This window comes from Serinus canaria, chromosome 2 (genome assembly GCF_022539315.1).
Source record: "Serinus canaria isolate serCan28SL12 chromosome 2, serCan2020, whole genome shotgun sequence".
Classification (NCBI taxonomy): Eukaryota; Metazoa; Chordata; class Aves; order Passeriformes; family Fringillidae; genus Serinus; species Serinus canaria.
Window position 1 is genome coordinate 93,928,262 of NC_066315.1, and position 60,948 is coordinate 93,989,209.

At 40.1% G+C, this 60,948-nt stretch overlaps 2 protein-coding genes across 5 annotated transcripts in view; both read right to left on the reverse strand.

Annotated features, from left to right (window-relative positions):
- Nucleotides 1-23,292, reverse strand: part of ZNF407 (zinc finger protein 407) — a 335,275-nt gene extending 311,983 nt beyond the window's left edge. For 2 of the 3 annotated variants that reach the window (XM_050970659.1, XM_050970661.1), the window contains exons 1-2: nt 23,204-23,274; nt 7,681-7,871 (exon numbers count right to left, since the gene is read on the reverse strand). The gene's annotated coding sequence lies outside the window, so the exon portion shown is untranslated. Of the gene's footprint in view, nt 1-7,680; nt 7,872-23,203 lie in introns of all 3 variants that reach the window. The other variant, XM_050970660.1, reaches the window with a different exon arrangement.
- A 10,430-nt stretch (nt 23,293-33,722) lies between these two features.
- Nucleotides 33,723-60,477, reverse strand: CNDP1 (carnosine dipeptidase 1). Of its 2 annotated transcripts, none has more exons than XM_050970875.1 (14): nt 60,319-60,477; nt 49,631-49,801; nt 48,300-48,403; nt 44,685-44,803; nt 43,755-43,898; nt 42,329-42,491; nt 41,310-41,398; nt 39,158-39,358; nt 37,691-37,775; nt 36,981-37,141; nt 35,431-35,595; nt 35,108-35,249; nt 34,578-34,725; nt 33,723-33,900 (listed from the first exon to the last, which is right to left on the reverse strand). In XM_050970875.1, the coding sequence occupies exons 4-14, from the start codon at nt 44,760-44,762 to the stop codon at nt 33,795-33,797; spliced, it is 1,482 nt and encodes a 493-aa protein (XP_050826832.1). In that variant the 5' UTR covers nt 44,763-44,803; nt 48,300-48,403; nt 49,631-49,801; nt 60,319-60,477; the 3' UTR covers nt 33,723-33,794. The 2 variants fall into 2 exon arrangements, with proteins under 2 accessions (XP_050826832.1, XP_009087837.2); XM_009089589.4 differs by lacking the exon at nt 60,319-60,477 and adding an exon at nt 52,478-52,610.
- Nucleotides 60,478-60,948: the final 471 nt, after the last annotated feature.

Sequence of the window (60,948 nt, forward strand, 5' to 3'; positions counted from 1 at the left end):
TTCTCTCCAGCTGCACAGCAAGCTACCTGTGGCAAGGTATGGTAAGGATACACCTTCATCAACTTCATCCCTACCACACATCAAAGTTTCCATGAAAATAGTCTACCCCTGCACACCCTTCCCAAAGTTACATTTCCCTCCATCCCACTTCCATATAATCTGTTATATATAAATATCACTACATGGGAGTCTGCATCTGCATGAAACCAAAATCCACAAAGTATTCTCTATGAAAGAAAACAACTATGAGGCACTTGCTGCTGTTTCTCTAAAACTATCCTATATTGATTAGTCTAAGGAATTAAATAGCCTCCAATTTCTTTTAGCTCTCTCTCTTAAAGCTGCCTGTAGGACAAGAGTGCATTTTCTGAAAGGCACTTAATGGTTACTATCACTACTTTTTGCTGGTACCATGATCAGCAATTTGCTGAGCTCTGCTCAGTTCTCCACATCTCACACAAGATCTGGAGCACTGAACTAAGTCTCTGCTCCTTCCTGCTACAGCCTTTGCTAAGATCACACTGCCATGCCTCTAACACAATTTCAATAGCACATAGCTCAGCCTCCCTGATGGAAGACTTGTGCCTCACACCCAAATGCAGCTGTGGGCTCCTTCCTGCATAATAAATTGCAGGAATGGCTATCACTACTCAGGCATTCAGCACACCATTAGCACACCTCTAGACAAAAAGAGCCTGTAGTGCTTCCTCTGCTGTAAGCTTCTCTCCCAAAAGCTCTCTCCCAGATTTGTCACCAGGTACTAGGACAATGGTGAAGCACAAGCTGATCATAAATCTGAGAGGTCCTAATCCTCCATCTACCTAAACCAATTCACTTCTGCTCTCAACAAAGCCACTACACTAATTAAGGGCCACTCTGCAGTGGTATTGTAATATAGAAGAATCGGTGTATTGGAGAAGGCATCAACAGCATTCAAAGTTTGGACAGTCACAGTGACCACATAAGGCCAAATGGGTTTCTTTTTGCAAAATTAATCTTGGATCAAGCCTTAGTCTGGCACAGGAATCATCATAACAAGCAAATTAGCATCTGGAATTTTATTAACCTAATCAAAGAATACACTCTAGATGTAACAAGTAACTCCCTGAAGCCACAGAACCTTAAGCTTATGCTTAAATCTAACTCCTGCTTGTTAGTATGATAGCAATGTAATGCTGCCAAACTCATACAGCAGTATGAATGGGGAAGATCAGCTCTTGAACCACCTTATTCATGGACCAATAAGACTAAAATCAATGCAAGATGTAAATTTTCTTGTGTTTCCTGCTATCTTCATCTTTTAAAGCATCATCTGGAAACATTTTTACAAGTAACAAGTGCTTAAAGTGCAACAATACGTAACCACTTAAAGTATTGCATAAATAAACCAAAACTTATTTATATAGGCTCCAGGACTGCGCCAATGGTAATGCCAGGTACAGCAGAGCAGAAATCTGCAGCACAGGATCAATCCCCAGCTAAGCAGACAGCAGTCAAATCCTTGTATTTCCATAGTTTAAAAGCTGGTTCTGTCAAAGACTGCTCTCTTAACATCATATTCTATGTTCAAAATGAAGCTGTTCTAACTCAAAAGTGGGTTGACTTTTTGTAACATAAATCTTTTGTTAATGTTCATATAAATCAAGTATAGCTGAACAGATCCTTAAAGGATATGACCAAAAATTAATTTGCCACATTAGCTTCAGGTTAACAAATTCTTCTGCTTGGAGACAGTCATACATTACCTAATGCATTTTAAGGTTCTTTGCAGCACAGTGCTGTTCCTGAGTTTTGGAAAGAAACCTATTGTGGCCTCAAAATTTTTGCTCAGAAACAGCTGAGCTCAGTAGTTCTATTGTAAATAGGTGCTCAAACAGAGTGCTTTTATTCAATAATTCTCTAAATATCTGAAAGAAGTGAAACATGTTTTTAAGATCTTCAAAAGCAGCATGTTTGTTACATATGTTACATCTGCACAGCCCAACTATCTAATCCTTACAGGATGTGTAAGACACACATTTTTAAATTGCAAAGGCATAATACATAGTATTTTGGCTGTATCACATAAACCAATATAGCTGAAGATTCTCCCCTTTCATCTACTGGGATTTCCAAATCATCAGAATTGTGAAGTTTTTGTTTCAATATTTAAACTAATTTTAAAGACATCCCACAATCACAATTCAGCATCATCTCACTATCTGTAAAGTAGAAAATTCATGCATAAAAAAGAGAAAAATAGCACTTCTTGAGCAGCCACCACCATTTTTTACCTGATAACAACTCACTTTCGTATTCTTCGTACACAGCTTTTTTGTATATTGACATAGTGTCTGCTACAGTTCTATACACAAGCATAAGTCATTTGTGGACAGAAGCTGTTTTCTTTGATGAAAATAGAGAACATTGGATTTGAGTGTTCTAATTTTTTACCACCGGTCCAAAAAACAGTATTTAATGTCTTACTACGCCAAAAGGTGAACACAGCGCAGTTAAGCTTTCCAGTGTAAGATCTGCACTGCTCTAATCCTCAGATGAAATTTAAAAAGTAGTAATCCTAAATTAATTTCAAAAGGACAACTAATTGAGAGATGAACGATAAACCTGTAGTAAACTTCAAAATTCCTTAACTTAATGCTTAATACAATTTTATATACTTCTCTTTTTGGTCATATACCAAGAGAAGGTGTAGGGATGTGTACAGAAGAAAAAAAGTTTATTTACAAGTACTAACTTTACTCTTTTTTATGCTAATCCTGGCATTAAAATTTCCAGAGCACTTCTCAGTCACAGTACTATTGTCTCCAAGTATTCAATGCCCAGTCTGCAGCATTTGTAAAGGATGTGACATATGGAAAACAGTTTCATTTTTTTTACAGTAAAAATTCCCCTTTTAAGACAATTAATACTTTCAATGAAATCATGGATGCAATGAAGCAAAATCATTTTAATGAGCTCCTTAAATAGCCTGCGCAAAACTGCATGTTAACAACTCATCTCAACATACATCCTTTGTGTCAAACAAGCATCTTCTCAGGGGCACAAAATCCTTCTTAAATCAAATCATATGTCTGTCTTATGGCCTTACAAAGTTACCTCACTTCCTTCAGAAAGACTAAATCCAAGCTAACAGTCTCCTCAATAATGGAATACAGGAGACAATATGGTTGTCGGTTCAAATGGAACAAAGATCACCTTTCTTTTGAGAAAATTTGATGACATCCATAACAAACATTTGTTTTCCCTTGCAGCTCAAAAATGTTGGACTTCAAGCTTTGCAACACGAGCCTGTTCTTCACACAAAGTCACCACTTTCCTAGGACATCTACATCTCCGTAGGAGACTCCCAAATAGGCTGCAGACTTTCAAGACTAAAGACTTTGAAATTTTCACACAGATCTATCCAAAATAGCTCAAGTGACAAAATGAAAAGCCCCTTGATAGTCATCCTCTGTATACCACTGAAAATGGGGAGTTAGCTGCACCCATTAATTTCATTTTCTCACAGCCTCCAGAAGAAATTGTAATGGCATCACAGGGAAATGCACCTGCACCCACATCCCGCTTGCTTCTTCTTCCAAACCCAGAGTCCTTCCAGGTGGGCAGAAACTGGCAACACAAAGATTCCCAAATTCATCATCCACTCATTTCAGAAAGAGCCAAATGCTGCTAAATGCAGCAGGGACCACTATTTAGATCAGCTTTGAAGAGGAAGTCATAATAGAGGTAGTCAAAATACACACAGATATACACTTTTCATTTCAAGTGCCATCAGAATCAATAGGAATGTACGTGCAAGACAGAGAATCAGATGAAATGCACTAGTATCTCCTAAAAATTGTTATACAACCTCCAGATTTTCAATTTTTGAAAATTTTAGAAGGTCTGTATATTTTGTATTTTGAAATCAAAGAATTCTGTATGCAGAGCAACTCATACATGTAACAATAGCAATAAAAATATTCAATAGAAACTTCTGAGGATCCAAGAAAGACTGCATTCATATAGTATTGTGATATTTGTGGATGAAAAGCACTTTTTAAGTATTTGCAAAACACTTCTTTTTAGAGAGTCTATCAGATCCAGGAAAGAAATTTCCAGGGAAAAAAATACCATTTTCCACACACACAGGTAAGTTCTGTGGTTTGTGGGAATTCCTTAAATTACATGCTTTCGTGCAAGATACAATTCTCACCAAGAACACCAATTAAAAGTAGAGAGAAACAAAAAGTAAAATGCAATTTGAATCCCTTTGTACTGTTGGCTGTAGTACCCTCTTAAGTACAGTGGACCACACTGGAATTCAACAGAGAACACAGGCACTATCACTGACACTTGACAAACATGTTGGAAGTCTTAAATTGTTCCTGAACTTTGGCAGCCAAAGATAAAAGCAAGTTGTAATGGCTTCTACTTGTAAATTTGCTCTTGTAAATTTTATCCTAGAAACCTGGTCCTAAGAAGCCCTATTTTCTCCTTTAAAAACATCATCATTAATTTCCTAGAAGGCCATTGTGGTGTATAATATTTTTGAAGACTTACTACATTTCCATCAACCTTTGCTCAAAATTAAATCCAAAAGACAAAAAAAGATGGTTTTGTTGGCCTCTTGCTTAAAACTACCATTTCATACAGAAAACAACAAGAGGCCTCTACCAGCCTGGGATACATTTGTCGTCTACTGCTACTATCACCAGCACATTATCAAGAGAAGATTTATCACCAGCTATATTATCAAGAGAAGAATGCATGCAGTAATCGGTGTATTTATGGCCATGCTTCTCACTCTTGTGCACCCTCTTTTCCTTATCTGCTGCCTCTTCAAGAAGCTCAGCTGAAAAGAGCTGCACGAATTTTTGGCTAAACAGGTAACATAAAGACTTTGTATCTTCTGTGTGATAGGTTAAGAAAGTTTCCAGAAAATACAAAGTGTACACATGCTTCTAAAGAAAAGGGGACGTTAATAAAAATAAAAGCATTCTGATGACCCCTGGTGGCCACTATATACAAGGAAGTAATAGCATTCCATCTCAGAAAAGCAGATCAAACAGAAACGTGTTATATGTTCTATTGGGAGGCATATCTAAAGAAATGACAGCTGATATTATTCAATTAGAATATTTATTAGAATGTACATATTTACATGTCTATCTATATCAAATTACTCTATTATGGTAGACACACAGATATACTCAAAAATTCAACTATTAGAAACAAATCCTCTTCTCCTCTTCAATGAAATTGAAGCGAGCACACTGGAAGTATTTCAGCACAATCCTGCAATAAGTTCTGATTTTCCAGCTGGGTTACTCACATAAAACAGGGGGATTGGGGAGAAGCATGGTGGAAGAAGGGGGCTGCCTCACACCAGCGTGCACTCAGAAGGGCTCTCTGTAATAGATGATGTCCCAAATGCCTCCAGCACAGGCAGTTCTCCAGGACACTTTAGGAAAGCAAACAAAACAGCATCTCCTTCTTTATATTTATATTTAACTTCTACCAAAAAGAAATTAATATCCATCATTAGGAATCAGTGTAAAAAGGTGATAGCTGTACACAGACCTCAGCTATGGAGAGGGTAAACCCTTGAGATGCAGAGGGAAAGCTGCATTGCAAATCCCACCTTTTCTCCTTAAATGATTTCCTGTAAAACATGCAAGCAGTCACAACAGTGCTGCCATGTCCTGTGCAACACAGAGAGGAATTTTTCCCCCATTATCTTAGAATTTTTGGAATTTTTCCCCAAATATCTAGGATGATCATGACTGTGACTTAAACCATGCATAGCTGTGCAAAGCCTGGCTTCCTCCAGAAGTAACTGTTACCTGCGTTCAGCAGAACAAACCCATGCTTCAGCAAGAGTCACTGCAGAACATTTAATGCTATGTAGATCTGTACTCAGAACAGTTCAGGGGTTCCAAATGACCTTTACTCTAATTTCCATCTGTGACACATCTGTCTGTGTCAAGAGACAGACACCAATGATAAAACATCAGTGGGAGGAGTACCAGTGTGACCATGGCAATGTGAGTCCAAGCACTGGCAATATGGGATGATATAAAAATTATTCATGACTTCTGTGATGCCTTTGATCCCAATCAAGTAATACTACTATGGCATACCATGGAGCCTTTTCCATTCCCCGTCCTCAAGCCCTTCACTAGAAGAACTAAGCCATGTGGCTACAAAAGCCTCCTGCCCTTCAGCTGAGGACCAAAAAGAGGATGAAGGCCAAGCAGGCTCCCACTTCTCCCCAGCAAAACACATTCTTGGTCAGCAGGTGGAGAGTGAAGGTGAATGAGGCATGGCTATCCCATAGCGAGAGGCCAGAGGATGCCAGAGCAGCTTCCAACTGCTATTGCAGCCCATATGATGAAACCAAATCTTTCCAGAATGGGTCGTAGGCAGATAGAACTGAAGGAGGGAAGGAATTGAAGAAGCCTCTTGCTGATAGCACCATCACTTATAATATAAAACCCCCATTTACTAGTCCAAAGCATTCACACTTACTGATAGTTTGGCAACAAATATCATGAAGGTTTCAAAGCTGCTGCTTGTTAACAGTATCAACTTCCCTCCATGTCTATTTGTTTCAATATAACAAATTTGGTGCTTGCCTAAATCAGCCCCTGAAACTCAGCTCTCTTCCAGAACCAGCAATATGCCTAAGCGTGTGCACAGTGGTTTGTGCGAGGCACACATGTTCAACTGCATTTCCAAACAAGGGATCACCTGACAACATTTTCATCTCTTCTGCAGGAGTGGTGCATGGTGTAGCAACAGAGAGCAGTTGCACTGTGGACCACTTCCCTAATATCTACAAAAATTATGAAGCTTCACTCTGCTCTAAGAGCTGCACCTTGCTAACTGGGTATCTTAAGTGTACAAAACCCTTTCTCTATTTTGAAGCATGCTGTTTAACAGCTACACAAGACTGCAACACATTTCCTTCTGTTGTTGTTTTATCAAATCAAACTCCAATCTCCAGTCAGCACCACAGTCTCAAATAGCTCCCTGGGAAATATCAGCAATGGAGCCCAAGGTGTGCAGTCTCTCCCACTCACCAGAGCCCAGCAGCCACGCAGAGCCACTGCAAGCCCCACTATCACCTGGCGTGATCAGGGTGGTACCACAGCCCTCCTCTTCCACACACTAGGAAGATGTGCCTGGTCAACCTGGTGGCCTTGGCCATGGCCTTCTGCTCCCCAAGGCCCTCCTGAGCAGGGAGTGCAGATGCTGCTGGACCCTGCCCAGACACAGTTCCTGGGCATCACAGGAGGTCACAGAAGGACCATGCACTGGGATCTTGGGAGTTGAGGCAGAACTGCAACTTGGTTGCAGAGACTCTGTATTTACTCAATACATCATCATTCTTTCTCTCACAGGGATGCTTTAGGAGAGTGTTATTACTAAGAATGCTACTAATTCCCTGAAAAACAGCAAGTTGAAATCAATCCCACAAACTTTCTCAAGATCAATAGGTTTTAATGAACACAGAAAACATATACAGTAGCAACCATGGGCAAGTACCAGGAGACCAAGCTAGAGTAATAAATTGCACATGCTCCAACACTTTTCTGGCAGGAAAAAATTGACATATCACTAAGCAGGCTGTTGCTCAGCTCAAACACCCACAGGATCTGAGGGACCACTAGATGGGTGACCCACGTGATGACTTACCACAGCAAAGCACAGCCAGGACTCAATGCCAGATCTGCCCCCCACAGAAGGGCAGAGTTTTGGCAGCTCTCAGCTGACGGAGCGCAGACCAGAGAGTCAGTCCCTCTGACAGAGCAATGTGGGCACAGAAAGTGACTGCAGTTCCAAGGGGCTGCTTCCTACAGTAAAGCATCCTGGTACAGCCTGTTTATCTTTCAGAGAATAAAAAGAATATTTAGTAACCTGTTTCATTCATCAACAGTCATTTTTCTAGTATTCACCCTGGGAAAAACTTTTACAAGTTAACTCTTTGCCTAGCTGTTATCATCAATGTAAAAGAGACAACAGTGTCAAATTAAACCTTACTACTAACAGAGCAAAAATGTTGGTTTATGTCTTTTACAGTGAAACCTAACATTAAGTGTGCTGTTCCATCATGAATTTTCTAGAAGACTTGAGCTTCACATCCTATTTTTCCCCAAGAGCTATCATACAGACTTTCACTTTCTAGTAAATTCCATGAGTATTTCATAATCAAATGCAACTTCTGTTTTGTCAGCTAAGCAGCCTCTCTCATCCCAAAGCACCAAATTCTTTTTAGATGAAACAGGAAAGGAGTTCACTTCTAACAGTGACCCTGCAATTTCATTTTACAATTTAAAATACAATGCCATTTTACAATTTAAAATTTTGGAGCAAATGCTTTCCCAGGATTTAACCACTTTCCCAGGATTAAACCACTTTCCCAGGATTTAATAGCTGATATTTTTTCCATATACTAAACAATACAGAAGATTTCACTGGTTGAATCCCTGTAACAGCACAAATCATAGCAATGTAAATATGCAAAGAATCTTATTAGAACCATCACACTTTTCTCATCAATCTTATTCTTACTACTGTGTTAAAGACATCTAAGTACTATTAGGTGCATGTACAATGAAATAAATAAATTAATACCCCTTTTAATGAATCTCTCACAAAATTTTCCCTCTCCCCAAACCATAGAATTGTTTAGGTTGGGAAAGACCATGTTCATTAAGTCAAACTATTAACCCAGCACTGCCAAGTTCACCACTAAACCATGTCAAGTCCCACATCCACACATCTTTTAAATACTTCCAAAAATGCTAAGCTTCACCCTTTCCATAAGGAGCCTGTTTCAGGGCTTAAGAACCCTTTCAGTAAAGGAATTTTTTGTAAATCCAATCTAAACCTCCCCCAGTGCAACGTGAGACTATTTCCACTTCTCCTGTCACTTGTTACTTGGGAGAAGAGACCAACCCCCACCTGGCCACAACCTCCTCTCAGGTACTTGTAGAGAATGTTAAGGTCTCTCCTGAGTCTCCCTTTCTCAGGCTATACAACCCCAGCTCCTCATAAGACTTGTGCTCCAAACCCTTCACCAGCTCCATTGCCTTTCTCTGGACACACTCCAGCACCTCAATGTCTTTGTTGATGTGAGTGGACCAAAACTGAGCACAGGATTCAAGGTGCAGCCTCAGCACCTTGAATGTGCTGAGTACAGGGAGACAATCCCTGCCCTGCTCCTGCTGGCCACACTATTCCCCATCCAGGCCAGGAAGACACTGGCCTCCTTGGGCACTGCCCCTCCTGGGCACACACTGGCTCTTGTTCAGCCACTGTCAATCAGCACTCCCAGGTCCTTTTCCACCCGCAGCTTTCCAGCCACTCTGCCCCCAGCCTGTAGTGCTGCCTGGGGTTTTTCATGACCCAAGAGCAGGACCCCACACTTGACCTTGTTGAACCTCACAAAATGGCCCCAACCCATTAATCCAGCCTGTCCTGATCCCTCTGCAGAGCCATCCTGCCCTCCAGCAGATCAAGACTGCTGGCCAGCTCAGTGTTGTCTGCAAAATGACTGAGAGTGCACTCAATCCTCTTGTCCAGACCATTGATAAAGATATTAAATAGAAGCAGCCCCAGTACTGAGCTCTCCCCAGTGGAGAGCACCATTTGTGACCAGCCATCAGCTGGATGCAATTCCATTCACCACCACTCTTTGGGCCCTGCCATCAAGACAGCTTTTTACCCAGGCATCTTCATGCCACTATCTGTGTTTTAAATTACTTGAATACCTATTCACATCTAAATTCAACTGAATTCACTGGGAATAGGGCATTTGAAAATCAAGATATTTTCTTTAGGTGCTTAAAAAGGATTTGTAAAGTAATGCCATATATCCAGATTCCACTATTTTATCTACAAAACTTTTATTCAGAATTAAATAAAATTACATATGCCCACTTATTTTTAATTAGTTAGTTTATTTTTTGAAAACTCAACAATTAACAATGCTTAGCTGCATTAATAACTCACTCTCTACAATGCTTCAAAAGAAAAATTAAATTATATTAGATTATTTTTAATAACTTGTAGAATTTAAAAGTGCCCAGTTATAAACTAAAGGACTACAGAATAAAGGTAGCAAATGCACACATTCAATGCTATTAAAAGGCAGACACATGAGATCTCATGTATCTTGTGCCATTTGTAAAAAGATTGTTTTATTATCAGTGTAACTAATCACAATGAAGACATCTGTTACAATCAAAGACATTATAATGAATTTTCTTTACAGCTACAGAGAAATGGGATTTGCTTTTCCGTATCAAACTAGAACAGGCTGTATAAATTCTTCTTCATATTTATTATTAAATGTAACTTTTATCTATAAAATCAGCCATGAAATATTAAAAACTGAAACAACAGAATTTATATCCTTTACTTAATTTAGTTTAAACGGTCTATTCACTAAAGAGAGAGGAAAGAAGGTTACATATGTATTATATAATGTGCCCTCCCCTCTCCCTCATAAGTGTTTCCATTATAAACCACCTAGGTTTTGAAATTTATAACTCAGCTGTAAAAATCCACTTCATATGTAAAAGTTGGTATACTTTTCCTTTAACAAATTTAAAAAAAAAAAAAGAACTGTTTCAGAAGGAAGGCAAGAAAGAATGTGAGAGAAGAGAAGGGGAAAAGCAATTAGACTAAATTTTAACTCTTGGCCAGTTAAATCAGTTGGTACGAGCCATGTGTTGTAATTCAGACCCATCTTCCCACCCCATCCCCTGAAGAACCATTGGGAGATGGTCAGCTGGATGCACCAGAGCCCCTGGCCAGATGGGAGCCAGGTACTGGCCTTCAGCTGCTGCTGACCAGCAAGATCTGGCTATCTTATCCTACTGCTACCTCCTGGATTCAGCTGTACAACTGGGAATTGGACAAATGGAAAGTAAGTGAGAATAGCAATGAGCTTTAAAATCATCTGTGTCAGAGAAGAGACAAGACAAAGTACATTAGCACATCTTAAAAATGACAAATAGACAAAACAGCCAGTAAAAAAAAGAGTTCTCACATTTAAAAGAAATAAGACTTGAGAATTCAAGAACTGGAGACTGGACAACATACAGAGCAACACAAACTGAACAGGAAAATAAAGGCAGATAAAAACCATCAGAAGTTCACACAAAGATTAAAAGGGTATTATTTAAGACAGCATGGAAAACAATTCATACATAAAATGGCAGATTCCAAAATGAAGCATGAAATTAAGCAACAAGAGACAAGCAACCTATGACCTTAAGGTGCAAGCTACAACCTACACTATTTCCTGCTAGCAATATCTTACTTTCAGTTTTTTCCTGGATCACAACAGCGAAATTTACCTTTATTTTCAGAGTCTCCATTTTATAGTCTGAAAGGAGTAGAAAGAAGCAGCAAAGAAGTAAAACCTTGCACTGGTTCTCATAGTGCAGCTGGTGAGTTGGATGAGCCTGGCAGGAGCAACAACCAAGCTACACCAGGTAGAGGTCTGCAGACACTGTCTCAGGAGCACCAGGGAGGCTGGCAAAGACCTGAAGTCCAGAGATGCTCTTATGTGCCCCAGGTGATGCTGCACTCTTGCTTTGAGGAAACCACCAAGGCCATGTGTTCAAAGATAAGCCTTTATTTAGTCTTCAGCTAAGTTTATTCACCAGAAAAGTCTCTCTCTTGGCAATTCTTTAACTACAGCCCATGAGGACTATGTATATGTATTGCAAGCAATTCCCACAACAATACAAATAAGTAATGTTTATAACGTCATTGGTTCTCTACAGTGATTCAGGTTTAAAGGTAGTCACAGTTTAAAAAACCTTCACAGGAAGATCTTTTAGTGAACTAGATTAGTCTGGCATACACAGACAGCAGAGGGTATTTCCAAAATATGCATAAAAAGCCAAAAATAGTAGAAAGATATTACCTACACACTCTCCTGCCACACACTCAAAAAAGGTACATGAGCAAAAAGAACTACAAAGTATGAATTTTAGGGATCTGTTGGACATTGATATCATTCATTATTTTGATATAGTTTTATTTGCAATAGAGACAAACAATGAGGAACAAGAGAAAGAATTAGAAGATTGATGCTCTAAGGCAAACATATCCTTAAAATTCCAGACTCAAAAGAGCAAAGGCTGCAAATAAGTTGCCAGTGTATGGAATTTATGTCAGATCATTAACAGGAAAAAAGAAAAAGGGAAAGGAATGGCTGAACCAAGCAGCAAGGATCCTCTAAGGGATTGGATGGTCTCATGGCACAAAATCTGCACTCAATTCCCAAAATTCAACATTCCAAAATCACTCATGTTTGTATCTACCTGGAATGTTAGCTTCTCAACTAGCATGAGACAGGCCCTAAGCTAGAGAAAAAAAGCGAGCACAAGTCCTAAGCCCAGAAAACAAGAGCTACTAAATATGGCAACCGAGCGAAAAGACACTGACTCTGCAGAGCTGCTACCACACCATTTACTGCTCACAAAGCTGAGAAGGCTCATTCTTGTACCTGGGACACACCTGCAGTGTGAGCACCCCAAAGGAGGCACCCAAGCAAAGCCTCCTACTCCTCCAAACCTTCTACAGCTGCTCCATAACTTGGCGTCCACCAGTCCCAAAAACAAAGCCTGCTCATTGCCTGCATGTCTCATGCAGGGATTAGGAAACTTTTATGAAGAGTCACTAAAATTCACATTCACTTTAGGAATAGTTTTATACTTCATGTCAAAAAATGCACAGACTATGATATTATTTCATTTGAATTCACTGCTTTTATTAGAATTTATGATCAAAATATATTCATTACAAAAATATATATTGAACAAACACAAGAAAACATTTATTAATTGTCCTACCTGGCTGCTCTTATTCAGTGGAAGGTCATAAAAAAATCATTTTACAAAGTACTAAAATTTGGAGGAATACTGTCCTCAAAATGTGCCTTTCAATTATCCCTATTTTGAATGACTGGTATGACTGTATTTGCTACACATTTTAACATTGCTTGATCCAGTCAGCTCACTAAATCATTAAAAATATACGTGAATGAGCTTCAGTTTGACCTGCAGTGACTCCTGTATGTACTCTCAAAATTAACACAAGCACTGAACGCTACTAATCTTCAACTTGTAAAAACTGATCAAAGAATACTGCCCTGTAATTCACTACAAACTAAAATCATAGCGCTGAACTGTGCATTTTTAAACAAGTGGTTTAAAGCTCTAGATTTAAAATGCAAAGTTTCCATTATATTTAATAATTAAAATGCATGCTGTGTTATGGTTACATTTGGTGACTGGATTAGTAGTAACCCAACTGAGTTAAACAATGCCTTTTTCCTATTAGAGTTCATATTACCATATTGTCTATTTGTTTAAGAAAAGGAAGAAAAAAAGCACAGCAAGGAAGAAGGAATAAAAAAGAAATATGAATATCAAACATACTGAAAGACAGTGAGAACCAAGACAGCAAGAAGACCTGGTATCAGCAAAATATAGGCTAGCTGAAAGCAGAAAAGCTGAAATATTTGTGCATTTAAAGTATGAAAACTTTTAATAAAAAGAATATTCTCCCTTTGTCAATAAGGGTTCTCATTCAAAGTAAAGGGAATAAAACTCAGTTTGTTTTCCTAGATGCAGTTGCTACAAATTGAGGGAATACAGACATCACTGTCAAAGAGCAGACTCTTTCAGGCTGTCAACTTCTTAATCAGGTCTGACTTCACTGGAAAGTGTGAAATTATGTAATTATTTATGCTTTACAATTCTGATGGTTTAAACAAATCCAGCACTATGAACATCATTTTTAATAATGCAAAATTCCTACTGCGATTTTGTTTTAGGGATTATACCTTTTCTTCTTTTCTGTGCTTTCTAGGTGGTTTATTCAAACAAAATTTAAACATTATGTGAAGTATTTCTTTTCTCCCAAAACAGAACCCATAGAGCTTAGTAACGTAACTCACAAGGATGAAAAATAACTGAAAAATAAAGTAAAAATCAAATCATGGCCACAGTGACATCAACTGAAGTTTTCTCAGCACTGTCACTTATATTGCCACCCAAAACTCTCTAGTGGCAAGACTAAAGACCTTTGAGTACTTACAACAAATGTATAAATAAAATATTATTTGAGCCCATAAAAATACATACTCCTTATATTCCTGCACTTCCATAAAATATTTAAGTATAAACTTCAGAGATTAACTTTGTTTTCATTTCAAGTATATTTTAATTATCTTGGTACCAGCAGCACATACAAAGACAAGCTTGTGTGCCTGAAAGCTGGCTAACTTCTCCCTCTATCATAGCTGACCTAATGTATTGCCTCTGCCTGTAAGTGACCTCCTCAGAAACCCATCCCCTGATAGGGTAAATACCCTTAGCATACAAAATACAAAGGTAGGCATTCTCCAAAATAAAAGTTTATTTAACACTCCTCTCCAAAATTACACTTTACTGAAATCAGCAACATCTAAACTCATGATGATGTGAATGAAAAAGACAAAGCATTCCTGCAAGTCAACCTCCACCAGCAAAGTTCAGCACATTATTTTCCTGGAAATGGAATGAACCTGAATAGCCTGACAGAGGAAGCAAAATGCATGGTCAGGTTTTCACTTGTCCTCTCCAAACAACAGCTTCTGTGCCCAATGACCTTGTACCCGGGAAGGATTTTTGGGGTTTGACAGAAAGAGCTCCTCGTATCTCACCAGATGTCTGCTCCAGAGCAGCTGAAGGTCAATGCCAAACCTTTGTCAACTTTCTCTTCAGTCTCTTCCTCCCCCTTCCCTCCTCAGGTTGCCATCACTGTTGAAAACTAATTGGGTGACACAAAGAAAAGGAGACAGGGAACAAAGCCTGTATACAACCCTCTGCAGATATCAGAGGCACTCACAAAGAAGTCAAAGCAATACTTGCCAAGAATTTCTGAGCTACCTAGATTTAGAATGGCACTCACATTCACAAGTCTCCATTTTTACACTCAAAGTCTAATGAGAAACAACTAAAGAAAAAAAGAGGGTATTTTTTTCATATAACATATCTGCCAAGATCCAAGTACACACAAGTAACAACATTATATTGTAAAACCTCTGCTCAAGAACCAACCTGTTTTCTGAGGTAGGATTTGGACGAAAAAAAATTTAAAATCCAATTTTATTTCTTTGATTGTGTATGCAAAAATTATGAAATTGAGAGCTTGTGTCGGGTTCTGATTTTGATCATTTTGACACAAATTGAAAAAATTCTGTTAAACTAAATGGAAATATTCTGATTTACAGTCAGGTAAATAACATCAAATTCTAGTCCCAGGTTTTCTTTCCTTCCTGATTAAATTACATTAATGTACACTCAAAACAAAGCAACTACTGCTATCCCTGTTGGTTTTTCAGAAGAATAATTTATCTGTTAAAAAATACTACCTGGACATAAACATGAAGTCACAAGGGTTCTTCACATGCCTGCCATCTATCTGAAGCCTTACAATAAAGAGGCTTTTAGCATTATCATAGTAAGTGGACACCAACATATCATCCTAAATGTAGAGAAGAAGTCAACCTGCTCTGTGAGGACCTATATGCCATAGTTTCTCCCTAAAATACTTTTTATTGACCTGATACATATATGAGACAGCAAAACCCACAACACTCTGTCTTCTTACGCAGAATCGACCTGAAAAAGGCTCAACAACTAAATATACTGCATCTTCACATTCTTGCTAAAAGGTTTGACATAGTAGTCATTGCCATATTATTCCTAATTAGCAGTTTAAACTTGTTAACAAGAACAGTTTATTTAAGGTAAACAGGAATTATCTTTCCATTGTATAGGTAGGACTTGTAAATAGGACAGCTCATAAATTCTAAGATGAGAGCAACTAGGAAACTATTCATTAAGGCTTGGGTTATAAATGCAAAACATGAAGCATAACATGCTTAAAGAAGATGGTTTTATTTTTAAAAGCATTCATTAAGCTCTCATCTCAAGCTTCAGACTTGTAAATAATTTAAAATGAAAATGCGAACAACAGGCAGGGAAAACAAACAAATGCAATTCAAATCAGTCCATTGTTGTACCAATAAAACTCAGAACAACAGAAACTAAGTTGGCAGATTCTGAAGACAACATCCAGAAAACATCTTTATGTACTGTATCTTTGAACTTACATGTTGTGTTACCACTGGCTCCAATTAAAAAAAAAAAAAACCCAAAAAAAACCCCCAAAAAACCCAAAAAAAACCAAAAAAAATCAACACCCCCAAAAAAAAACCCACCACACATTACCACATTAGCTCTGTCTTGTAACAGCAGGCTTTGCCCACTAAAGGATACACATGCTGAACTAGTAATTTTTGGTATTCATTGCAATTCATTCTGGAGATGCCAAAGCAAACAAACAAGCTGCAGTTTATCAATGTTTTTAGATTTTATATTTATCCATTCTGACTTTTCAGAAATGTGTATTCTATTAACAATTTATATGACATAACCCAAGAATAATCTTCCCTTTAAAGATTAAGGTAAACCTCAGTTAGCCTCACATGGGGAGCATGGGAAGAAACAGCCTTTACTTCACAGTCATTGAAAATTAAAAGAAGACAAAAGTAACAAATCAAACCAAAAACCAAATCACAAGGATCACTGCTGTTCTGACTGTGTATTCAGTGTCCCAAATCCAATGTCAATACACTGCTGCAGAAAGCATGTCACACACCAAGGAACCAGGAAAGTGCAACATTTTGCCTTTGCTGAACGTATGGAGTTTTCTATCCTTTTCTCAAGGACTTAGAACAATCCAACTTAAATATCCAATGTCACGTAAACATTCAATGGAAGACAAGCATGCAACTGGAATTTCTTTCTCCATGTGAAAAGACCACATAGCATTGCAAGATGCAGAAGTGCCATATTCCCATGCCACGGCTCTTGCGCAGAAAGATGTGCCTAGATGCTGGCTATTCCAGGAACGTCAGACGTGCTCCTCGGACACTTTTCACTTACTGGCTGCACCCCATGCATGAGGAAACCTGACATTTGTCAGTCACACAGGATTTCCTACAGGGCTGCAGAACATTGAGCAGGAAACCTGGCAAACCCAGTGAGCTCTGAGCATACAGCAGGATGAGATCAGCTGCAGCACACACAGCCAGCACAGGGCTTTCCAGAGGCACCAACCCTCCAGGCACTACAAGAGCAGCAAGTCTGATGCCTCCACATGTGAACCAAGATTGAAAGGTCACCCCTGTCCCTGCTTCTCCCTCCAATACAGAAGTGGGTGGTGCCAACATGCTAGACATCACCAGTGCAGATAAAGTAAGTCTCTTCCTGATTAGGAGTGCTAAAGCCAACTCTGACTGCACTATCTCCTGTTCACAGCAAATGTCTACAGCAAACATTAAAATAAATCCAATCTAACCCATTGAATTGAAACAGGTGAAGGTCACAGGCTCTTCCAGAGGGAGCCCAAGCTTGAAAACCTGACTAAAGAGAGAGCTCACGTACATAAAGCCATACCAGAGCTCTTGAGGCCATCCAAATGGCAACACAACAATCTGTCTTTGATTAAATCAAAACTCCTGTCAGGACATCCACAAGCTTTTCTGGAATGTTCTCAAACTTCTTGCTGGAACGTTTCCTACAGAAAAGCAACAGTATGGATTCCATAAAAAAAAAATCACATAAAACAATGATTTCTGCATAAAATGATGGTTTCGTGGTACTATTCTGGTAAGTTTTGTTATCCCTTATAATTCCAGTGGATTTTAACATTTGTATGTATTTTTTATGTCATGCTACCTATATCTTTGAGAACTTTTGAAATTCCAAAGATGGGGCTAAGGACAGCAAGAAACTCTACAACTACAGCGAGAGAAAGAAATAACAGCTAGGAAAGCATCTATATATGCACTTGTAGCAAAAAAGAAACTATAGAGACATATACATTCAGATCTATACACTGAAATACTGTGTATTCTAACTCTGTACATCTCCCCCTGGGCCACTGCATACCTCACACACAGGTAACAACTTGTATGTCTGAACTCAGAAAGACAGAGGCAATTAAAATTTATGCCTGCACCACTAAGGACCAAGAAAACCTAAACACCCATGGCCTCACAGCCCAGTTAAACAAAACCCATAAGACAGTAGTTCAGTAGTAGGCCAGACTACAGAGAAGAAAGGTCAGCCTGTTGTAAAACAAGCAAACAAAACAAAACAAAGCAAAAAAAAAAAAAAAAAAATTAGCAATCAACAGCTCTGCTAACACAGGACTGGAAAGCAGTCACAATCATGCAAACAAGCGTTTTACTTTTGGAACACCGGTTTCTAAAAGGCACTTAGGTAACTTCTTTCTTTGTAAGGATGTATGTGAATTGGGTAGTAGGTACTGCAATTTTCCTTTCCCTACTGAGGAAAACAGATAGCTAGGTTTCTTTCTGCTATAAAGCTATAGATTGTGGACATAAGTTTGGTACACAACTTCTTTCATCTTCACTTGTTGAAGAACTGAGATTAAGTAAAATATGAAAACTCCCACATGCATTTAACATAACCACCTACAATAGGCTACAGACTGTCCTGTAACTACTGACTCTACTCTGGCAGATGGCAGAAACAGGATTAACAGCATTCACAACTGCAGAGCAGGAAAGCATGTATGATTCCCCTCTTTTAAATATACAACTCCTTTCTGCAAAAAGTCACCTTCGGAACTTCCGCAGGCGAGAAATTGGAAATTACAGGAATGTCTTTTTACATTTTTTGCTTCTTCACTAGTTTTAGACACACATGCTAACAAACAATTCAGTTTATACGTTAACACAGCCCATAATGACCAAAAATATAAAAAATTATAGTTTGAAAGTACATATAGACATATTTAAACTTTCATACATGTTTGCGTAACCATGTAAGAATGTCCACTGCAAAAGCAAACAGACCAAAGATAAAACCTCTAATGTTACTGAAGAGATTTTGCATGAACTTTGACACCACGGGCCAGGCAAGATCTAAGCAGTTTGCAGTGCCAGGTCCCATGCAACCCTACTCCTAACACATTCTCTCCAAGACATCCATGTTGGCAACTCTATGCTTGTTAGTACTAAACATTGTACTTGCCTGAGAGAAGTTGGCATCTTCTCCCAGGCAATCAGTGACAGGACAAGAGAACACAAGTCCTAAGCTGCACCAGGGGAAGTTTAGGCTGCACATGAGGAAGAGTTTCTTAATATGTGATTAGATATTGGAATGGACTGCTCAGGGAGGTGATGGAGTCCCTGGAGGTGTTTAAGGAAAGACTGAACTCAGCACTTAGTGCCATGGTCTAATTGACATGGTGGTGTTGGGTCAGAGATTGGACTTGATATCAAAGGTCCTTTGAGAAAGAACACGAGTGGATTCTGTGGTCACTGGTGAGGCACAGTGCTCATTTCCTTCATGTCTTTGTGTCAACCAAGAACTGCTGTCATTGCTTCTGCTCTTTCCACTCCTGCTGCACGGGAGAAGCAGTGTCCCATGCCTGGGCTGCTGGCCAAGGCTGCAGAGTGATGCAGCTGCACCTCAGGCAGCGGTGGCAGCGCTGGGTGGCTGTGTTACCCCAAGGTGGCAAGGCCAACACAAAGCAAGACCTTTCTGGGGTAGAAAAATAACCACAAATACTGAGCTGGGCAGCTGCTGACAATCTGTCAAAGTGAAAGCACCATTTCCATTTGACTCCTCACACAACACAGAGCGCAGGAGAGAGACCACTCTGCCACATGCCCGGTTTTGAGAACAGCTGAAGTAAACACAGCCACTACATCTGTTCAATCACATCATCTTGTCTTTCTCCCCAAGCTTTCAAAAGAATAAGTTATACTCCAGATTTCAATCTAAAAAGTCAACTTTTTAGTACCTTTAACATGCACCATAATAACAAGACATTAATTTCAATGAATGACTAGACCAAGGGTATTTGAAACCAGTGTTTTTATTTGACTTGGTGGGATCATCCATCCAATGAAACCTTTCTGTTTTCCTGAGGAAAAGAATATTTAAATTCTAAATCATATTAGGAAATTCAAACATAAGAGCCACCAAACAATTCCAGTTGAACCACATTTCATGTGCCAGTCTGTCTGTAAATTCCACCTCATGTGCAAAACCCCAACACTATACACAGTCAAAAAATTGAAAAAAAATAATAGGCAAAGCAAAGCCACCTCATTCTAATGTTGTGCACACTAACAAGAAAATGCTGTTCTTCACTACAAAAGGTTGGGTTTAATGGAATACTGCGACTAACATCTCCTTCACACACATTCTATCTCCAAGTAATGTTTGTCTATAGAGACAACACAGGTTAAGTTTTAAAAGCATTTCTATCAAAGAAAACTCTCATGCAAATAAATTAGAAATCTTTGATGCTGTTACTATACAATAGTTCCTACAGAAGAATGATAGTAAAGGATTTAACTCAAGTCGTTTGAATTATATTTCCCAAAATGCTAATAAAACTGACATGTTTGAACATACTGAAAAAGTCACAGTCCATCATCATCCTGTCACATCAGTGCATTTAACTTTTTCTAAAATGTATGGATTATACAATTACTGCCAGGCTCCATATTTTATATATAAAAGCTACAATCTGATTATATGTCCATGCTGAAATAATTTATGAAATAAGGACAGAATGACTGCAATGTTACTTCCATGATGAATGTAACTTGCTGTGAATAGCATAGGAGATTGCAAGAGAGACCCAACTGAAGCCTGTAATTGTCTTCATCTTTCATGAAGAGGTGTGACCTGGGAAAAATATAGATCCCAACATCCAAAGCTCCAGCCTCATACAAACATCTTGATTACTCATGTTCTGATAGAGAAATGGAAAATTTATAGTCTTCACATACCACACCTTTGGGGTATTAAGGTGAGAATCACAGGGAATTACATGCAGTGTTTAAATTGTATGTTAGCCTGTTTTTCACCACCAGAAAATCCACCACTGCCACTCTTACCCTTGCACTTTGGGTATTCCATTATTTATCACTCCCTAGGTGTTACCACCACCCAGAGTATCATATGGATGAGCACGAGCATGTGACAAAGCCAAGGTCTTGTGAGTCTGCATCTGTACAATTACACAAAGCAGTAGAGAGGGCACAGGAAAACAGAAACAAAACCTTTAACTTTATAAATTCTAAGATCACTACTAGCCACTGCACTCACATCACAAATGTTTTTTTCCTTCTCCTAACATTACATTTAATATTAACATTGTGGTCCACGGGCCACACTAGTTATTTGAAGGAGCAACAGGAAACCTTTCACAACAGCTCAAAGTAAACAAGACAGGACACAGACTCATAGAAAGGCTTGGGTTGGAAGGGACCTTAAAGATCACCTAGTGCCAACACCTTCTGCAAGAGCCAGCTGCTCAGAGTCTCATCCAACCTGGCCTTGGAACAATTACAGGGATAGAGCATCCACAGCCTCTTTGGGCAACCTGTGCCAGTACCTTTCCACTAGTACCACTGCCAGTACTTCACACTAAACAATTTCTTCTATATAAAGGATACATAGATGATAACCTATCCCTCAAAGGCCACCTAGCAGTTCTGGTTTCACAATCTTTCCTTCTGAAGACAGATGCACCCTCAGAAGTGCATTAACATTTCTATGTTTTTTATGGGAACTTGCTTTCCCTGCCACCATCTGACAGGTTCCCTAGGGGTCTACTCTGACTCCTTATATCAAAGCCACGTCAAAAATCAGACGACTGTGAGAGCACACGAGGTGCTCATGATTCAAGAGAACGACCTCTAGAGGAAGCCAGTAGTCCTGTGAGGAATAGCTGAGGGATTGTTTAGCCTGGAGCAGGCTCAAGGGAGACCTTATCATTCTCTACAACGATCTAAAAGTATGGTGAGGCCAGGTGCGGGTCAGCATCTTCTTCCAGGCAACAGCTTGAGAGGACAAAAGCCTTAAGTTGCACCAGGGGAAGTTTAGGCTGCGTATGAGGAAGAAATATTTTACTGAAAGTGTGATTAGACTTTGGAATGCATTGCCCAGGGAAGTGACAGAGTCACTGTTCCTGAAGGTGTTCAATGAAAGACTGGATGTGGCACACAGTGCTACCTGTTCACAAAATGGTGTTCGCTCTATCAGAGGTCCCTTCCAACCTACTTCTGTAATTCTGTGACTGCTCTGCCTGGTGACTGAAGCAGAATAAAGGGAAAGTAGCAACAACCCTTCCTTTATCCCTTACAAGAGCCACGTACAGAGCTCCTGCAATCACGTGTGTTCCTCCCTCACCGTCAACCGCTGCACTTCCCAAAGCTCATCCCCGCTCATTTTCTACAGCAACCTTCGGGAAAGGAGGGGGAAGTAAGAAACTGGGGGTCCGGGCAGCTGAAACCACTCAGGGTAGCAGCAAACTCCGCACGCCGCCACTCCCCAGCGCCCTTTCCGGCCGGCCCCGCCCCACGGCGCCACGCCTGCGCAGGGGGCACCGCGGAAACAGTCCCTGCTCGGCGGTTCGGGGGTGCCGCCCGGGGCCGTCCCTGCGGGGCGGCGGCTCCAGGCGGCCGGAACCCACCAACACCGCCGCCGTCGTGCCCCGCTGTCTCCTCAGGCGGCAGCCCCGCCCGGCCGGGCCCCGCGCGTGCGCACCGGCCCCAGGGAGCTGGGCGGAGGGGGACACAGGGAACAGGGGAGGAGGCCGGAGCACGCGCCAGCCGGAACCGCGCAACGCGGTGGTGGCTCGCGCAGATCCCACCCTGCCCGGTTCTCTCTCTCCCTCCTTCCCTCCCTCTGTCCACGTTGCCCTCGTCTGTGCCCTCTCCTTTCACCGACGCCGCCCGCCTGCTGCACAGCGGCAGACCCCCACGGCCCCGGGGCCGGCTGCGGCAACCAATGAGCGCAAGAGGCGCTCTTCCCGCCCTCAGCGCCGCGGCCAATCGGCGAGCAGCTTGGGAGGAAGCAGACACGGGATTGGCTCGGCCGGTGCGCCACAACCCGCTCGCCCGCCCACCCAAAAAAAAAAAAAAAAAAAAAAAAAAAAAAAAAACGACGGCAGCGCAGAGGCCCAAAAAGCCCGAGGGGAGACGGCGACGCGGCGACCCCGTGAGCCCCCCTCGCGAGGGCCGAGGCAGCGGCTTGCCTCGCGCCGCTGGGCAGAGAGACGGGCCGGCCGCGCCGCGGCGGACAGCGCTTACCGCGCGGGGGGAGCCGAGCGCCTCCGCTTGTGCTGAGCCGTGTCACCAGTGGCGCGCCGTAGATCCGCCGCGCTGCGTCACGCCCGGCGCGCGGGGGGGGGCGGGGGCGAGGCGCGCTCCCGTGACGCGGCGGCGCCGGCGGGCGGGAGCCGGTGCGGCGGCGCCGCTCGTTCCGCTGCGGCCGCGAGGGACCGCGCGCCCAACGGCTGCCGCCGCGCGCGCACGCACGCTCCGGCGCCATCTTGCCCTGCCCCGAGAGCGCCCCTGGCCCCCCACACCCCGGGAAGGGACGGTCCCCAAAGGAAGGACAAAGCCCGAGGGTTTTCCCGGGATGTGCGTGCCAGTGAGGCCGCACCTTCGTGTGTCTGCCGGACGAGAGCAGACCCGCAGGAGCCAGCGGGTGCGGGTGTGGGGCTTCCCGAAGCTGCCCGTTCCTTGGTGCGTGGTGCAGCCCGGCCTGCCGGTGGCCTCAGCCCCTAGGGCAGCCCCCGCGCTGGGTTGCGCAGGGTAACCTTGGGCCGCACAGGGCTGTGCATAAAGCTGTGCTTCACATTATCACCCTGCATCGCGCCGCAGCGACTTTTGGATCTGGTCCTTGGGAATCTTGTTCTGGAGGAGGAGGGGGAAGCAAGTCCTTGACGCACAGCCCGCAGCCGTTCGCTAGCGTTATCAGTCGAGAGGTGTCGACGGTCCAAGCTATATTAAAACACCTTTCAGGGAGTGCAGTTCAAGAGAGAAACAGTTGAAAAAGGCAAGAGGGAGGCAATTTGTAAAGTATTTCATATTTTATAAACTCATGAAACTGTGATGATGAAACCCTAAGTGTTCTTTCCCTCTTCTTAAGCCAAGTCACATGATAAAGTATAATGTCAAAGGAAAGAAGCAACGTGTGAAGAGTCTTCAGATGCCTGTGGTGAAATGCAGTTGCTTTTTCACAGTGTCCTTTGATTTTTAAAATGCAGGTTTCCCATTTATCTCTTGATGACACAACATTTTTTAGTAGACTGTATCTTAGTTAAACAGCTTTTAGCATTCTTCAAGGGTGTGGCACAGAGAAAAGGAGAGAATACCTCTTGGAGAATAGGTTTGCAGTTCATTGACTTTCCAGTGGCACAGTGTGCAGGAGTTTACCAACTAGAAGTGACAGTTCACAGTGCTATTCCGCCGGTTAGTCACTGGCTAATCTGCTAAATTTACAGTATAGCAATGCCAATTCTCTTGTGGGTTCTAAAGACTGTAAGAATGGGTTAAAACCAAAAGCAGTTGCTGTGGCCTGAGGCCTTCATTGAAGCAAAGTGGAGCACCCCAGACTTTACCAGTGTCTTGGAAAAGATCTGAAATAAATGAGCAAAATTTAAAACAGCAAAGTACCACATAGGACATTGGTGAGAGAGGGCTATCTCCTTGTCCTGTACCTAAGGGTTATAGTACAGAATTTAATTGTTCTGTGTATAATAGGAAATCCACATAGAATATGGCTAAATTTGTAATAAAGATATCTGTTAGATTTTAGATACATATTTAGATTTAATCGTGTGAAGTCACTGGCAGTTATAAGACTAATACAATTACGAACAATCTGATTGTTGTGGATATTTTTCAGCATGGGGAAAAGAGGTAAAACAACCTTTTGATGTCCTTGAAGCTCAGTTTCTCTGCAGTTTATAAATTCCTTTCATATGGCTTTAAAGATTTGTAGATTTGGTCTCAAGTAACAGCAAGTGAACCTGCCTGGTCCATCTGTTATTTCATCATTTGTTTACTGAGAGGAAATACACTGGATAAGAAGACACAACCGTGCTGGAGTCTTACAAGATGAAACATTTCTAACGACACGAAGAGAGGCAACATATTTTTGGAATAGCCTGAAGAGGGAGCCATTGGTATGGGACAAGTAGCAACCAAGGCAGAATCACTGTTAATCTAAGAAAAACAATCAAACCTGTACCAAAAATAATTAATTTTCTTTTGCAGTTACAAGCTGTATTTATTAAATGTTTACATCTGTACATTTAATGTTCTGGCTTAGGTATATACAGGGTTCTAAAGTTGTGCTGAAAGTGGTTCTGTGTTCTGAAATAGTTCCACTAATGAAAATATATTAGAATGCAAGCTGAATAAATCAATGAGTAATTAACAAGAATTAGTTAATAGATTAGTTTATCAATGGATTGTAAATATAGACTTTATTTATTGTCTAACAGAATATGACACTAGGAATGATTCTGCAGTTGCTATGTTTCTACCACACCAAAATACTGATTTTGCTAGAATTGTTACTCATTCCAAGAGTAGTACTAGCACTTTACTTAGCTGTGTAACTTGAAACTCTCCCTACCTTTCCTACTTAATATTCTGTGTTTGCTCCTGTACAGAAAACACACAGCTTTGTAATTACTAGTACCAGAAGTCAGACATTCAGTAGGATAAAGGCAGTCACCATAATACTACTTACCAAATCTGAATCATGGGATTTCCCATCAGATTTGTTTAGAAGAAATAACCCGATGTCTCAATGATGATCTCACAGGTAGAATGTCACTGGCAGGCTCTCCAAAGGACATGGTGGTGTCTGTAGGATATTAAGTTATCAACGTCAACCCATAAGGGTTCCTTAACCAGCATTGTTTTTTTCACTGAGTCGCAAATTTTTTAAGAAGAGTTGCATATTCCTTTAGTTTGCAGTTCCAACCCCTAAGGAAACATGAAACAGAATAATTAGGATGTAAACACAAAGAACCTTTTTAGTCTCAATTACCTATACATATATGTACACTTGGGTATATATCTTCCCTTTTTAAATGCAAGTTATTTCCCCCATTTTTCAAGATGTGTGATTCAGGAAGCAAAGTGCAATATTCCAGTTTGACTGACCTGCTGGAGCACGCTGTTCCAACCGATGGAATTTGGTTGAGTCTGCATCCTTGGAGGCATTTAAAGGATGTGTAGATGTGGCACTTAGGGACTTAGGGTTTAGTGGTGGACTTGGCAGTGCTGGGGTAATTGTTGGACTTGACAGGAAAGTTTGTCTTTACACACGATGGATGAAGGTGTGGATGGTAACGTCTTTGAAATGGGTTTTAATGTCTCTACTGACTTGGGGCAGCACAGGCAGTTCTGCTCCTGAAACAGACAAGGGTCTGCACAAGCCTGAGTTTCTGAGCTTTGGGGTAAAATAGTGGGTTCAAGGGGGGAATATGTGATAGGTGGTTCAGGAAGGCTGTACCTTCCTAGTGCCTCAGCCAGTGGGGAAAGGAATTTGGGCAACATGCCGCCAGGAATTCGGAATAAAAGGAAGGCTGCGCTCTCCAGAACTTCGAGACTGAAAACCCCGCGGGTGTGTTGTCTCAGTGGACTCTCCCTTTATTCAATAAAGTTGCAGGACTCCTCTGTCTCCTTTTTGGACTTAAAGCTCTGGTGTTTGTGGATTTTCCTGACCGAGTCTATAAAGGTCTTTTTTAACAGTGGACAATTCCAATGAACAATTCTGTGAATCGGCCGTGGTCCTGTGATCCTGCTCCCTCGCTGGTGCAGCACCACTGTGATCCATGGCTCAGCTGGTCCCGGCACTGCCTCGGCCGAACGGCGGCCTGGGCAGAACGCAGTTCTGTGTTCTGTCCGGCTCGGCAGGGTCACAGAGGGACCAAGGCACTGCCAGCGCCACACCTGAGCACGGATGGGCTGGCTGCGGCCAGCTGGCTGCAGCTCCGGCCTGGTTTTGTGGGGAGCTGCCCCTGTGGAGGGAACCGTGACCGCAGTTCCGTGCCCATCGCCCCTGGTGTCCAAAGGGATGGAGGGCAAGCCTGCACAGCCCCGCTCGGCCCGCTCTGCAGCCGGGCAGCCGCGACAGCTCTAGGAACCAGAGGAGGAGTGGCCGCGTCAGGGCACGGCTGCACCTTTGTGCCACCGAGGTCACCCTGCCCGTGGCACTCGTGCCCGCTCTGTCATTAAAGGCTGCACCTTCTGACTCACTTCGTGTTACCCGCTGGGTTCGCTGCCCAGGCGTGCCAAGGAACTTGTTTGAAGTAGTTAACCACTTTTACATGAACAAAATGCTCACCCACTGCTAGGTACCTTTTGTTAAATTTTTTTTGTTGTGATATACAGAACCTTATGCAGGCAGTAAAAATGTAGTAAAAATTATGTGGTTTCCCATCTTTTTCTGCTATTGTTAGTGCAATATAAATGTTTGAGAAAAATAAGAAGGAAAGCACCCAAGCTTTAATGGAACACTTACCAAAGATTTGTTTAAATTTCTTATAATTACATAAAATCGGGGGGAGGGGGGATATTTTTGAGCTGCTTGAAGTGATTGAAAGGGTTTTTTGCAATTAAAATACTTTTATAGGAGTTTAAGTTTACAGATGGAAGTTGCAAGAATTTGAAATAAACCAAGATAGTGCTTGAAGTTCCCCCACTTAACAAAAGAAAGTAAGAGTGACTGCAAATCCTTTCATTTAGCCTGCAAATGATGCATCATTCACGCCTAGTCTTGCCAGTAGTATTAAAGGCTTTCAGTTCAGCCTGCAGCATGGAAGAATGGGGGCCATGGGTGTCTACCTGCATGTACACAGAGAAGTATCTTCACTGAGACACTTGAATAGTCACATCTTTCATCAGATCCTGAATAATCGGAGTTATGCCCTGAAAAGAGAGAAGCTGTAAGACAAGCAGAGAAGAAGGAAAAAACAATTCTTATCTTGCTGTGCCTGTGTTGTGCTAAAGAAGAATGCAATACGGAGATTGTTTACCCAAAATGAGGATGTTTTGTTCCCTTGGCCTATCAGAGCCAAGAAGGGTGTGTGTGGGACTGTCACAGGACAGTCATGAGAGAGGAGTGTAGTTCTGTGCAGTTGTGAGCAAGAGTGAGTGCATAGCAGATTCAGTTTAGATGAGATGTACATAGTATAGTATAATAAAGTAATTCAATAGCCTTCTGATGATGGAGTCAGATGCATCATTCTCTCTCCTCTTTGTCAGAGTCGTCTTTGATTTACAATAGTTAAGTTTCTCTAAAGTCAGGTTACAGTCCAGCTGAGGAGTGGTAAGAGAACTGTGTAACATCTATGAGATGTAAGTCTAAAACAGTAGTGATATAGCTGTCTGCTCAGTGTCACAGTAGCCAGTATCTCAAAAATAAATAGTAATAAATGGTCATAGAAAACAATTGTATATAACCACCAACTGCAAGCAATTGTAAGCACCAACTACTAAACTGTTTTGCATACACAATACAAATCATGCAGGCAGGAGACCTCACTTATGTCTCTGTGCATGCAGCTTTCTAGATACAAATATCAATATACCAATAAATCAGATGTGGAGTTTTTTTCCATGCTGTCAAATAACTGACGTTACTTGAAGCACAAAGGCAGAAATTTTACACATGGATATTATCTTTAAGTCTTCAGGCTGTTCCCTCCAGAAAATCCCATGTTAAGATACATCAGCACCTCTAGAACTCTGCAGGTGAAATATCCTTTTTCCTGGGCCCATACCCTTTGGTGTGCACTTTATAAGGGTGACTTAGCAAAGGCACCACTGACTGCCATTGCTAGCTTGTTCACCAGGACTGAAGCTAGCACAGCATCTGTCATGGTTTTGTTTGTTTGCTTGTTAGTTTGTTTAAAATGGGCTTTTCATTCCACTGTTTTTCAATAAAAAGTGGACTATATGTAAATTTTGGTGTCCAGTAGCCCTCAAAAAAGGCAGCTCTAGAAATTATATACTTCCGGGATCTTACTGGTCCTTCCACTGTGATTAAATGAAACTTTATCTTTCAAAGTTGTCACTGGAATGTTAGGGTTGCAGCCAAATGGAGGATGTTAACCCAGCCTGTGGAATTTGATGGCTTGTCAGGAAGGTAGTAATGCACAGGAGACAATTAAAGCAGGACTAGCTCTTGGATTTCTAATTGTAAAAAAAAGAGTGATGCAAACCTACATGAAATTCATATGAGAGCTTTGCCACCACTTGTTTCTTCACACCAGAAAACTATATGTCCGGAGTGTGTCATGTTGAATATTTTCAGTTTTCTATTACAGAGATTTTACAGTTTCAGTTCTAAGCTCCCCTTCAGTTCTACAAATAAAACAAATTAGTGTGACATTTGAGTTACTCTTACAGATATTAAAAAAAGAAAGAAAATTGTAATTGCATTGGAAGGATGGGGAGCATGCAATTGGCCAACATGTCATGTTATTTCACAGTGAGACATCATCAAAATAATTTTGAGACAGGTAGCAAAATCAGCATTATCCACATCTGATTTCATTTAACTACGGATATGTTTAAGTCTCTCTGGAGGCCAACTCTGCCAAATCTCCAAGGATTTAGTTTTCTTGTACTGTGGGTTTTTAATAAAAATTCATCTAATTTTAATAATAATTCATCGTAGTGAAATGAGAGTCATTTATTACCAAGTATTGTCTCTTATGTGTGAAGATGTCCAGCTTGCCAGAATTTACAGCTCTACGACTGTATAATTAATCTCCTGCAAACTCACAAAGCAAGTTTCTCAAATAGACATATATCTCAAATACAAACATCAAGTACATTATGCGTCAATACATTAAAATTTAATGTGGTAGCAGATCAGAAAATAATATGCAAAAAAAAGTTTGCTACGTGAAATAGAGATTTAATCCTTATTTTTCATCTTAACTAAGTCAACATATCATCCACCTGGCACATGCATCCTAGTCCTGTTAGAACTACATCCACTGAAACAAGAATGTGTTTATACTGTTAGTTCTAAAGGAAGAATTTTCTGGTTGCACACTGAAACTCTCAAATGCTCATTAAGTAAGGAATGTGACCTTTTTTCTTTGCTGTTGGGATGCAGCTTATCCAGGGTGGACTTTGGAGCTTAAGCAAGGTTTTGTTTGGCTTTTTTCCCCTCCCAAGAGTAAAGTTTCTTAGCAAAAATAATCCAAATTTCACACCTGTGGAAGTGTGTTTGCACTTTCACTTATCTCTTTCACAAGTACACAGCTGTTGCTCCTGCCTTGAGGAGTGAATGTGGCATGTTTCACTCAAAGAACCTGAGTGAAATTGCATAACAAAATACAAGCACATTTTCAGATAGTATTTGCAATTTTTAAAGCTCTGTGAGAGCTGATAAAGTAACTAGGAGCTATCTCCATTGACCTCCATGCAAACAACTCATTCCATATGACAACCAGCTGAAAACTGGGAGCTGCTGATCCTCCCATTACAACAGACAGTGACTCCTTAGAAAGCAGTGGAAATGTTGAAATGACTTCTAAGTGACTTCAGGAACAAGACACAGTGGTTCAAGTTCATAGCTGAAAAAAAATATGAAAAGAGGTTTCAAGATTGCATACCTCCATGCTTGTGTTGATAGCAGATAATTTTGAATTTTGTGGTCTACTTTTATGTAATATAATGTAGCAGCATTGCAGAAAAACCTTTGCTACATATTTGTCAAAATTATCTGCAACATGGAGGTGTTTTTTATACACTGTTCTGAAAAATACAAGTGAGAAGATCACTGATATATTTGGCAATAGAGCAAACCAGGCAAATATGCACTCTGTCAACAAGGAACTGTTCATATTTTTCAGTTCATATATTTGTTTAAAATATTTAATGACACACCTCCTAAAGGGCATGATATGTCTCCAGCTCCAAATACAGATTTACGTGGAGTTGGACTCAATGATCCCTATGAGTACCTTCCAATTCTAGATATTCTATGATACAAGGTGAAAACTTGAAAGTCAAAGCTTCACCTTGGAGCAATAAGTGTTTAACTTTACATGTTACTTGCAGCTGGAATGTTCCAGCAGAAACAAGGGAACTCATGGGTCTCTTTGGCACCACCACCACTGTGGCATGGGCCTCTGTGTCACAGATTGTGCAACTGTGCACAATCTTCCCTGTCTAAACGAGGACTATGAACATCCTTAACTAGCAAGGCATTTTAGAACATTTTGTGAAACAAGCCAAATGCTGTATTCTGAAAGGAAAATCTAGCAGGAGTCAAAGTTAAACTTCTTGGGAGCAGTGTTACTGAAAAGGAAAACCGTAACTACGTGAGTAAGCTTAATTTCCACTTTCACAGGCTAAGCAGATGATGACCTGATTAGTTCTCAGTCTCAGGAGGCTCCTCATCTCTCTATGCCTTCAGCTCCTATTGTCTGCATCTTATTCTCCATGATTTTAGCTGACACGCTTTTCAGTCTTCTCTTTTGAAACATTTCTTAAGGATTAAAAACTATGTTTATCTAATATAAAAAGCAACTTTCACACTTAAACCCACTGATTTTAAATGGAAATTAAAATGTTCTAATTTATTCTTTCACATTAATAATCAGTAGAAAAATATGATCCCACTCTTGAGTGTTCAATTCCCTCCAACACAGATGTACAGCCTACAAGAAATAAAAAAACTTGTGACAAGTCTTCCTCTACCAGGGAAATGCACAGAACTTGACCAGCTATATATAGGCACCTAGTACTGTTAGGTGTGCTCTGGAGGCTGTGAAACACTGGCACAGGCTGCCCAGAGAGGTGGTTGGGTGCACCATCCCTGGATCATTCAAGATCAGCTTGGATGGTGCTCTGAGCACCCTGATCTGCTTAATCTTTCTCACTGCAGTGGGCTTGGACTAGATGGTTTCCAAAGGTCTCTTCCAGCCCAAACAACTCTATGATTCTATTATTCTTAAGGTCCTTTCCAACCAAAATCCTTTTACTATCCTACAATCCAGGTCTTGAGATCTGTATCAAGCTTTCAGAGATACAGATGGTGTTTTTTGACAACCCCACAATGTTGTTTTCCCATTATTCAGTCATTAGTAAGGAAAAACCTGAATCAGAATGGACAAGATTTTTTCTTTTTTAAATCAATAACTGGATTAGATTTTGGAAGTGTACATATATATACAGCTACATGCATGGATATGTAGACACACAAATTGTACATATGATTTCTGTAGTTAGTTGGTCACGATTTGAGACTATCTAGTGTGCTCTGACATGGAATATGGCACATCTAGAATAAGGCTAACGAATAGAAGCAAACTTTAATCCTATTTCTAACACTAGTATTGTGGAGTTTTATTTACTGTGGCAACAAATAGCTGTTAGTGCAGCCAAGAAGAAACATGTCTAGAAATGTTGTATAACACTACAGACCTTAGAAAAATGCAGACTTTTTTTTTTCCACAAGGCTGATGAGATGCTGCCCAATATTAAAAAAAAAAAAAAAAAGAAAGAAAAAAAGGAAAGACGGGGTGGATACTCATTCTTGATCTAAGAAGGAAAGAGTAGCTCTCAATACCCCTGTGGGGAAGGAGTTGCATTCTCAATGCTTTCTTTCTTTCATGGACAGGAGAATCTGAAATTGAAGTTTTATGCTCTTTCTCTCCTCTGGGACTGAAGGAGGCATGGAGATGGTCTGCATAATGCAGCGGCCCCACTGTTTCACTCACATAGTTTTAACTTTACAGTAAGTGGCTATTGCAGAGCAGAACCTTATTTCACTGCACTTGCAGATTTTTGCAGGGAGGTAACAGGAGAAAAAGAAAGGGTCCCAAGTACTGTATGTAACTTATGTAATGTAATTTTTTTAAACAGTAGGATAACACTACTGGTTCCATTGGTTTGGTTGTGTGTGAATTATGTTAGAGTAAAAATAACATTTTAAAGTTTAAAAAATCTAGATTTGAATTATAAGCTTTCTGCTGGATGTTTTGCCTAAACAGCAAACAGGGCTCTCAACTAATTTGTTTTTATTTCAAAATTTATCATTTGCTTTTAACTTAATTATTTGTATAAACTGATGTTTTAAAAGTTGATAATTGGGTGGAAAAACAGTGTTCTAATGACAGATTTTGGCCAGAACTGATGTTTAGAAAAATTTCTTTCTATTGTATGGAAAGAAAGTCACATAAAGAAAACATTAAGTGATTCTTAAAACTGCTCACAGCACAGTAAGAGGTGATTTGGATGAGAGGCAGAATCCAGACTGGGAAATGTTTATTTATTGTTGTAGTTCTCCTTACCTCAGTGATTATACCCATAAATAGATAATAATGGGCAAATTTTCACATCAAAACCAACAAGAACATTTCATTGCACTTCCTATTGAAAACATTGAGTGAAGGACAAGGAAAGAGATTAATTTGACAGTAGATCTTTCTTCAAAGAATTATCTAAGTATAATTTTGTATATAGTTAGGAGGAAACTGCAGTGTGTATTGCTCATATTCAGAAACTGGAATGTGAGCTAGGCAGCATGAAGAGTGATACTACAAAACAGAAGTGAAGTCATTTTGATAAAATAGATGTATAAATTCTCTTTGTCTTGAAGTTTAAAACTAAAATGTAGCGTGTTCCATTCAGCAGGAATGAATTATCCCTAACCCTATTTTACAGCATTAGGGATAAGATCACTTGATAGACCATATAACAAATGCATGCTATTTAGTAGTATGCCAGGAAATAGTACAGCATTTCTATTTTTTCCCCACCAATTCACAGCCACTGAATATGTGATTTATATGTTTTATTTAAGTCAGAAAATTTAAGAAAGTGCTTGGTCTGATTTTCTTGATATAGTCTGTCAGTTGATAGTTTTTGTGTGGGAAGTTTCATGTAAGTTCTGATGTAGCTTTGATATCTCCAGGAAAAAAGCTGCAAACAATTTGGTTCCTTCAATATAGTTGTGTCTGTGAAGAAGGAAAGAAACACAATGAAGTCTTGTCAGGCTGTCCTGCTCTTAAAATTAGGAACATAGTCCAGTGAAGTTTTATGAGTCTTCAGAGGAATTTGCAATATTGGTAACCCCTGAAAATCACCCAGTGCACAGAAGTGCTGGACATCCTTCAATTTTGTACTCCTCTAGATTTAATTCAGAAAACTTTTTCTGAAAGGTTTACATACCCAGTGAGAAGTTTAAGCTATTTTTTGTATAATTATGCTAGTTTTGGTCCCTGGACTATAAATAAATCTTTATAGCTGTTTATACCAAAGACCACCAAAATCCTCATGTAACTGTGAGTGTCTGTGACTGGCACACTTCAAAACAGATACTGTGATGGAAGAGTGCCCATCCACACCATCATCTTTCAAACCAGAGGCAAATTTCATTGCTAGAGAAATGAAAATTGCCAATGCAATGAATTTAAAGACTGAGTAGACACCCAGTGAAAAATGTATAATGGTATGCGTTAGACTGGGAATTTTCCTTACTTGCTTAGCACAGCACCTAGCATGCTGGAGATAGTAGGTTTGGGCTGCCCAATGCACAGCAAAGCTTCCCATCTGGGCATGCTCATTCATGGGTGCCAAGGGACATCAGTTTTCCCCCTTTCTCTAATAGCAGAAACAGACAAATTGAAGAAACCTGCTTATTTTCTCGTTCTGGGAATGCTCCCCATCATCGGCCGCTCCAATAGGAAGCATCACCACACTTTTCTGTGTTACAGTCTGAAACATTCTGGCAACAGGAATTGTTGAGCCATCACGGATGAAATCTGGATCTTCTCCAAAAACTGAAATATATTGGAAAAATGAATTAATAAATAGGTGTAATCCAGGTAGTTTTTTCTGCTATCATAGATTTAAGGAAAGAGCTGATACTAAGAGCTTCTGACTAGAAATAGGTTTGAGTGTGTAGCCAATTGATTTCAAAAATCAGCTCTGCTCTTTAAGCCTCTGGTTTCTTATCAATACAAAAATAAGTAAGCAAGGCCTTTTGGCTACTCCTATAAAATTTATCAAAATTTAACAAGGTATGGAAGATGTTGATGAGTAGTTCTATCAAAATCAATGAGATTTGTAAGGGTAAGAGGCTGCAGCACTGAATTGGGAAATCTGCTTTGCCCTATTGTTGAGCACAATGCCAAGAACTGGAAAAAAGAAAAGGGAACACACCTGTTTTTATTGCCCTTCTTGCTGCTTTATATAGCAGATCATCAACATCAGCAAGCCAGGGCTTTGCACCCAAAGGCATGGACACTTTCAGCTTGTTTGGACTGTTCCTCTTGGAAAAGACACCCTCCAAGTGTTCCACCACCTGTAGGGAAAATACTTTTCAATAAAAGCTTTCATCTTGCAACTCGAGCTCATACCTGCATTCCTACTTCTCTTGGAAAGAAATAAGTGCTAAAAACATTCAGTTTATTTCAAGTCTAGGTTTGTGAGGTGCTAAGAGAGAGTTTATACAGTAGTGGCCAAAGAAAAGATTTGTCTCTTACCTGTTTTTTCACAACTGAAAGGTCCATGTTGGGGACCTGACGGATTGAGAATTTGCCAATTACTTTTGCTGGAATGACTGTTTTAATGCCTGGTTCATGGAAAGCTCCTTCAATCCCATGAATAGAGAGAGAGGGGTAGCGCCACAGGTGTAGAAGTATTTCTTCCTTTAAAAAAAAATTCAAAATATAAGGGATTTGGGATCCCTTAAAAATTCAAAAATATAAGGGATATAAACAAGCCACAATTTACATAAACAAGCCTTTTCCATCCTCAAATTTGTATTTGGAGACCTCTGTATTTTAAAGATATTTGATTTTTTTATTTAAACCCATGGATGTGTATTTTTATGCTTAAAAAATACTATTACTTTCAGTCATAGAAAAATTTGGATAGTAACAGTTTTCCTTGAAAAATAAGAAAAATAGAGCATTGTTTTAAAAATCTTCAAAGTAAATTTTCCTAGTGCAAAGTAGTATCAGAACAACTTCTGATCTGACTGCCTGTTTGTCCTGGAACTTGTCACTGGAAAAACCATGAAGCAAAATCCAACCCAGATGACACCAGCAAAGAAATTCTATTAATGAACACTAAAAAGCACAATAGGAAAGATTATAATTTTCAGTAGCTATGTTTTCCTGGAGAAGATGCAGAAGGAAAAGAAAATATTATGAATATTATTCTAAGGAAAATAGGAGAAATGTATAAATTATAAACTGGTCTTCATGCAGAACCTCAGGTTGCTGCTGCTTTCCTTCAGTTTTATGAGACTAAACCTTTACCTACACATAAAATTAGCATAAATTCATCCTCATACAGCATCAAAACTCAGAGAGTGTAGTTACATTATACTTTTGTATTACTGATTCTTACAGTCTAGCTTTAGGTAGTTTGAAAGCTTTTTCCTGGAATTAAAAGCATCCATGTTAGCAGAACCAACACCACAATAACTATGTTAGTGATAAAAAAAAATAATCAACTCCTTTCTCCCAGCTGCCACTCTCATGCAGAGAAATCTTTCCAAGCCAGCCTTTACCTGCTGGTTTTTTATTTAGGATATAATTTTTAATTGCTGGTAAAGAGAGGCTTGTAGCTTTGGATGCTTTTTATGTCAGGCTTGGCAGACATCAAAATCTGTATAAATAAAAACCACCCAAGACATATCTGCCTAAGGCTGCCTCCCATTTTTTCAGAGCTGAATACAACTTCTTTCCTACCATGTAACCTAAATGTAGGCATTTTAATGCATGTTTGATTTGGTTGATTAGGCTTAGGGGGAGAGAAGGGGTAGGCAAGGAAGGGAGACTTACACTGTTAGTTTTGCATCATTACTTTTAATTGATTATTCATATTTGAGATCACTTTCCCCAGATGCAGTGCTTTACATTTTCAGCAGACTGATTTTATTTATCTTTTACTTCTCAGTGCTCCTTTATTTTATTTTGAGCTTGCCATGGACTGAAAATATCTTTCATTTTGGCTTTATACATAAATGCTACAAACAGGTGATTTAAATTCTTCCTGCTGAGTATTCATACAGATGTTATGTTACCTTGCTGCCATAGAGGAATTTTTTCACACCACAGTTATTTCTATGTTCCTCTAGATCAAATTCAATCGATTCATATAACTTCCTTTCCTCCTCCCTCAGGGCAGCAACACTGTCGTAGATTCCAGGGATCTGAATACGACCTGTGGAATCCACAAGGCTGTCTACAAAATAAGATACAGATATCAGTAGAAGGGGAGCCTATGTCTTCCCCTTAGCAATCATAACACCTTTTCCCTTCTACCTACCTCCTTACCAAATTAGTGAGCCCAACAACTGTTTGCATCTGTCAAGTTGCTTTACTGAACTTGATATATTTGCATATTTATTGAGAAAGTCATTGAGCTACTGTTTGTGTGTAGTGTGTGATGTGTCAGCCCAGCTTCTGACATGAAAACATCATCCTACTGGGATACAAAACAGCACTAAAAAGTCAGGTTTTGCTATGTGTGCATGTAGTAAAGTTGCCTGTAATCCCTACATATTCTTAATTGATGTGTGACTGACATCAGCTTAACATGTCTGAAGTCCTGGCTATACTGGAGACATTCTTTTCCTCAGCTGCCATCACCATAGCTGTGTTGAGGTTTGGAAATCTGGGGATCTTTCTTCAGTGAGACTTGCCTTACAACAATTAATGTGGCCCTGGCCTTCAGTGGGCTGAGGATGGCAGCTCTCCCCAGCTGCCCCTGAGCAGTGATGTGTGCTCTTACCCAGCAGCGCTATCAGGTCCAGCAGTGGCTCGTGAATGATGCCCCCAAAAGTTCCAGAGTGAAGGTCCTTGCTGCCGCCTTCAACCTGTGCCAAAGCCACCAGTTACATGTGAACGCTCACTACCTTGTTCTTCTGTCTGGTGGTTCCAGTTTTTTTGAACAAGATCACAAATGAAGAGTAAATTTTTTTTTTTTCTAATTATTAAATAGAAAACATCATGTCAGGAGCAATCTGCTTTGTCAGAGAAGATGGAGCTCTGTTGTCAACCACCAAGAGAGAGAAATTCAGCTGTCTGTAGCACTCACACATTTGAGAGCAAGGGTCCTCCTCCACTCCCTCTTTTGCTTCAGTAAGATTAAAGACATCATACATTAAACATTTGCATATTATTACTGTTTCTAACATTGAAGAATAAATTCTTCAAGTTGTCTACCCTTTTTATTTAATGCAAAATCTTCCTTAAAAAAGGCAAAAAATAATCATGTTTGATATTAAGAATATATGTCCAATCTTAATTCAAGATTGCAACAAATAAAAATTTATAGGTCTCTTGAATAACAAGTCGTTAGAATAGAGGCATTTGAGTTATTAAATGGGCTCTTTTTCCAGACACATTTTCTTACTTGAGTTTATCATAAAATATTTTCCTGCAAAGGACTTGTTTATTCTTCTCAAAACCTCATTACAGCTAACTGTCTACTAGCAGGAAGAGATCATTTTTGATGTTTTAATAGCATCATTTTTCTTAACCAAGACTTAGAAGAATTGAATCAAGGCTGCCAAGGCTCTTTCAGTTAAAAAAAAAATTCATTCTTTTTCAGACATAAAGGTTAATGCAGATTTTTCTTTAGTTCTCAAGTTCTTTAATCTTCTCTCTGAATTCCTTTTATGCTTCATCAGGAAGCATTTCCAAATGAGAAATTTCTGTTCTTTATTTCACAGTAGCTCACATTGCCTGCTAAATATAGCATGTTGGCTACAGTGAACTTTTATCTACTCCTGCCACTGTTTACGAAAATTTTGTGTGGCTTTTAAACCCAGAGATCCAACCAAACCGAGTCTCTTTAGGCTGATTCATTGTACTAAGCAGTATCTGCTGCAAAAGGGCAGAGCAGCAGAGATGATGGTTTGGAGAGAGTTGGAGAGGCAGGTGTAGGGATGGTGTCCACCAGAACAGAGTTGCTGTGCAGAGGGGAGGATAAGAGACTGGAAGAGTGGCAGGAGAGTAATGGGATAGGAAAAGGATCAAGGGAAGAAATGATTGAAGAGAAGTTAATGGAAGTAAATAAGGCTAATGGAACTGAAATGAGGAGGGAAATCTGCAGAAGCCCAAAGGGATGCAGAAGAAAGCTCTGTACTTGTAAATATTAAGCTTTCCTTCAGTCTTTCTCTGCATGCAGATGTGAGCACAGCTGCATCATTGCTGTCTGCCAGAGGCTCAGTTGGAGTGAGCCTGTGTCCTTTACCTCCACAAAGAAGCAGGCATTTCCCCGACTCCCATAGGTAAGGGCAGGCTTCTTGTTGCTGAGCCACAGGTTGTCTGAAATTACAATATAATCAACATCAGAGAAGAAGCTCTGCTTTTCTTCCTCAAGTAGCTTCTCTAGCCCCAAGGATCCTGCTTCTTCCATGCCTTCAATTACAAACTTGAAGTTCACTGGCATAGCCTACATAAAAATTGGAAAAGTCTGGGTAAGAAACAAGCATTTAATTTTTTTTTTTTTTAATTGGGAGCAGACTGGTTTGCTATACAAATTGTGTTAGGATAAGAAAGATGTTGGATGAGTACCTGGGATATATAGCTTGCTACATTAGAAAAGCCAGTGACAGACGCTTACAGGTTCCCAGAAAAACTTTTTTTTTTCCTCATGTTTTTATCTACTATTCATTTTCAGAGGACAATAAGTGATGTCTTTTTTTCTTCTTTGCATTTTCAAAAATCTTGCTGGAATGTCTCATTAAACAGGCTTTCTGTCAGAGCTGTTCAATATTCTAATTGCTTTGGAAATTATAACTGTCTAATAGCAATTGCATTTTCACAGAAAATTTCCTGCCCCTTAAGTTTCCACTGTTACTGCCCATGTGGGAGCCCCTAGCTGTGGTTTTCCCAGTGTTGTCTATCACCAGACTTACATGGTGATAAAAACATTGTCAGTGACTCTACTATAATTGTCTTTCTAACACTTGTAAATTTGCAAGCCTGCTGCTTGATAACGATGCATTTCCAAGAGTAATTAGGAGAATTTTATTATGGAATAGTGAGAGTTGAAAATGCTGACACATCCCATAGGGGGCATAAATTTCAACTTAGCTTCCTGTTGCAATTCATTTTCTCATTAGAGGTTTTAAGATGTTTTCTCTTTTGATTCGCTGCTCAGATTAAAGGCAAGAACAAATATGTAAAATTAAATGAACTTGTGTCATGGATGGGTTCACTGATGGATCATCAGCTGGTCACAGAAATTTTAGAAACAAACTGTTAATGAATATTGTTTGATGGTCTGTGCTGTATTCTAGAGAAAGGCTTCAAATGACAAAAAATCCTTTTTGCTTGTTTGTTAAAATGTCAAGATAGCTATTAGTGATTTGAAAAAAACTAGAAAGATGTCAAACCCATAACCATATCCACTTACAACAACTACTCTTTGGGCAAATAATGTGTGTTTTCTAGGGTTTGAGACAGAGGTCAATTTAGTACTATAGATGCAAGAAAAAACATGTTTTCCAGAAGGTTGTAAGGGGACTTTAAAAAAAAATCAAGACTTAATGCTCAGTTTGTGCCATAATGTCATACAAGAGACAAAAAGTTGTTTCTTATCACACTAACAGAATATGTCATTTAAATTCAGCTTAAAGGATGATAGTTAACCCAGTTACAAGCCTAAAATATATTTTTGGGTTACCTTGATTTTGGGGTTTAGACTACTCCAAAATTATTAAATTACTTGAAGACGGCTGTGTTGGTCACTGTAGTAATTTAGGGGCAAATATCTGACCTCAGAAATCTGTCAGACTCTGAGTGAGTGTATTTGTATTTGGTGAATGCACCCACTCAAAGTATTTGCTTTGATAAATCTGGTCTGTTGGCGACATAACAGCCCATTTTGGATGAACATATTTAGATGCTATTAGATGATATTATTCTCTTCACACAGACACATATATTGAAGGTATCTTGTAGGCAGACAAGACCAAAGATCAGCAGAATGCATCAGCAGAGATGAGTCTTCATCAGCATTCTGTAAAGTCTCTTATTATACCATTTTAAAAGCTCTCAAGAGAACAGAACAATTATCAGAGCTGTGAAATGTATGTAATACATATTGAATGATTTCTTCTGCAGGGCAATGGCAGTAAGAGTGTATTTACATTGCAGACAGACTGTTCAAAACAGAAATGCTCAAAGACAAACTCTTACTGGAGTGGGACAAGTGCTCTAAGTATTGCATCAGAAATAGTTAATATTTCAAATTGTATGTAGTCTGTTGGGACAGACAGGTATCATCTTACTTAGGAATGTAAATACATCCCTCCAGAGATATAATAAAAAATAACAACATATAATACTAAATAGTAAAAATTAGCAATAATAATAAAGAAGTAAGCATTGATACTTACTATTTTCAAGGCTCTAAATGTTTCTACTGCATTTATCCAAGCTAGGACTGGTCCCTTATTGTCTGTTGCTCCACGCCCATAGAGGTTTCCTTAAAAGAAAAAGTGGAAATTTTTTAAGCAGTCTTTGAATTTTCTCTCATTACTTCAGTGTAATTGGCAAATTCCAGTTCCCACAGAAGCTTTAGTGATGGAGGCAAGAAGTGCCAAAAGTTTCACTGGCTCATTTTGAATAAGGTGATGAGTGTTCAGGTGCTTCCCAATGAATTGGTACACTTCCCCCCCCCCCCCCCCCTTTCCTATGCATTATGTTATGGTTTCTGCTACATGCAATTTTTGACCTTCAATTTTCTTTTCAGGAACTGTTTGTTCATACCAGATATGCCTGGAGAGTTTGCACAATGTGCAGCTTCTGGAGACATCATTCAGACCAGCTAACAAGCATCAAAACCCCTACAGATAAATGTCACGTCAGAAATATCAAGCTACAAGTCTAAGTATTTAATTTATTTTTCAACTTCACATCATATATAGTTATCACTGTACAAACTGCAATCTGTGGCTGTGTATAAAATTCTGTAGCAGTCCCACTGGATATACACTGGAATAAGGCATAAGAATTATGCCAGTAAAGCTATTGGGAATTGATTCCAGATAATGAGAAAGGGCAACTCAGTGCCTATAGCCTGGGAATCAGGATTTCTGAGGTGTCACTGATCTGCTGACCCTCTATCCATTATTTTTGTTCCCTCAGTCAGCTAGCTGTGCTGGAAGGATAATTACACTAAAGGGTCCTCACATTCTTCTACCACAAATGCTAATATTTCCACACCAAGTATTAGGCAGTCATTGATGGATCTCACTAGTCACAGAACAGCCATCAAAGCTGAAAGCTGCTGGACATGTCCCAAAGATCCACAGAAATCCTCATGCTTTGGTTAAATACACAGGAACCCTTCTCCCTTGCAGAACCTCAGTTATGCATTCCAATAATGATACAAAACTTATGAGAAGATGCACACCATTGATTTCAGTCAGTGTGTAGGGGTCAGTGTCCCAGCCATCTTCCTTCTTGGCAGGCTGCACATCCACATGACCATAGAAACATACAGTGGGGTTTTGTGGATCCTTCCCCAGTTCTCCAAGAAGCACAGGAGGCAGTGGGAGGACTTGGCCATCAGGCAGCTGTGGAGAAAGGTTAGGAAAAGGCAACTATGGAAAACCAAACCTTCTAAAACTTATAAATGTACAAAAACAACTGGAATTCTCAGTATTGAAAATACTTGTTCACTCAATTGACTTTGATTTGATTAGGTGCACAAATCTGACTGAATCCAGTTCTAACCTTTTCAGAGAAACTAAGATCTTTCTTCTCCTGTGTATTTCCTGCTGGACTTCGTAGAAGTCTTCAAACATTTTATTGTCATAAAGGCCCTCCTCACTAAGCTCTCACTTCCCAGCACCAGAGAAGATAGAGGTAACCTGGTGCTATGAAGTCTATTGGGACACTGTAGTAGTGAAAAGCCAAACAAATTAATTTGGGGTTTGATTTCACCACAGACAGAGGGCAGGAAGCCTGTAAGTTCAAACAAAGGATTTGAAAAAAAGTGTTGCTAGCAGGAGGCAGCAGCTATGTCAGACTGTCTTAAAAGCAGGTTAAGGCTAGACCTCTATGTGGCTCTGTGCAGAACAGAGCTCCACATGGCCCAATTGCATTCCCTGCAGCTATCAAATGACACAAACTGAAATATTAAAGTGTTGCTGTACTTCAGGGTCCTTGTGCTAAGAATCAGAATCCTCACCAAAAACATTAGAGAAAAGAAAACAGAATCACTATTACTGAACTTTTGAATTGCTGTTAGATTAGGAATGTAACAGCCCAGGGCAGGAAAAAGCCCATGGCTACAATAAATCTCTAAGTTAATTAGAGACTAAGGTTTCTCAGAGACTAATTCTTCCCTATTGCTTTCCAACCATGAAAGAAAATAGTTTGGATCATTTGTCAGAAGCTCTGCAAACCAAAGATGATGCTCTAGGTAGCTAACCCCTAGATGTTCTGTCTGACAACATTTTCCTAGCAAAAACAACCTCCCTCATAAAGTAAGTTCAGTGACAAATGATGCATTAGTTCTCATGCTTCATTACAGACAAAAATTTAAAAACAAGTCCCAGTAACAAACTCAGTCCTTTTACTTCAATTAACAGCACGAAACTCCCTCCTATGCACAGAACATCAATTTGCATTTGGAGTGCCTGTGTGGTTCCCAGTATGCTCTCACTTCTCAGACCTGATTTCAGCAGGTATCCTGTACAGGACTACTGATAAATTTGTGTCTAGCTTTCAAAAAACAACACAATGTCATAACATACATGTACTGTATGCACTGAATGCAATAGGTAGACCCATGGGTAGATATGATGTTTTAAGGCCAAGAATCAGATAAGCACCTGATGTGACCCCAGGTTTACTAAATTAACAGAGGTTCCCAGTGTTGCAAGTCTGTCTGCTGCCAGCACCATCATTTGCATTACTTCTCTCCTCAGGTGTGGTTGAACAGAATCACTTTCCACAGCCACCCATTCCTTCAGACCCTGCACAGGAAGAAATGTGCAATTAGGTGATCCAGAACGTTGTTGTTCTCAGCCCTTGTATCAGAAATCCCACACCAGAAGATGATATCCTTTTTGTATCATCACAGCATTATCACGGATGCTCTAACTCAGGATAAAGAGTCCCTTAGATGTCTCCCCAGGGTTGAGATTCCTAATTTTCTAAACAAGGAGTGTGCTCACACTTAGGCATTCAACCCTGGATCTAAAATCCAGTGGAAGAGGAGGTAGACTAAATTGCATTATAGAAATTGCATTATGGACAGCTTACCTTGGTGATTCTCGTGTGGATTCAGAGGTGCTCATAGATTCAAAGCATGACTAATACTGACTGGACTAATTATGTTTCTGTCTTTTCACAGAGGGTTGACAAAAATGAAAGCACAAATCAGCATGGGACCAAGACTCATCTCCTTCTAAAGAGCAAACCTACAAAATCAGTTCTGAAGCAAAGACAGAGTGAGCATCCTGTCTGGCTTGCATGCCCCATGCAGGTGCATTTTGGCTTAGTGGAGCCTCTCTCTGAACACACTCAAAGGATGCCCACAACCATCTCTTTTGCTGAAGTCTGTGCAAGTCCCTCCTTCACCCCAGGGGTTCCCAGCAGTCTGCCCTCTTACAGCCTTGCTATGTGAAGTATTTCACTGCTGATGCCAGACCTGGAACCCTGCTCATTACCTTTGTGACAGGCACTTCTCCTGCCAGAGGAGCCCAGGCCTCTGGGGCACCAGCTCTGTGTTCATTATTTCACTGCAATATAGCTCCTACCTTGATGAAATCACTTTGATGTGCATCAATGTACTGGAAGATCTCCATCTGCAATGCTGAAGAGGATGAGGAGGACATTACTGCTTTAGAGAGCAGCACAGGGCTGAAATGGATGCTATCTGAAAGTTAAGGATAAAATTCAACATTGCAGACATCCTGTTATATACATTAATTTTCAGCACTAAAAAGCAGGGACATTTACAGGGTGCTGAGCTTATTTAAGTCTTGTTTAATTTCCTCAAGCCAGCAGAAGGTATACTCAATTTATCACATAAAAACTTCAATTGATTCATAGTCAAGTTGCTGAAAGAAAAATTGAAAAAATGACCAAAGGGTGAACATCTTTAGTGTCAGCTTTATAAATAACATAGGGGTGACATTTTCTTCAGAAACATCTGTTACATCAATTTTTCCATACACAAGCATCAAATTCTATGTTCTGGGAAGACAACCCTGGGGCAAGACTTGCAGACACCAACAGCCCAGATCACTCATCCTTGTTTTTCTTCATTTCCAGAATCATAGAATATCCTAAAATGGAAGGGACCCACACAGATCTTTGAGTCCAAGACCTGGCCCTACACACACAATTCCAAGAATCCCACCATGTGCCTGAGAGCATTGTCCAAACACTCCTCAAATTCTGTCAGTTTTCATGCTGTGACCACTTCCCTGGGGAACCTGTGCCAGCTCCCAGCCACTCTCTGGGTGAAGAACCTTTTCCTGATATCCTACCTAAACCCTCCTAACTCAACCTCAGCCCATTCCCTTGGATCCTGTCACTTGTCACCACAGAGAAGAGATCAATGCCTGGCCCTTCTCTTCCCCTCACAAGGAAGTTGTGTCTGTCCTCAGTCTCCTCCAGGCTGAACAGACCAAGTGACCTCAGCTGCTCCTCACATGGCTTCCCCTCAAGGCCCTTCACCATCTTCATAGTCCTCCTTTGGACACTCTCTAATGGTTTCTTACCTTTCTTACATTGTGGCACCCAAAACTGCCCCCAGCACTTGAGGTGAGGCCACCCCAGGGCAAACCAGAGCAGAACATTACCCTCCCTTATCCAGATGGTGATGCTGCACCCCAGGACATGATTTCCCCCCCAGACTGCCAGAAGAAGGCAGAAAAATGGATTCACTGACAAACATTCCATATTTTACATGAATAAGGGAAAACAAGCCTGACACTGGAGAGTATCAGAAAACAAATAGCTTTTGTGGTTGATTTAGAACAGGGACAATACTGAAACACTTGATAAGTGCAGAATTCATTTAGTACCTGCAAACCTCTCCGCTATCTGTTTTTTCTTTTGACAAGATAAGGTTTTAAAATGTGTTTTTCTTATTCCTCCAGTTTTCCTTTCAGGTTTGCTTGAAGTTGTTGCTTTAGTGTCTTGAATTGGTTCAGAGTAATCCTTGGATGGCTAAGTACTTTTTTGGGCTAAATTCAGTGCAGCTGCTGTATCAGGCTGCGCTAGGATGGACTCCAAGGTCAAAACCCAATGCTTTTCTGAAGATATTCCATACTAGTAACACAAGGTATGCAGTTCTATCCATAACTCCTTAACTTTGATGCATTGCTAAGGTGATAGGCTATGGTAATAATTCCAATTATGTTTCTCTGACAGAGAAGGGAGATTGAAAACCCAAGCATGATGAACAAGATGAGGGAAACATTGTTCACTTTGGCTGGAGAAGCTGGCTGCATGAAGGATGGGCCCCATTTTCACACCTTCCCTCAGAAGCAAGGTTACCAGTTTTGCTTCACTTCCTGAAGTAAAGCTTTGAGAAGGCCTCTGACACTAAATTTAGTTCCCAGTGTCCAGCTCCTGACATCTCTTAACACTGGAAACACTGGTATTGAAACAGACCAAGTGCTGATTTTTCAGGAGAGTGAATCTGCAAAGCACTGTTTTGGAGAAGACCTGTTAACCAAGCCAAGAAAATCCAAATTTGGATGGATTTTAGATGGGTTTTAGGATGGAGAGATTAAATTTAGCCATATTATTTAAATATATAAATATTTTTAAGATACTAAACCCCAGCCTTAAGTGATGGTCTAAGTACCATTTTCTTCTCACATTTTTTTCCCCATAAAACAGTAAACTCTGACTCCAAGAGGTGGATCTAATCAACAATCCCCTTCAAATGTTTTCATCACCAGTCACTGCAGCAGCAATTTGTCCCAAAAGCAAAAGTGATGATTACAGGAATTTTTGAAGCAAGCATAGAAAAAATCTGGACACTTTAGATGAGACAAAGCAGCTTCTGCGATTTATTAACAAAGATGTGGTAGAGAATGAGGTTTTGATAATTTAGGTTGAAGTCATCTTTGGGTTGAGATTCTGCAGGTAAAGCTTAAGAACAGGAATTCTGCAGCAAGCACCCTAAACTTAAAACCCCAGTCTGGCTATTTCTTCCAGCCTTGGACTATCCCAGTGGTGCAAACATTTGTCAACTGAAGCCCATTTTTCAGGGGGCAATAGGAGGTCAGAGTGTGGACCACAGGCATGGTCAGGGGAACGTCCCAGGCTGCACAGGACAGAGGAGAGAAGACCATGAGGCCCAGACTGGGGTGGTGGTAACGGGACCCTGGCAAACCCTGAGTTTCCTGGCACAGACAAGACACTGGCTCTTGCTGAGGTGGTACCTGGGTAGATACAGGAGGGCATCTTAGCCAAGACATTGCAGGTCATGTTCAAAAGGGGCTCAGGGCCCTTGGAGATGATCAGCATTAGGTAAAAGCTGAGCACTGAGGCCATTTATGTTATTTTATTCTCTTTTTGTCACTGTGCACTTTTGGGGGACCAAGCAATGGCTCTGCTTGTGCCATGTTGCTCAGTCTCACTTCAGCCAGCAGCGTGTCCCAGGTGAGCAAAGTTGACCTTCAGGCTGGTGCTTTTGACTGATTAAGATATTCCACCTGGGAGCTGGGCACCACATGGAGGAAGGAAGGAAGAGGATAGGACCATGATGGGTGAATTTGTGAGGGGCTCTGGAAAAGTGACAGTGCCTCTGCAAGGCACTGCACCCCCAGAAGAAAGTGACAGAGATAGGAATGGTACAGAGGGAATTCATCTGAAACCAGGATGAAACCAGGTTTTGCTGGTCAAGAGATCCCAAGATTTCAATCAGCTGTTCATCTAGAGAGACTTCAAGGCCATTATCTTCCTTTACCAGAAAGCTGGCTGCATGCCTCAGTTTCACATGTATTTCACTCATTTTTCTACCTTGTAATTTCCAAACCTCAGTTTGGAAAACATTTACAACAGAAGCCACTGAATGCACCCTCATTTAACTTTACTGTAGAAAATCAGACAGGCTTCTCAGGTTCACTTATGTAAAAGAACAGATCTTTAGGTTATGCCATGCTTGAAAAAGGAAGATCATAGCAGAGATCAGAACGTGGCTGCTAGAAGCACCAAGCTCATGCAATGGATTTAAATATCAGTGTCTCCATCATATCATGATTTCCCCTCCCTCTAGTCAAATCTTTGAGATTGCTGTATTCTATGCATTTGCATGCTAAAAAAATTTTGTAGGTATATATATATCTATATGTATATATATGTCACCTTTTGGTGACTTGAATAAATACATGACTTGAATAAATACATACCTGTTAAAATCAGAAGCACAAAAAGGCTGCTGTTACAGAGGATGTGGGCTGTGGTGCTGGTATCTTTCTCTTTTTGTCTCAGTTACGTGCAAAAAAAACGTGACCTGGAAAGAGGCAGACAAGAGACGTATGTCTTTGTCATGTTTCATTAGCATTTAACTGTTTAAGAAAATGAAACAAGGAAGCTAAAATGCTGTGAAGGAAATAAAAACCCAACCAACCAAGCAAAACATCCTAGGGAAATTTGGAATTACTCTGTGATATTTTCAAACCAGACCAAACTTAAAGGAAAGACCATAGATTATCACAAAAATACTGTCATTAGAGTAAGGAACAGTGGCAAAGTTCAGAAAATGAATGTGAGGAGATACCAAGTAGCAGAGTGCACAAAATATTAATAATTCAAACAAGAAATTAGGTAACAGCTGTCTTTTGCTGTAGGAGAAGGAGGGAGGGAAGGGAGTAGCTGGAGGAACTTCATGTTAATGTACTAGTAATACACAAAGTGCTGCTCAGGAGCATTTGGATGGCACCTGGAACAGCTCGTGTCAAAAGGGGAGTGAGTTTAATAAAGCTGTAGAAAGATTTCAGGCGAGGCTGAAATATCTCAGTGTCATGAGGAGGGGAAAAATTATTTGAAAGAATGATAAATTCGGGGGGGGATATCAAACAAAGACTTCAGTGTTCAATGTCAAGTGTATTTTATTTGATGTCATTTAAAGGAGCAGTCACTGCTCTATAGAAAAATGTAGTATGCCTATTTTTAGAAAGAACCCATGGCAGCCAGTTGTGCTCTTTCTCTTCTTCCTTTGTTCCTCAGTAGGTAGTAAGAACATCTTTTGTGTCGCTTCCTCCATGTTGTTAAGCACTGTTAAAGGAAAACTTTGTGTTTTTCTGTGTTGACTTAACTAGAAATCCAAGTTGATTCTTTAACTAGCATGACTTTGATGAAATACCAACTAAACTTACAAACATTTGAGAACATGCTCTGAAGGCCTCCTTGTGTCTCCTGAAGCATGTGCTTCATGCACTTCCCTCCCTGCAACACAGAGTTCCAGGTGGGTGCAAGAGGAGGGTGCCAATGAAAACTGAACACTGGGCTGCACACACCCCAGAGGAAAACAAGACTCATCTGGCTTGCAAATAACAAAGTACATTTGACATGAAAGGAGATAAAGATGTTTATGGCAGTAGGAACTAATTTACCAAATCAACGGAGCACTCCATTGAAAGGAACATTCCCCCTAAGCAATCACCATCAAGGCAGGTAACTGAGATAATAGGTTTATTTTTTAACTTCCTTTAACAATACTCATTGATAAGTGGCCTACCTTTGGTAGAAGCAGGCAATCTTCACACAGTCACCTCTCCAGCTGAGTGAGACCCTTGGAGGAGGAGGAGGAGGAGGATGACAGCTCTTCACCTGGCAGCTCTCAAGCCCAGCCCTGACCATATGAAGCCACTGTTGCTGTGAGGACCAAGAGCTGCAGAGATCCAGACACCTGCAGGGGAATGAAAGCCAGCTCACAGTGCCTGGCTGCATTTGAAGATTACTAAAGAATTGTCATCCAAATCAACAGACTGTGTGACAGCAATGAAAATATCTGGTGGGAAGCATAGGCAAGGTCTGCACTTGCTGGGTATTTCCAGCAGTCAGCTCTTAAAGTTTTGTGGTATCAATTGGCTGAATTGTGTTTTGGAGAACAGCAATGACCAGCCCTGCCCAAGCCAACCCTTTAGTGGACAAAGTGAGACCCTGTTTATCAGTTCTGTTTTGCTGTAATACAGATGATATTTTAAAAGAACATCCTTATCTCTAGGTGCTCCTTGCAGCTGCCTGGGTTGCTGATAATGGGAGACTGAACTGGAAAGCTCTCCTCTTTCACCTGCAGAACAGGGGCATTTTATCTCAATTTTACTGATAAGTTCTGCTGTTAATGAAGAGACAGTTTTAAGTTAAAGAGTAATTTTGGGTTTAGATGCTCACTTCTGCCTCTCTGTCATACAGTAATCAAATCAGGATAGCCAAATCAGTAACACATCAAGTCATGAGAAATTTTCCCATCTCCTTTTTCCTCCTGGAATTCCAGTATCCCACATGCCAGTGCCAGAAAGCACTTGAACATTGCTGATAAGTGTTGCTGCTTTACTGCAGTATATTGGAGGACAGAGAAAAGAGGTGGATTATGCTTTGTCTTGAAAAGAGGAAAAAAAAGGGATACATTTCTGTTAAGGCAAAGCCCTTCTCCCAGGAAGTAGTATTGCCCTTTGTGCCCAGTGAGAAGGAGTAATTCACTATTTACCTAAGGAAATTTTCTGCTGATTGGTTTGCAATCAGATAAACGTGGGTATAAAAGTATTCGTCCTGGAAAGACAGCTCTGCTGGCTCTTGCTCTTTTCATGGCAAAAAGGTTTGTAGGAAAGCACTGTGGGATATGCAGTATTTGTTCTTAGATGTGGATAGCCTCACCATCTTCTTGCTGCCACATCTTGCATAGCTGAAGGGAGAACTGCTGAACTTGTAGTAAATTTAAGGTGCATACAAATTTCTACCCATAAAGGCCTCTGCCCATTTTGAAAAAACCTCTATTGACAAGGTCAAATTCAGTAATAGGTATAACAATGTTATAAGTAATAATGTAAGTCCAAGTCCTGTCTCAGAGCCTTACAAAGACTTTTCATTTTTTTAAGCACTTGTTCTTCACTTGATTAATGTGTAAAACCTCATTTGCAAATGAAATGCAAAATTTGGGGGGAATTCAATATTTGTTTTCATTTATTTAAAATAATTTTTTTACATGAATCCTGTCTTCATTTATCTTAGCTTTAAGTGTTTCACACTGGAGTTATTCCTGAATTAGAATAGTACAAATCAGATTAAAAATAGATCTATTCTCTCTAGTAGATCCATTCAACTATTTGTCTATTTATCACATAATACTACTGAGGAACTATACTACCATGGGGAAAAAAAAGCTATTATTACTTTATGGCTTAGTATATCATTGCTAATTGTAGGTTATTTTATAACCTACAACTTGGAACAAGGTTTAAGGTCCACAATATAAGAGATTTGTTTTGTTATGGTCCTTATTCCATTTATGGGATATCATAAATATTGCCAGCACTGTTTAGAAGGACTTTTAAATGTAGGCAGGTTTATCTCTTTAATAAAACCATTCTTTGATAGCAGCTTTTTAACTACAAGAAATGAAAGACTCAACTTGAATAGTTTGGTTGAATATCCTCTTTGGGATACAGTAATTGTTTAAGCAGTAGGAAACAGACTGATTAAAGGAAAAAAAAAGAGCAGAATTGAAACAATAGGATAAAGAGGGGAGGAAAGCATCATTGGCTCTGTTTCTCTTGTTATTTGAAAATGTAAACAATCTAGGGCAGAGATGGTCCCCTACTTTGTGTTTCCATTACCAGCTCAGGGCAAAGTGTAGCAGCCTCACTTGGTTGCAAAGTGATGGTACCTTCACTCCAGCAGAATTAGCATGCTTAATTGTTACCTTAATTAAAAGGGTCTCTTAAATAATTACAATCCTAAGTTTGAGTGAGGAAATATGTAAGAAATGTGCTGTTAGGAGCAATATTTCATTGACAAAAAAATGATATGATGGTTTTCAGTGCTTCCTGTCACTCTATAAGCAGCTATCTCTAGTTCAAGGCAGCTATTTTTAATTTCTTGAAAGTGTAGTGCAGAAAAGCAGGAATGTTATTGTCATGTAATAATCACTGCTACGTGGCTATTTTTGGAGCTTACTGTCATTTCTCAATATACTCCCTTAATATAACTTATCATTGCATCCCAGAAGTATTGGTGTGGAATGGAGAGGCCCTTTCACCCAATCCCCCAAATCTCCCTCCCCTACAGATATTTCTACTTCCCTGTGCAGCAGCAGCAGCAGCAAGCCCTTCCACCTCTTGGCTCCTTCCCACTGCAGTTAGAAAAGTATTTCCCAGCCACCATCCTTCAATATAACCACAAGTGACACCAAAACAAAAGTTAAGCAACTTTGTCCACCTGAGAGCTTATCAACAGTGGAGTGAGATTCTGCTGGTAGAGAGGAAAAGATCCCCAAGACCCTGACTTAATAGTTGTTACCTGGATGTCTATAATCACACCTGGGTATGGCAGTGGAAGGAGATTGACTTAGAAAAGGTCCCCTTACCCAGGCAGGAGATGCCTCACTAGGATAGGTGGCTGCAGACTGTCCTCTGTGCGGAGCAATGACTCCCAGCACCTCCCAGGAGCAGGGCCACAAAGATCGGAGGTACTGGGTGGAGGAAGAGCCGTAACACGGAGCCCTCTCACCACCTGGTGGCTCATTCAGCAACCTCTCTGAACCCGGAACTCCAAGCACTCGGGCTTTAAGGGACAAGAAAAACAAGTTCTTGTCCAGTGCCAATTCCAGTACATTGCTCTGAATGCTGAGATAGGAGACTGTCCTATTTTACCAAAAGCAACATGGTAAATTCATTTGACTTAAGAATTAAGTATTTTTTTTTCAAATATTAATCACACTGAAATGATGGCAAGAGGTTATTCCCATCTTGATATCCTTCAGACAGCTTTCCTCAGTCAAATTGTTTAGGTATTCCTTAGGGATGATTCATGTCCTTGCAGGTGAAGCTTTTATCCAGCTGGTAACTCATAGCCATTTCTAAACAGATGCACCAGAAACTGACTTTTCAGGCTCACTGAGTCCAGCTGACACTAACTGTGCAGCACTTTGTTTATGGAGCACTTCCTACTGCCTCCTCCCACCTTTCTGTGAGGTCCAGGAGCTGGCAGAGTCAGGGCACAAGTCACTGAGGTGGTGATATGCATGGTGTCCATATGCACATGTCTAGAGCAGCACGAAGTTAACTCACTTTGACACTTTGCTGACTTCTGCATCTCAGCTGGCTGTCCCAGGAGCCACAGCCTCCCAAGAAAGGCTTAGGAGTATTTTTCCTTTGCAGTCTGCCTGTCATTGAAGTGTATTTGGGAGAAGGCCAAAGCAAGCAAAGGTTCTTCTCTTGACAAACACGAGCTCTTTTAAGCTTAAATGGAAAAAAAATAGCTTAAATATCTGAAAAATAAAAGGACCCACTGTTTATGCATATATGAATATATATACACATACAATAATGTTGCCTCTTGCTAACAGATGTTACCACTGCAAAGCTTTTGTGACTGTCACCTCCTTAAGGAGGAGCATGAGCTATTTCATAGCACATCCCTTCTGTCAGAGTGCCACTGCCTACAACGAGGGTGCAGCCCCTTCCTCAGCAGAGGAAATGCCCATTGAACCAGGGCTCTGCACCACTCACACATTGTGCACCTCCTGCCAGCCATGGGCCTTTTTGTGATAAGTGCAACAGCATCTCACCAAAAACAGACAGATAATTACAAGACTGGAGCATTGGATTAGACACTGGTTCATATCTGGACATCTTAATTAAACACCTGCACCCAGGCACTGAGCCTGATAACAACCAAGGCAGATGCACGACTAGTGGATCAGGATCTTTAACTGAGTTGCTATAAATTTAATTACAACTTCTCTGGAAAGTAGTTCTCTACTCTCTGGAAAGTAGTTCTCTCCACTCTTTCTCTACAGACAAGTATTTTCTGCTCTTTTGTTACAGTCTCCTCAAGCAGAGAAGTTTGTCATATATTCAAAAGCCTTTCAACAAAACTGTAGCATGTGCTTTGACATGGCTTAAAAGGCAATGATGGCTTTTCATTTTCAGTACTATAGAAAATCAAACATGTAGAACTAATTTTTTTTTAAAAGCTCCTAACTTCTAAGAAAATTACTGTTCTGCAAATCACTGATTTGGATATAAGCCATTAATCCCACACTCTGAAGTATTAAGTATTTAATAATACTTAAATCGTTATTAAATTATGAAATTTTGGTTGAAATATTTGAGATAGTTCATGAAGATGCATCAAGTTTGTACCCCACCACTCACTGCACTTCAGAGGGAATTCAGTTTTACTGTGAACTAAAAGAGAGGAAGTCCCATGGCAATATTTAAAAATGCCATTAGCTTTGAAAGGTCAAGTGCACAAACAACTGTTAGAAGAGCAGTTCTACCACATGCTGCTGTCCTCATGCCTGGAAGCCAGTCTTTGAGCAGAGCACAGCCTCACTAGGAAGAAAAGCATCTTCTCCCCATTTACAACACTCAATGGACCCTTTCCTACAAGATGGGGAAGGGGAAGGCTGGGGAGAGAATGGCATCTTGGATACATCTTGCCTGCATATGTGCTTGAGTCACGAGATTTTGGTGCTCCAGATGGGCAACATTATCACAGGCTTTAGTTTTAACTATTTTTAGTGAGTTTCCTGATCAGGCCCCTAAAATACAAGGTTCTCATCACCTGCCTTAGAGAGGAGGTGCTGGGCTGTGCACACCATGCTGGGTTGAGCCTTAGGGCAGCACTCAGCTTGCTGCCTTGGCTTGCAGAGCTGCTGAGAGCAAGGAACCACATCCAGTGCATTGCTACAGGCACAGCTCCAAGCTCCCCAAACATCCCAAAGACTCATCCCAAACTGATCATCATCCAAAGCCCTCCCTAGTTCTAGGGTGCTATTGGGCAGCCTAAACAAACAGCAGCAGGATTTCAAACTCTGACTCTTGATCACAAACCCCACCAGTCTGACACACACATTGCTTTTGTTTCTCACTTACTTGTGCAACCCCATTGTGGTCTTTGACTGTTTCCCTGTGCTGCACAGATATAGTCAGGGGTAGAGCTGGATATCCTTTTATCACCCAATCATTTAGGTTGGAAAATATCTTCAGGTTAAGTTCAGCAGTAAATCTCAGTCTATGACATGCAATTGCATAGAAACTGTCTATAAAGAAACACTTAAAATTTAGACATAACAAATTTTTTCATTTCTTTTCTATATGGAAACCCCACAATATGTGTGTTCTTTTGCTATGCCTCCTAATTAGAGTACAAAAAAAAAAAAAAAAAGGTAGCCTTTTGTCTTTTTATTTCTTATGTCAGAAGTCATTATCTTAGATTACAGAAAAGCATATAGGAACCAAAAAAAAACCAGTAAGGCCCCCTTACTTTCCCATGGTGCCTTTCCTCATTAAGGCTATAAAATTTAGATTAGTTTGTTTTCATCTTAGTACCTACAGGGAAACTGGCTGGGCAAGGATATTCCCTTAACAAAAAGCTCTCTGAGGAACATCCACCACCCCCCACACTGGTAATTTAGTACCGGGGACTGAAGATAAGGTCATCATGAAATGAACTCAATTTCTGTCACTTTTAGAGAACTACAAATGTGTTTATAATGCCAGCCTCAGTTTCTCCACTTGCAGCAAGTCTGCTTTTACCTATCTGATCATTCACTACTAGGGTAAAGGAAAAGTTATTACTGAAAAATATTGCTAGAGGCAACACGTGTCTATTTCCAAAGCAGAAATTACATGAAATCATAGTGAAAAAATCTAACTCTGGAATATGACAGATTTAAAGAGTCCAAACCACCCATTTAGTACCTCGTGAGCAATCTCAGCTAAAAACAAAGGTGTCAGAGATGTCAGATCCTTCATCTTGGTAGAGCCTTCCCAGCCACAAGTAAACATGTCTTTTATCTACCTAGACTTGCTCTATTTTACCTGGGAGGGAGGAAAATGCTCTGTGGAGATATTAGAAAGATAATGCCTCTGACACAGTTGAGGCTTTAGGTGAACTCTGCAAGTAAAGAGAAAAAAAATAGAAAAGAGTGCCTTTTTTTTTTCTCATAAAGAGTTTTCAAAGAGCCACATTTTGAGGAAAAAAAAAAGCCTGAAGGAGTGTGACTGATTGCTTTTGAGTTATCTCAGCATGGTGTCATCTTGTCTGAAGTTTTCATTTGTTCCTGTGACTAGTAGTTGGGCCCTAAACTGACTACCAGATTTAGCAGGATCAAGCTCTCAAATTCAGAGCACTGCAAAATCACAAAGAGAATTTTTGATCTTTAAACTGAAAGATAAATGGATGTTATCCTTGTGACATGTGACACTTCAAGTACTGAAATAAGGGGCTTGGGGAGCAGGCTTTTTGGTACTTGGTGTGTTCCTTTGGTAATAGTAAGAGCTAAGTCGCTCTTAGCTTCTGCTGTCTTGAAAACTCTGAATATTGACACATCTGTGACAAATGAGTGACAGACCAAATGTATAAACTTATGCATCATTTGCCAATATACCTTTCATTCCTGAAGTAACCAACCCTGCCTAATCACAGACTACAGAAGAGGCTTTTATACCATTTTGCTCTATGTTAGAGCTGCAGATTAGCTTGATAGGTTTAAAGGACTCAGGATGACATATTAATTTCTATCAACAGAGATAAGATTATATTTGGAACAGACTGATTGCAATCTTTATTTTTGCATTATAATCATATGCAAAGTGCGTGAAATTAAAATTTACCATCGTGCTCTGTTATAAAGCAAACAAATTTCTGAATATTTCACAATTTCAATTCACCACCTCCTCTACTTTTGATTTAGACCCAAACTTAAAGAACCAGCTTCACAGACCACTTTATCATTTTATCAATCAAATTCTTTCTATTCAGCAATGGGAAATAAAATTAATAGTGTGCCAGAATGATAATTACTTTTGATGGGCATAGACTCTAATTCAAATTCAAAAGCAAGCAGGTGCATGTATCTAAGTTTACAATCGTCAAACCCTTCTGGATGCATTATTTCTGTGTTGAGGTGTATGAATACAAGTGTGTGAAAACACAGTGGTATTACAGACTGTGTGCTAGTGAAAAAAAAATATTTTCCTGTTTGAGCCCCCTTTTTAATTTTTCGTGCTGAGTCTGATTATATTCAGAATCTTTCTTCTACATCCATAAGGACTGCTGGCCTATTAGTGGTGGCAGGGAATGTGTCATTAAAACTTTCTTCCATATAAATCAAATTATTGGAAGAAGCTAGATGAGCATTTATTACTGAGGCACTCTCAGCTCCCTCTAATGAGGTCAGAGAAGCTGAACTTATTTTGCATTTGGAAGAGATAATGCTAATCAGCTGCTACTGAGCACAGCTTCAAGGTGACTGCTGTGTCCCAGTAAATCTGTGTCATATTTGCACGTAGATAGATGTGGAACTACAGCACATTAAGAGAATGAAATGTATCATCTTAATCATTAACATTTTATGTTGATGACTCAATTACCTGTCATATCCTAGAGGAACACTTTCACACAGTGGGAGATATAATACAGCACAGTTTTCTATTAATTTAATACTCACTTAATCTGGTGCTCCAATTTTCCGTGGGAAAAAAACCCACCCAGATGTGTTTGCTACATTTTAATCTATTTCTATTTTAAACCAGTCAATGCATGAACTTATCTGCAGTTAAAAACAAAATTTTATTATGCCACTTCTCAAATCCCTTCCTTAGAAGTCATATAAACTTTAAAAAAATATTTCTGAACTGGTCTCGATGTATTTAAATTTCATCTATGAGTGTCAGACAGCTCCAAGGAAAGCTTCCAAAAATTATATGCAGTTCTACAAACTTTAAATTCATAAAGCCAAATTCCATTAAATATAATTTCCAGATAAGTGCAAAGGGACATTAGCAGAATGAAGACTGGAAGCTAATGAATTCTGCTGCTCTTTTCTCCAGGAACATGTATTTATACATTCACTTTTACCTCTCCCATGAAGCCCTTTAGCTCATTTCAGAGACCTGCTCTCTATCTGTGTCTCTCCCAATCCTGTCCACATTCAAGGTATCTTTATTCACAACTATGTACTGAAATTCTGTTGCCAGGCAATAAAATTGGCAGCCCTGTGGGCCTCAGCTCCTGATGCAGTCTTCCCCTTTCATGATTTGTATTCCTGAACCCATCTGCTCAGAATTAAAACTGCCTTAAACTAATCACAAGCAACACTGCCTCTCCTTGTACAAAAGTTTAGGATATGGTTGGCAACACATTACAGGATATTTTGGAAATATGAACAAGATTCAAAGCTGTGCAGAAATAAATCTTTTGCTTTCTTTGTATTAATTCTCTGTTTGACAACCATTTCCTAAAAATGACACGCAGACTCTACTGTATTTTGAATTTCTATTGTATTCTTCCAACTTTGAACTACAGTCCTGCAGCTAAGTGTTCAACACAATAGAAAAACCTGAAGAGATAAGCCTGGAACCATTTCCAATTCCGTTTTTCTGATGCTTTTAACTTTGGGCATTTCCACAAATTAAAAAGTATTATGTTCCAGTGGAATTGCAGATGTAGCTGCTCTTCTGCCCAAATTTTCACTGGTTGCTATTCACTCATATAGTAAAGACATTGAGGGAGAGGAACTTGGAAACAAAAAGTTGCCTTCTCCCACTCTGTTTAGTGTTATAATGGTATGCTGACTTCTGGCTGAAAACTACTGCAGAGGAAACTACAAAATAAAATTAAAGGTCATTTCCTCCTAGCAGCTTCCATGTTAGAATTAGAACTACAGTTTTTATACAAAAAGCAAAAGAGATTCAATCCAGTCAGCATGTAACTATCACATTATACAGCAAATTCCTGGAAATATTCCTTGGAAGCTTCACAGGCTCCCCTCACAGGATTAGTTCTCCTCATGTGAATGACTGGGAAAAATAGGAGCCGGGGAGCAGCAACAGCAGAGAATATGTGAGGAGCAAAGGGCAGCTATTCTTTCCTCTGCTTGTACTATTAAAAATCCATCAAAGGAAACATAATTTTTATGTTTAAAAAGTTTCTAATGATGAACTGCTAAACAGTTGAAATTGGAAAAGTTGTCAACCCATTACTAATACAGCAAGATAGTCTAAACCAACACCTTATCAAAGACATTAATAAATAAATAAATAGATATTTTATAACATTCTAGTTTTCAAAAGTCTTTTGAAGCCATTTTACTACTTCAGCACTTAGTTTAGTTATATTGTTGCTTTCTACAAGTCTGGGGAAGAATTTAATAGGAATTTTTTAATTTAAGGAGCAGAATCCCAAAATTCTACCTACAAGCATTTAAAACAGTTAAGGCAACACAGTATTTATTCCCAAATCTAACATTGACTCCATTATTCACTATACCAACATTAAGTCCACTAAGCACTTCAGAAACATTGTATTTAGTTTCATCACATATCTTAGCATCCATCTCGGAATTTGGGAATTGGCTACAATTTTGCATAGAAGAACAGGTCATATTTGCAATTCCATTAATTTACTCAGTCCAAAATAGCAAGGAAACAGTCCTCCAAAGGTTCACCTCTACATGAATACATTTAGCATTTTTATGCATGTTTTTACTTGTGTTCACACACAAGCAGTAGCAGCAGCCTTCAAAGGACCCTACCTTTAATGCTATTCATACACACTGCTTATAAACAACACTCCAGCTTTAAATAAAGCTCTTTCACTACAGACCACTGGACTGCCACTGACAAATGAGGGGCACACATTTTCACAAGCAACAGACAACACAGAAGCATCTCTAGAAGATTTTCTGAGGATCTAATAATTGAACATATTTCACTTCCAAATATTTTGGCATTTTGTGCAGTGGGTCAAATTTGTGCAGTGTTGTACAGCGTGAGGGATTGACTGGCTGGACTCCAAGTGCCCACCAATACTGCTCTATTCCTCCATTCCTCACCTGGATAGGGGAGAGAAAATACAATGAAAGAGTCATGGGCTGACATCAGGGGAGGGAGAGATCACTCACCAGGTACTATCATGGGCAAAACAGACTCAACTTGGATAAATTAATTTTTGACCAATAATCAGAGGATGATAATAAAAAGAAAAGAAATCTGTGAAACATATTCCTCTGATCCCTTCTTCCTTCCCAGGCTTAACCTGATTCCCAATTCTCTACCTCCTTTACCCAGGGAGACAGTCAGCTCTTCACAAGTTGGTTCTCCTTGGGCTGAGAAGCACAGCCATGGTCTGCACCACGGGCTACAGAAGAATCTCAGCTCTGGCACCTGGAGCACCTCCTCCCCCTCCACCACTGACCTTGGTGCCCACAGGGCTGTTTCTCTCACGTATTCTCGCTGCTCTCTTCTCTGGCTGCAATTACTCCTGTGCAGGAACTTCTTTCCCTCCTCAGTTATGTTGTCCCAAAGGCTCTACCACCGTCACTGACGGGCTCAGCCTTGGCCAGTGGCAGGTCTGTCTAGGAGCCATGTGGCATTGGCTCTGTCAGACACGGAAGCTTCTGGCAGCTCCTCACAGCAGCCACTCCCATAGCTCTGCCCTGACCAGAACCTTCCCCACAACCCCAGTACCTAGAGAGAGCTTGAGAAGTGACTCCATGGTGGTTATACCAGTGGAATTACACAGGAAGCTGCCTTTCTGAAGGCGAGCACAGCACAATAACAGTGACAAAAAAAAAGCTGCTCAACTGTGCTTGTTATTGCATTTTTCAATCTAAAGAGCAGAAACATAAGAGGCCTGTGAGCTGCCTCTCTATGACTGAAAATAAAGAGCCTGCACAGAGAGAACACTGCATACTGCTGCTTGAGCATCAGCAGGCCTATTTCATTAGCATGCATGTTAAGTTCTCCTCAAGAAATCTCAGAATCACTAAGGGTATGCAAAATTAATAGAAAAATGAATATTTACAAGTACTAGAAAAACATGTCT

What these genes read in the sequence shown, in the direction of transcription:
- CNDP1 (XM_050970875.1), bottom strand. Translation starts at nt 44,762, where the DNA reads ATGTCCTCCTCATCCTCTTCAGCATTGCAGATGGAGATCTTCCAGTAC. An exon ending in GGACCTGATAGCGCTGCTGG is followed by an intron (nt 37,142 to 37,690) that starts GTAAGAGCACAC and finishes CTTATTTTGTAG; the next exon opens with ACAGCCTTGTGGATTCCACA. An exon ending in AAGAAGGGCAATAAAAACAG is followed by an intron (nt 34,726 to 35,107) that starts GTGTGTTCCCTT and finishes AATATATTTCAG; the next exon opens with TTTTTGGAGAAGATCCAGAT.